At 37.8% G+C, this 72,089-nt stretch overlaps 1 protein-coding gene and 3 long non-coding RNA genes across 4 annotated transcripts; all 4 read left to right on the forward strand.

Annotated features, from left to right (window-relative positions):
• The first annotated feature begins 30,991 nt into the window (after positions 1-30,991).
• LOC112175358 lies at positions 30,992-32,190 on the forward strand. Its single transcript, XR_002926420.2, has 5 exons — positions 30,992-31,055; positions 31,175-31,268; positions 31,348-31,454; positions 31,981-32,038; positions 32,132-32,190. It is a non-coding gene; the product is annotated as an uncharacterized LOC112175358 (long non-coding RNA).
• A 113-nt stretch (positions 32,191-32,303) lies between these two features.
• LOC121050855 lies at positions 32,304-32,882 on the forward strand. The gene is made up of 2 exons (XR_005804212.1): positions 32,304-32,672; positions 32,753-32,882. It is a non-coding gene; the product is annotated as an uncharacterized LOC121050855 (long non-coding RNA).
• Positions 32,883-33,081: 199 nt separating this feature from the next.
• Positions 33,082-34,406, forward strand: LOC121050856. The gene is made up of 3 exons (XR_005804213.1): positions 33,082-33,252; positions 33,407-33,530; positions 34,014-34,406. It is a non-coding gene; the product is annotated as an uncharacterized LOC121050856 (long non-coding RNA).
• Positions 34,407-43,461: 9,055 nt separating this feature from the next.
• Positions 43,462-52,590, forward strand: LOC112179754. The gene is made up of 8 exons (XM_040511421.1): positions 43,462-43,632; positions 47,513-47,592; positions 47,765-47,824; positions 49,574-49,599; positions 49,716-49,744; positions 49,857-49,906; positions 50,852-51,087; positions 52,191-52,590. Exons 1-7 carry the CDS (start codon positions 43,462-43,464, stop codon positions 50,997-50,999), a joined length of 564 nt encoding a protein of 187 aa, XP_040367355.1. The 3' UTR covers positions 51,000-51,087; positions 52,191-52,590.
• The last annotated feature ends 19,499 nt before the right edge of the window (positions 52,591-72,089 follow it).

A 72,089-nucleotide genomic window follows, 5' to 3' on the forward strand; every position in this document is an offset into this window, starting at 1 on the left:
CTATGGTGATTCACTATAATGTTGTGTGTGTAGTGAAATGCTTGTGTATCAGCCCTTGTGGCAGTGCTTGTAGCAGCCTTTGTGGTAGTACTGGGTGGTGGTCTGTGTGACAATGATTATGTGTGTAATGTTATGTGTTGATTTATGTGTGAGTATGGTTATTGTGGTGGTAGTAGAGGATCTATACCACTTTGATTGTGATTACAATGACAGGTGATAATTTGTGTGTGGGTTAGGAGGGGCCAGACCTTAGCTTTATTTTGTGTCCCAGGATGGGTAGATACTTATCGAGTTGTGATTTGGTGAAACAAATTCCTTGTGATTTGGAATGGTTTCACTGTGGCAAATTTATGTGTTGATTGAGTGATTGAAATGATGTTGTTGTTTTCAATTCTTGTAATGCTGGGGTTGTATGTTTGGCGAGGTGATGCAGATACTGTTGTGAGGACAAGATTCTGGAATGTTGTTTTGTCAGTGTGATGTGCTGCAATTGTAGAGTTTTGATTCATGAAATGATTGATTCACCACCAGGTGGAGTGGTAGAGTGTCGTAGTGTGGTGATGCTCGGTATTGTATCTGTATCAGTTGGTTGACCTAGACATGTCTTACTTAGAGGATTTAATATTGTTCTAGAAGCTACAAGGAATTACTTGAACTGCGAGTGCAACATGTTATCCGTAGATTGTTGGATGGTTTGAATGAGTGAATCAAGTAATGGTGGTTATGTTGAGGGCATGTGTTTTTAACTTCAACGTGGAGTTAAGACCGAGGTCTACTAGACCAATTGTGTGGTGGTGAAGGTTGGAGATTCGACGATTAGGTTTGCCTTACCTCCTAGTGTTCTGGTGGTGCGAAACTTATTGATGTGATTTTGGGGATTGGATTGGTTGGCCCCAAACCATGCTGTGATCGATTATTTTAAGATGATTGTGTCTTTTCATATTCCTGGATAACCAGTGTTTCACTATCGTTGTCTGAAGTCTGATGTCGCCATGAGGGCAGGGATCATGGCACACATTGAATCAGTGGGTAGTACTACAAAAATTGTAGGGATTCTAGTAGTGTCAGAGTATGCTGATGTGTTCCAGGATTACCTCCGAAAAGGGTAATGGACTTCTCCATTGATGTGATACCAGGTACCACACCTGTATCGAGAGCACCTTTTCGGATGGCTCTAGCTGAACTTCAGGAGTTGAAGGTTCAGATTGAGGGATTACTTGCACAAGGGTTCATTCAGGCTAGTGTTTCTCCATGAGGCGCACCAGTGCTGTTTGTGAAGAAGAAGGATAATTCACTTCGATTATGTGTGGATTACCGGCAGCTGAACAAGGTGACCATCCAGAACAGGTATCCCTTACCTAGAATTGACGACTTGTTCGATCAGCTTAGGGAGGCTACTGTGTTCACCAAAATTAATTTGAGATCTAGATATCACCAGTTGAGGATAAATGATGAAGATATTCCTAAGACGACATTCAGAACCAGGTATGGGTATTATGAATTTCTTGTCATGCCTTTTGGTCTAACTAATGCACCTGTAGCATTCATGGACTTGATGAACCGCATGTTCAATCCTTACTTAGATCAGTGTGTGTTGGTATTCGTTGACGACATCTTGATTTATTCAAAGTCGTCCGACGAGCATGAAAAGCATTTGCGGATTGTGCTGCAGATTTTGAGAAAAGAAAAGTGGTATGCAAAGTTTGAGAAGTACAAATTTTGGCAAAAGGAGGTCAAGTTCCTTGGTCATGTAGTTCGAAGGATGGAGCTTCTGTAGATCCTTCGAAGGTTGAAGCAGTGATGAGTTGGAGTCGCCCCACTACCGTTACAGAGATCCGTAGTTTCCTTGGATTGGCAGGGTACTACAAGCGATTCATTGAGGGGTTTTCTAGTATCGCTTCAGCTTTGACCAAGTTGACAAGGAAAGACACTCAGTTTGTGTGGACGGATGAATGTGAGAAGGCCTTTAGTTAGCTGAAGACTAGATTGACTACGGCTCCAGTGTTGACTGTCCCTTCTAGTGGTGGCGGCCTAGTTGTCTACAGTGATGCATCTCATCAGGGTTCAGGTTGTGTGTTGATGCAGAATGGTAGTGTTGTCGTGTATGGTTCTAGACAGTTGAAGGTGCATGAGCGGAACTACCCCACTCATGATCTAGAACTAGCTGCAGTGGTTTGCCTTGAAGATTTGGAGACATTATCTTAATGGTGAGAAGTTCGAACTCTTTTCTGATCATAAGAGTTTGAAATATCTATTCTCCCAGAAGGAGGTTGATCTGGTTAAGATGTCGTGGAGTCATCATGATGAGGGTGACGCGTGATGGGAGTTAGAGTCTGACATGAGGGCGAAGTACCCACTGCAGTTTGTCGATGAGCTTGCTTGAATTTCGAGACGAAATTCCTTTGAGGAGGGTAGACTGTGAAGACCCGAAATTTCAGTTAAATATTTTGGATTCAATATTTGTTCAGTTATATGAATTATGAATTGTGGGCATGATTCGTATGTTGTTGTGTGAGGAATTTAGTTTCGAATGATTTTATTTTCGAAACGAACATTATTTAGGGGGGGTCGCTAAAATCAACTTTTTATACGTAAGGAATTTGAGGAAACTTCATTCACGAAAGTTGTAGATCTCATCGATAAGAGTGCGTGCTTATACGGAACGCAAGAATCGGAGTTCGTATGAAGAAGTTATCGTGTTTGGAAATGTTTCCATTTTGGGTATATATATAAATGGAAAGTTTCCAAATTTAGGGTTTCCTTTTCTGTCAGCCGTTTTCTTCCTCTTCTCCTTCGTTCTCTCTCTCTCTCTCTCTCTCTCTCTCTCTGCCGAAACGAGCTCAAAACAGAGCAATTCTTCCCTAGCCGATCTCTTCCTCCTCAGGCCACCTCAAGACGTCGGACCACCTCCATTAGCTTCACCTCGACCTTGCACAGCTGCCAGTGGCAGCCTTGAGCCGCAACACGGCCGGAAGCGGCGGCGGCGGACTCGGCTCTGTTTTGAGCCAATTTCCAGTCAATCTCGATATCTCAAGCTATAGGCCACCGAATCACACTAAACTTATTCTCACGCCTTCGCCTTGACCTTGTGCAGCTGCCAGTGGCAGTCTTTCGCAGCGGAATGGCTTGTAGCGGCAGCGGGAAGCTTGTTTTGGTTTGGTCCGATTGAGGTCGACGGCGATATCTCGATACCGGCCACTAAAACTCAAGTTTCTTGGCTTGTTGAACTCGTCTCAACCTTCTGATCAAGCTCGAAGAAGGACGGCACCTGAAGTGAAGGTTTTCGTGTTCGTCTGAGCATCGTCGGTTTCTGGAAAAATTTTGGCTGCACACGACTGTTTTGGTAATTTTCAACCACTTCCAATCGTTTTCTGACTTTGTACTAGTTATGAAAGTTGCTCAAAATGATGAAACGAAGAGGAGTAGCCTGACCCTGACGCCATTGGCGGTGATCAGCGGCTGCTCTGCCTCTAACTCCGGCGGCCTTTTACGGCCACTTCCGACGGTCCCAAGGGCTGTTTCTGCCCATTTTTATGTTCTACGTGTTCATACAATCATTTAAACATGTAGCATGTGAATTTTGGAGATCGTATGATTAAGTTATGAATTTTACAATTTCGATCGATTTCGATCGTTCGATTTGTGATCTATGAAGATCGGACCATCCGTTAGACTTGAAGTTTGTTATGATGATTGTAGGACTGTCCTCATGACCTTGTGTGGTCACGGGTGAAGATCCGACCATTGGATCTTCATATAAGCGCGTTTTTGAATTGTATGCTAAGTTAATTATCGTATTTGGTTAGGTGATTGACGGTTTGAGTTGGTGGATGATTGTGAACTGTATTTTATGATATTGAGAAGACGCAGCAGGATTGGAGGTGAGTAAATCTCACACAGTTCATTTACGAACCGAATTTCCTTATTGCACAATTAATTGTTATGTGTGAGAAAATGGTTTTAAGAAAATGAGATTTAGAGTATATAAGAAAATGAATTTCTTGGTTTTACTACGTGTAAACCATAGTTGGTATTAGTGGTCATTCCTGGGTGGATTATTTCGTATATATATTTTTACGAGATTTTTTACGGAATGGTGTGACATTGAAATATGTGGTTTTTTTTTTATGATTTCGTTTTTATACTTGTATAAAGGATTTATTTGCCATGAATATTATGATAATTGCTATTGTTGTGAGTATGATTTGGGTGGAGACGTGATATTGTGAAACGGGTGGGATTCTGTTTATATTTTGTTTTGCGGACTGAAATGTCCAAAGTTCGATGGTTATAATAACCAGAGTGTTTTGTTCTGAGGGCAGCAATGTCCAAAGTTCGACGGTTATCATTGTGATAAACAAAGTAATTTGTTCTGCGGGTAGAAATGCCCAAAGTTTGACGGTTATAATATTAACCGAAGTATATCGGATGCTTGCACCTGGGCCAAGGTGACAAGTAACGATTCAGATAGAGCTCTAGTCTGTTGTGGGAGTACGGTCATGGTGGTAACTAGGTTATTGCATTGTGAGTACTTTGTGCCACGTGAGTTGGGTTGGTGATTAAATTGTTGGGGTTGTTGTGTGTGTTCGGATTGTTGGATTGTTTTACTTGAATTAAAAGAATTGTGATTTATTAAATCAACCGTTCTTTTCTTATTTACTCACGAGCTTTGCAAAAAGCTTACCGGGTTTTGTGTTGTTGCAATCCCGGTACACTATTCAAACGGTGTAGCCGATAATCCTACATGTCAGGTTAATCAGGGTGGAGAGCGAGCTGAGTAGGGCAGTGGGGTTGACGTCAGCACTTGGTCTATTTTGGTGTGTTGTAGACTCTTTCAGACTTAACATTTTATCTTTGTTGGTATTGTAATATGTGACTCGGGAGATATTTTGCTACGAGGTTTGTATTATGGTTTGCGAGACGCTGGTTAAGAAAAAATTCAGGACGTTATTCGTATTGGTTATTATTCATGTTTCGGATTTGAATTTGTTATTCAAAATTCGGGGCGTGACATTTAGAGTCACTTGACTTGGGTAATGTAAGGCCATCAGGCATTTTCATATATATTTCTGAATCTAGATCCCCATAGCGATATGCTGTAACCACATTCATGAGCTAAATTGTAGGCTATTGGTACGCATGCCCACCATCGAAGAATAATAAATGTGACATTCTGGAGGTGTTTTTTTTTAACAAACATACTGGGTCTTGAAAGTATTCCTGAATTTTCATTTGGATGTTCTTGTTCTTATCTAGGATTTCTTGAATGTCAAAGGTAGTTCATGTTCTTTAATGGATGTTATGTTCATAAAATTTTTCATTGATATGTGAAATTTCCTGAATTTTCCATTGGATGCTGATGGATTTGTAGGATATTCTTGCTCTCGATCTCTCTTTGACCAAACTTGGTGTTGTCGTCAATCTCTCGATCTATTCTTCCTATTTTCTATTTTTTTTTTAACATTTGTGCATAATATTTTCTATTTTCTTTGGTACGTTCTTCCTTCTTGTGTAGGTGAGCGAATTGAGATGCATCACTCTAGGCAGGACACTGGGCCTTTCCCATTGTGGCTATTAGCCACAAATTGGGTACTTGGTGATCTAGGTTATTAGGGTGCACATGTTTGGTCTGGACATGCCAGTACCACACATGTTTCACAGTTCTTCAGCTTATGTTCAATGAAAAATATGGCATCTCCTATCTGTATTACTATGCACTATGTCATCGGTAATTAGTACAATTGGATATAAGAGAAACTCTGGTAATGTGATTGATATGTGGTGGTGCATGAATTGAGATTTTAAAACGTTGTTCAAAAGTGATTGATATGCGATTTATTTATTTATTATCACTTCAAACAGTTAAATCGCAAAAGAAAATGAAAGAAGCTAGCTTCCATGCTTCAATAAAGTTAAAAACGTTAAAAAAAAAGGGGCTAAATACTGGTTACTACGCTTTGGTTTAGGTCCAAAATCAATTCAGTCCATGGACTTCTAATTTCATCAAAAACACCCCTGCACTTTCAATTTTGATCTAATAGGTCCAATTCGTTAATATTTTGTTTTGGGTTCAAGTTATAGTTGGATTATTTGTTGAAAAACTATTTATTTTTAATAGTAGGACTCACTCGTAAATTGACTAGAGGTGGCATGCAGACACCACATTATAAAACATAGGTCATATATGAGCCACATTAACAAGTTAAATAACTCAATTGTTGGAAAACTAACAAATTGGACCTATTAGATCAAAATTGAAAGTGCAGGGGTGTTTTTGATGAAATTAGAAGTACAGGGACTGAATAGATTTTGGACCCAAACTATAAGGTAGTAATCTGTATTTAGCCAAAAAAAAAAAAAGATTAACCACATTATTATTGCATAAACATATAGAGCCTGAATATGAATCAGAACATTAACCAATTTTAATAAGGGAAAATATTTCAAACAGTACCTAAACTAAGGTCGACTCCTAACTTCAGTACCCAACTATGCAAAACTATCACTTTGGTACCCCAAGTTTGAAGCTCGACCCAAGAGTGGTACACGCCTTCCATCATAGTGTTAAGTCTTTGCTACGTGGCAAACCATGAGAGCCCTCAAAATATGCCACGTGGTTAGCTAGTTAACGCCGTGATGGACGGCGTGTACCATTCTTAGATCGGACTTCAAACTTGGGGTACCAAAGTGATAGTTTTGCATAGTCGGGTACTGAAGTTAAGAATGAGCCTTAGTTCGGGTACTGTTGGTAACATAGAACAAAAGAACATTAACCAATATGAGTATTGGATTTCTATGAAGTTCAAATGGGAAATCCAATTCCTTCTTTATTACCTCTTAAAGACTTTTTGGTTCATAAGATTGTTAGCAACTGTTCCTCAATTCATTTTGGCATAATGGCCAAATTGCTACCCTAGGTTTCAGCTTAGTGTTAATTTGCTACTTTAGAATTTATTTAAGCCAATTGGCTATCCTAGATTATTAAAATTAGCCAATTTGCTACCCTTCCATCAAATTTGCTACTCTAAAAGTGTTCAATGTAAACCAATTTACTTTTCTAAAACTTAGGGTAGCAGATCGATACTAAGGTGAACATGCAATGAATTAATTAGTGGTCCAAATTTTCTTATTTTGGCTTTTCTCTTTCTGGGACCATATCTCCAAAGTAAGAAAATTTGGACCACTAACTAATTCATATTCACACTTTATTAAAAGGGTTCACTTTCAAGTTTTGGCTAGATGACTCACATTTTAAATTTTTGGACTAAATACAATTTAGTCCCTAACTTTTTACTTAAAAAAAAAAATACATTTCAGTCTATGTCCTTCTAAATTCACATGTTGAATCCTTGTACTCTCAATTTTGGACCAATAAGTCCATTCCATTACTCTCCATCCCAAAACTCTGTTAAGTCACTGACGTGGCAATTCTTCCACACTAAGATGTCTATTATATCCTCACTTCCATTTTTTTAAATATTTTTTTCTCTCTTTTTAATTTATTATTATTATTATTATTATTATTATTATTAATATTATTATTATTATTATTATTATTATTATTATTATTATTATTATTTATATATCTCTTCTTCTAGCTCTTCCTCCATTTCAATCTTCCTCACTTCCTCTTCCGACAAACCCCTCTCCGCCACCCTCAGACCTAATTCCCCAAATTCGCCAAACCCCTAACCTTAACCACCAAGCTCGCCATACTCCCCTTCTTCTCATTCACCGGCTATATGTTCGACAAGACCATCCTTTTTCTTTCAGTCACTGGCCGCTGTCACAGATCTTCTCGAGCTCTCAAACCTAAATCTTCGCCATCTTTTCGATCATTTTAGGATTGAGTTTAGCGGTTTCGGGATCAAAGAACATGGCTTTTATGGGGAGCACGATTTTGGGTGGTGGAGCAGTGTTGTTGGTGATAGCGGTAGGGATTGGGGCATGGATTTAGCGGCAGTAGTGGAGGGACGGTGAGTATGGAGTAGGTGAAGGGAGGTGTGGAGGCTCTGATTTTTTGAGGAAATCAGTGAAGGGTGGTGGAGGATTTTAGCGATGAGTTTGAGAAGTTGAAGAAGTCGAAGACGATAGAGTTCATTGCGGCATTGAACAAGTGTGTTACAGGTTTGGTAGCTCAACAACAAACTGTCGGGCCTCCACAAATTCCTCTCTATGGTGTTGAAGTAATTTCTCAGACTTTTACCGGCTTGACTAGAGGTGCATCTTCCATTGGGGAGCAGCCAATCAAGGTTTGTTGGATCTAAAAGCAATGGCGAGATTGTCAGTTGGAGAAGCACTCACAAATTTTGTTCAGGCAAAGGTTACTTCTCTATATGATGTTTTGTTTGTTTCGTGTTGACTTTTTATTCATTGAGTTTCTCAAAAACTTTCTTCACAAAAGTCATAAAGCGCGTTAATACCAGTTTGTGGATATGCAGCACGTGACAATCGGAGATCGTATGAAAAGTTATGGCCAGCGAAAGTTATTTCTTTTTTTTTTTCAGAAATTTTATTATAAATAGAAACTTTTGGCAGAAATTCATTATTTCCCATTTTGGCAAGTTTTTTCAAAAATTTTGGAAACCCTAACTCTTTCCAACTTTTGGTTGACTCGACCGTAATTCTCACCTCCGGCGACCTACAGTGACGCCACCATTGCGGATAGAGTCGCCTCCTCCTTGTAGTACTCCGTACTAGTGTGGTTTCCTCCGATTTGCACCGGAAGCGGTGGATCGAAGGCTGACAAACTGGAGACCACAGACTCGATCAGAAATCTCATTTCCTGCGATGGTTTGACTCAAAACCATTGAGGTTTTGTGGAGTTTTCCTTCCTCTTTCCATCCATCATTGCCTTGAAGATTGATTCGACCGAAGGAGCTAGGGATCACGTTTTGAAGTTTAACCCAATCTAACCAGACTTTCGTTGGCAATGTAGACCGGCTTAGGCTGAATTGGCCCTAGCCTAGGTGTGAAAGTTTCTTCTCTCATCTAGATCTCCATTTTCATCAGTTGGATTCCCCTGAAACGGAGTTTAATATGGCGGTGCATGGGGCTCACACCCAACAGCTTGTGGCGGTGCGTCCGGCCATGGTTGGAGTTATTTCTTAATATATTATCATCTACTTGTCGATACGAGCATTTTGATATATGGGTTGTGGCATATTTCAGTCATTTGAAACATGTTAGGTTTATCGTACATTCGGTTCATTTAGTTTTATATCTGTAAGGATCTGACCGTTGGATTGTCTTGTTATTTTGATAAATCGACCCTTAGAGTGTTCTAGAGACATTGGGTAGTCTTGGATGAAGCTTCGTCTTGATTTACATAGTCTTCGGTTCATGGTTCACGTGTGTCCAGTTTAGACGTTTTTGTACCTCACACTACTACATAAATTGAATCAGATAACACCTTTCAGACGATAGTATGCAATTTTCTGTCGTGTGATTGAATATTTTTTTTCAAAGGTCATTTCTGTAAGAGCCGTTGTGTGATAGGGACTTAAAAATTAGTTCAGACGATGTTTAATATAAAAACTGTTGTGTGACGCTCAAAAAAATTGAGCGGCAAGTTTCCCACTGTGTTAGTGGTTCCAGACCCCATATGAAACCCAAAATTTTCTCCAATTTGTATTGATCAGACGATGAGAAATAATAGAAATAATATAACTGTGGTTTGATCAAATATTTGACAAAAGGGAGGGAGATTTCCCACCACCATTTTTCCCCAACTCCCCAAATAAGGAAGTCAAGTTAACACGAGACAAATCCCAAATTTAAAACTCTTGCATTCAGACCACATTATTTTTAATTTCTGTTGTGTGAGTCCTTGTTTGAGTCCTTGTCTAAATTGATAGGGCATGTCCAAATGGGCTTAAACCCTAACACTTAAACAAAAAAATAACAAAACAAAACCAAAACCAAAACCAAATCCTCTCTCGACACAAACCCGACCTCATCACTCCTCTCGACAGCTAGTGAAACCTCCTCTTCACTCACGTCTCATAAAACCAAATCCTAGCTCCTCTTCTCTCATGCCTCACCAAAACCCAAACCAAAATAAAATCCAATTGAAAGCTTGACAGTAGATAGCCCTAAACCCAAAATCTCATCTTTCATTCTCAGAAACAATACCTGTTAACGTTAGTGACCGAGGGGGTCTCTAGTTAGCTTTAGAGAGAGAGAGAGAGAGAGAGAGAGAGAGAGAGAGAGAGAGAGAGAGAGAGAGAGAGAGAGAGAGAGAGAGAGAGAGAGAGAGAGAGAGAGAGAGAGAGAGAGAGAGAGAGAGAGAGAGAGAGAGTGACACAAGATGTATAGTGGTTCGTCTCCCGCCTTAGCGGGAAACTACGTCCACTTGAATGTTACACTAGTGTGTTGAGCCTTGCGGCCCAAGGGGATTACAAAAGATGTAATGTGGTGGTGTTTAAATAGGAGGAGGCATTCCTTTTATAGGTGAAGGAAGCCATCTCCTTTACATTTTCTTAGATGTGGGATGACTAAAATCACTATTCTAGTCTAGAAAGCATGTTTGTGAAGGCAACTTTGCAAGGCCGGAAAGGTGGCTTCCCGACGATGGATTTGCGACTTCCAGATACCGTAGCGTAGCTTGAACATAGGGCTACAAGATGCAAGTAGCGGTTGGGCCTCACTATGGCTTGTGGGTGTCCCAAGGAGGTGTTATTTATGCTTGGTGAGATAGCAAACTAGTGTCACTAGTAGAGGTATCTACAATACCCAACACCCAAATTGTTGCTGATGATGTTCTTTGAGCTTGAAGAATCATTGGCATTGGTTTGAAGAAGCTGCGGTGCGATTAAGGGATTTGGTTCGAGTACTTGGGAAGATAAGGGTTCAGGTTCCTGCCTTGGGTCATTGAAAGGGTCACTCAGGTAATCACATCTCTTTCCACTCAACTCTCAATCTCTGTTCATTTTGAAGTCTTCGGATAGTTGATATTCTACGGATATGGCTAGTGAATGTTGGGTTGAATGTGAATCTGATTATTAGGTAATTGGTTTGCATGATTTTCATGGAAAGGGTGTTTCTTTTTGAATTGGGATTCTGGGTTTTACTCAGTGTTCTAAAACACGGGCGCTGGAAGGTGGCGGGCATTTGGGCAGTTGGGTGGTGCTAGGCGGGTTTGATTATATATAAATATATATATATATATATATATTTTTTTTTTCCATCTCTGTCATTGTTTTGGCTCAGTCTCTCCTTCAGAATCAGTCGTCGTTCTCTCCTTCAATCCAAAACCCAGCAATTCACCACACCACCAGTCGCTCGCGCCTCTCTCTCCCTTAGTCTTGGCTTGGCTTTCTATATCTCTTCAATTAGATTCTCTCTCTCTCTCTCTCTCTCTCTCTCTCTCTCTCTTCTTGTAATCTGGTGATCTGCTATTCAAAGTTTTGTTCTTGTTCTGTGTTTTTTTTTTTTCTTTATTGGGTGTCTGATATGGATCATATGATTGGGTTTCTAAAATCTTTGTTTCTTAATTGTTCTTAGGTACTAAGGAATTGTGAAGGGGTTGTTTGATTTGATTGTGTAGTTTAGTAGATTTTCAATCGACACTTCTCACATGATCCATTGTTTAAGAGTGTGGGCGGTTCTGAGGGAAAACATGGTATAGCCAAGTAATGCTAGCTCTGATTATAGAGTAGAAGGGCGGATTACGAGGGGGAAGGAAAAAATATAGAGGAAACGAGACAAAGAAAGAGGAATTAGAAGAGTGATAATCTGGGTGGGTATTAATGATAGTGCAAGAGTTCAAACAAAGAGCAAGCTGTCTCTTAAGACTACCTTTGAAAAAGGGAAAAATCTGTCGGGGTTGTGGTGTGAGCTGTGAGGTGGGTGGTATGGATGGAAGGAAATAATAGGATATCTGGTGTAGAGTTTGTTTCTGTGGTGTTTTTCAATTTGTTTTTCTTTCTTGTGCTTGTTTCCTTGTTGTTGATGGATCACATTTATATTTGAAAAGTCTTAAGAGCTTGGTACACATTTTGTGGTGTGTTTGTTCCTCCTCCAGTTTTAATATTAATTGTTTGTGGTATTGTGGTACTTGTGCTTTCCAAGCTGCATGATGATAACATGTTTTGTCTGTGTAGCTATTTGAGGCATAGCTGCATTACTTTGAAATTATTTTATTCAAGAGTTAGTGGATAATTTTATTGCTTTATTTTCATTATAACATTTGATTTGAAATTCCCCAATAATGAAATGATACTTCCTTCTATTTTGTTTTAAGAATTCAGCATATAGTGTGAAGCAAGTATAATGTGATTGGCTTTTGAATCCTATATTTTGTGCCCACCATTGTAGGGATTCTTCCCATCCTTTGTGAACAAGCCTTGCACTTTTATCCATAACCCCGTTGTTGATTATTGCATCAGCAATCTTGAATCCATTTAGTTAGGTGTGCGGCTAATGGTAGCCATTTCGTTTCCTTCTTTCATATTTGGTGTTCTGATGTTCACATAATAAAAAGTGTACAAACCATTTGTTTGCTGTTCTCACAGCATACCATAAGGGTGGCAATCCCCTTCTTTCATACTTGGTTTTCTGTTGTTCACATGTAATGTGTTCATACCTGGTATTTTCTGTTCTTACAACATATCATGGTAATCAATGTTTTTTCGATTTCTTTATCTTTGGATCTGATTTTATAGGTAAAAATTTCTTGTTGCGTATAATGGAGAATTTATATATCTATAGAGTAGTGCATTTATACTATTGTATAGATGGAGAAGTTTTAGGGTGCAACTTTTGAAGATCCTAAAATGCTATCAGCTAAGAAACTGTTCGAACACAGCAGATTAGAGGAAGAGAAAAGGGGCAGTTTATCAAATACTGGATAAAAATTATCTTCTTTTTGCCCTTAAGTCAATGTTTTACTTATTTTATTTTTGAAAAATCTCAAGAGCCTCTGGTAAAGTTTGAGTCAATCTGCTTCAAAGTTTAAGTGGCTCTTTGTACATGGTACATAGTACCCTTGTATCACCTTTTTTTTTTTTTTTTTTTTTGAAATAGGGTCAGTACGGCAGCCCTCAAGCCTTGACCATTAATGAAACCTCAGAATACATGGGGGGGACATGATACCTAAACCCCAGATTACAATAAGCATGAAGAGAACAGCTCGAGATCATAACGAGAGTCTCTACAGAAAATATGTATTCTAACGAGCACCAATTAGCGAAGAGTACATCATTGGCTACTCTATTCGCTTTACAAAGGTGGTGACATACCAGAAAGATTTGGTTCACGCGGAGCCATAATTTACTATTTCCTTCTAATATAGAATAAAATTTTAAAGTAGTGCTCTTTTTTTCTTTTCTTTTTTTAATTTTTTTTATAAAGTAGTGTTCTTTTTTTCTTTTTATAGTAGTGCTCTAGATGTAACTTACTGGGAGAATGAATGTATCATGCACATGATGCTAGTCTAGTATTGGATTTTGAAAGTACTATACTATTGGATTCTAAGGCTTAAAACTATTGTCTTTCTGTGCGAAGAAGCTTAAAGATCTAAAATTATTCTCTAAACTTACAGACTGATTGAAATTTAGTTTGTAACTGTAAAGAGCTCAGTAAAAATAATTTATAATATTCTTATGATACTACCGCTCCTGCACCTTTTTTTTTGGGTAATGTTACGTTCTAACTTGAATATCATAACTTTGCAAGACTTAGATCTCTACTCGATTTGTCATGATATTTGCTACTGATGGGTTTATGCAGTAAATGACTATAGAAAATAGCCTAATTTTTTATGTTACTAATATGGATCTAAAATTGTTTGCTTGAAAAACTTTTACAGGGTTGGACGAATTTTTGATGATAATTGCATCTTAGTTACATTATTTTCATATAGAACAAGGTGCATGTGATTTGAATCCAACACTTGCTTTACAATGTATTTTGCTTAACTTTTGTACTAATTTACCTGTTTTGCTACATTTTGGCAGGAAACTATTGGTGATTGCAAGGGTGAGAGAGAAAGGGAGCTCAAAAAGCTGCTGGAAATTTATAATAGCAAAAAAAAGTTAGTCAATTCAAGTCTACAATTGATTCTCTGAACATGGCAGTATGTGTTCGATATAGTTATTTCCTTTCGAATAATAATTTAGTCAATAATTAGTAGTATATGTATGTTGTTGAATGATGTTGTGCTATCTACTTTTTTAGGGTATTCCATCACAGCCAAATGACAAACAATGCTGCTATTTTGTGATGAGATATATGAGGGATATTATCCATGATACAAACTTGTCATTTGCAGATAAGGTAACTGAAAGTTCTCACTTTGAAAATGACAAGTCTGCATGTTTGCCATTAGCTTTCAGAATAGTCTTGTTTAAGTTTATCAAATGGCATGAGTAGTTTAATTCATTGTGACTTTTAAACTGTTATGTGCAGTGAGTTAGGAGAGCCAAACATGTTTATGGTCAAGTGGAAATTGATGAAGTGCGTAATGAGATTGCAAGTTATGTGGTGAAGAACATCCTCAAGCTGTAAAGCATATAGTTACTCATGCCGTAGAAGCTCTGAAGTGAAATAGGGAGGAAATGTGTTTTTATGCTCCGAAGTGACAATTTAAAGTACATTTTTGGACCTATTTTGCTAGTGGAGTAGTATAGATGTGCTCCATCTTTTGGTATTGGAGTATTATAGATGTGCTCCTTATTTTGCATTGTCTAATCCATTTAGGTACAATTATGTGGATTATAACAATATTAGATATAATATATATTGTTAATTACTGTTTATTTGGTGATTTTTGATTTCATTATTAAATGTGAATCATACAATCAGGACAACAAAAAGCAAAAAATGTCGTCTGAGTAGATTTGTTACTCATATCATTGTTGGATATCAATTCAGACAACATGAATGAATCAAAAGCATTGTCCAAAGCGTTACACCACAACTGTGTCTAGTACAGAATGTTCACAACATCCACAAAACACAAAACTGTCGTTTGAATTTAAAACAGATCACTGATGCTATAAAAAAATAGTTGTTTGAATGTAAGTCATACAACAGCTATAGGAAAAAGCGACTTCTTAATTGGAAACATACAACGGATGCTTAAGTTGCCCGACACAACAGTTAATGCTGTCGAGAGCTTGTCACATGCTGTCGACATGGATGCCGAGTCCTTCAGACGACAGTTTTCTAAATGCACCTTCATCAGACGTCACCGAGATAGACGACAACCACCCTCTATATCAGACGACAGTTTTTAACTGTCGTCTGATTCAATTTTTGTAGTAGTGTCAAGTGGTATTGAGATGTGACCTTCATGGGATTAGGTACTTGACTGAGTTATTTTGAGCGGATTGTGGCAATTTGTGTTTATCTCAGTTTGTGTGAAGACGCAGGGGGATTCAGAGGTGAGTAAATCTCATGATGTTCATTTACAAACAAAGTTACCTTAATGTCTTGATATTAGTGGGATTCCTGAGTGAATGACTACGTGTGTGTGTATATATATTTACGTGAAATATATATATACATATATATTTGTGGATTTGATGTGTGATGAAAACAATAATATATTGTGGAAATGATGATTTATATTGTTTTGAAAAGTATTGAGATTTGTGTAACACTTTTGGATCCTACGTGACCTCTTTAAATATTTTGGTCTTTGTAACAAGGATCCCAGACAGTGACCAAGAGTGGGAAATCATTCATTTAGATTTGTGTAACAATTTTGGTTATTGCGCGACTTCTTTAAATGTTTTGGTTTCAAAGGTCGGAGGGCCTGAGGATCGGGGGTCACAGCTTGTGACCAAAGGCAAGTTAATCGGGATACCATGCCTTTGACTGGGCATATGGTTACAATTAAGTTATAGTTCTAGTCTATTTGCCGAGATATCTCATGGGGGTAACGGTGCAAGGTTACTTTCAACTCATGAGTATGTGTTTTGAAAGGAAGCAAGCTGTAAGTTATTTTCCTTTGTTGAGTTTTTAAAAGGAACCAAGGTGTGAGTTGTTTTCATTTGTTGAGTTTTTAAAAGAAATCAAGGTATGAGTTGTTTTCCTTTGCTAAGTTTTGAAAGGAATCAAGTTGTGAATTGTTTTCCTTTGTTAAGTTTTTGAAGGAGTCAAGGTGTGAGTTGTTTTCTTTGGATGATGAGTTTTGAAAGTTATTAAGGTGTGAGTTGTTCTTCTTGAGTTGAAAGGGTGGTTTATGTTTTTAGCGTTGGTTGTTTGTTATGCTTTTAATATAGTCTCCTAAACTAAACTTTAAGCAGAGATTACTATGATCATTTTGGTGTAATTTTAATGTAGTCTATTGAATTAAACTTCACGCAGGGATTTCTATGATTGTTTTGGTATGATTTCAATGTGGTCTCTTGAGCTAACTATATGCAAGGATGAATATGATTTTGGATTGTGTGATTTTAGATGATCTCCTAAACTAATTTTCTATGTAGGGGATTTCTGATTTTACTTAGCGTAAATTTTGAGTTAGTGATAGGAGCATAAAAATGCGACAATTATAATGTGTAATCCTTTACACTTTTCTTAGCTAGCTATTTCCTTTAAAAAGTCAGTTTTAACTTTATTATCTTTTTAGGTACTTCGTGAAGCAATTAAAGAGAAAAAGGAGCTTAAATGGAGCAAATAAGCCATAAATCATGAATTACTGATGCAAAAGACTCAAATTGATCATTCATATGGCCAGAAATAACAAGACAAGTCAACGGAAAATGTTGTGCAATAAAGTTGCTGCAAAACAGAAAACTGCTGTTTCAAAATTAGCTTTTCAGGAACAGTTTTGGAGAGTGTTTCTTGCATTCTTCAAAGCGCACTTCTATATAAAATTCCAGTATTACTTCAATATATGATGTTTTACTACTACTAGAGCCAAAGAACTGGTCTGAATCATCAACGAGGCAGTAGGAAACAAGGTGCAAATTAAGCTTCTCGATAAGGCAGAAATTCTCAGCTTTTCACGAAACATTTTGAGAGATCTTTTCCAGCAACTTATTGGAGTTTTTCTCAAAGGATATTGATCATTCTAGAAGACATGGTGCCATATAGCGTAGAGAAGTCGAGAACCATTCAGAAACACGGCAATATCAAGTCAATCCTTGTCCAAGAAGGAAGCTTCAGAGACAGAAAATGAATCCTAGTCAAAACAGGGCAGATTGGCCGGGGTTCTTCTTTGGACGGATTTCTTATGCGTTTTTGGAAGATCTATGATGTTGCAACTATCAAGGAGAGTCCTAGAAAATTTCTACAAGATTATGGCTAGATTACAAAGGCTTGAAAGTAATTAAATTGTGCACCAATCAAAAGAAACCTCAAGCAACTAAGGAAGGTTTGCAAAGCATAACTGGAGAAGGAAACTAGGGCTATGTATCTCCTATATAAAGAGCATATGCAACACATTCAAAACCACCACACCCTTCACCTTCTCTTCTATCTCTCTTTCTTGTTCATCCACCACCATCTGTTTCTTTTTCTCTATTTTTTATTTTTATTTTTTTTTAAATAATGTATAACTCAGTTTCTTAGTTAGGAGCAAGGTCTGAAGCCCCTAGACATGTTTTTGACATTGTTTTGATTCCTAGTTTCGTGACTACTTTGTTGTGAAAAACGTTTATTTGGTTTTGGTTTATGGATATTTCTTACTTGTTTATGTTCATGAACGCGTGCATAGAACATTATGAACTTGTATGTGGGGCTAGAAATAGGTGTTTTAATTTCCTAAATGGTTAATAATTCTTATTTCAATGGTAGTAAAACCTATAGGACAATAGGTGAAGCCAAATAAAATGGATTGCAAGCTAGGTAGGCGTTCCACATTAGTTTTGCATACTTGTTTCGATCAAACTTCCTCATGTGCTTAATGCTTAGGATAATTCAATGAAAGGATAGCGTCTATTCTAAAGGCTAAGTAATGGTGCGTCATTTTGCTCTAGTACTTAAGGGAAGTAATAAGAACTTATGTAGTGCATTTCACGGTTTGTTTTTGATTGGAACCGTTTTCATAAAGTCGTAATTGAAACTAGGATAATAAACTTGTCTTGAGCATGTTTTGGTGATGGATTTCCTAGTCTCTAACATTTATTCATATCATGTAAATTCCGCATTGTTTATATGTTTTACTTTAATTTTTGCATTACAAAACCTAAAACCCCCTTTTTATGATTTCATGTTCATATATTCTTTCATTATTTTCGTACATACTTATATTCATAATTTGATTCTTTATTTGTTACATAATTACTTGGGTACCCTCAATCCCCATCTTGAATAATCCGTACTTATTCTATACTAACGGCTACATTATTGCAGGGCGAAGTTGAGCGCTTAATTTAGGCGTATCAGTGAGGTTGTGGTTTGAGATTTATATTTCTTCGTAAGATTGTGGTGAGTCGTGAAATGATTTATAGTGTCACAATGATGACAAATGCTTCGTGTCGAGAGGAAAGCAGTGTGGTTTCGTGGTTTTGTCATTGAGACTAAAATGATTTGAAAACGTCATTGAGGTGACAATTACCTTTTGTTTGAGACAAATGAAGTTTGATTTTGTAATTCGCCTTTGCGCGTTAAAATGATTTCAAACATTACTTGTGGTGGTTTCATTTGACTGCGATTTTGTGAAATCTAATGCTTAGTTGAGAGTTAGAGCATGTCGGTTTTAGTCACGAGTTGACTTACTTATGCATGCTATTGATGGTTGTTGCTATGATATATGCTTATTGATTGTTTAGGTTGAGGTGACTTACACATGCATTTCTGTTTTGGTTGTTTCAATCTACTCACACAAGGTTCAAAACCTTATCAGGTTTGTTGTTGCAACCTGGTGCATTATTCAATGGTGTAGGGGTTTATCCTGCAGGTTAGGGTGAACGTGGTTGAAGCAGAGAGCTTCCTTGCTATTGCATTGGTAGGTTTAGTAACCTTATTGTATTATACACTTGTTATTTTCCACTATGTAATGAGCGTAGTGTGTGAATTTACTTATTGAATTGTTATTTATGTTTAATTTGTAAACTTGGTATGATGTGATATGTAACTCTAAAAAACAAGTCTGTATTATCATGCCTAGAGCATTTGTGATTGTTTAAATTGCATTATTAAATGTGATTGAATATCGGGGCGTGACAAAGAAGAAGAGATAAAAAGAAAAAAGAAAAAAAAAGAGAAAATAAATAAATAAATAAAAAATGAGGGTATAATAGACATTTTTACCCGAAATGATTGCCACATTAGCGACTTAATGGAGCTTGTAGATGGAGAGTTTGAAATGGACCTATTGGTCCAAAATTGAGAGTATAAGGGTTAAACATGCAAAATTAGAAGGATAGGGATTGAATTATTTTTTCAGCAAAAGTTCAGAGACTAAACAGTGTTTAGTCCTAAATATTTCGTTGTCACCTTAAGTCAAGAGATTCTAGATACCAAATACCTAGTGTTGCTCTGCTAGGGTTGTAGACCGTTGACCTTAAGTTTTGCGTATCTTGCATCTGCTCCATTCTGATGGAAATTTGACTAAGCTTTGGCTTAGGTCTTCTTCTTCTCTCTGTCTTCACTGGTGGAGGGGAAGGGTTTTGTCTGAGGAGGTCAAAGGGTTTTGAGGATGGATCTTGTCATGGAATTGGCAGACCTATGATGTGGAGACCAACATGGGGCAACACGGGTTGTGCTTATGTCGATGGTGTGGATGACGGTGGTCATTCCTTGCTTGACGGAGAATTAATGTAGGTGAAGACACTGGGGGCTGGTGGCGGCTAAGTGGTGCTTCAATTTTGTTGTGGTTGTTGTTAAAGGCTGGTGGTGACTCCGCTCAGATTTTAGGCTTTTATGGTGCTTTGGCAAGCTTACTTTATGGCGTCCGGGTGCCAAAGAATGTGTGGTTGCCTGATTTTAGCATTTGTTTTTAATAATATCTCAATGACAAATGAGCTTGTGTTGCTGGGTTGCAAGAATGATGACACATGATTATTGCTGATGCTAGCGGTAGTAGGTGTATGGATACGCTGTAAAGGTTGTGTGCAGCATATCGACCTTTTTATTACTTCATTTGATTACGCTCCCTTTTCATTTGATTACTTAAATACTACTTGCTTTGCAGTTTTGGAGGCAAATGTAGTAATTAAGTTTGCATAATCAAGTTTTACAACCACTTTTTTCTCAATTGATAACATAGCCAATCCATTTAATCTTTCTTGTGACATAGTAGATCGAAGATAAGTCTTGATCAACTTCAACTTGGAGAAGCTTCTTTCTGCAGATGCAACTGTAACTGATATAGTCAACAAGATTCTATAAGCATTCCGAAAACAACCATCCATCTTCTTCAAATAATTCAGCACATCAATTGCTCTTTGTGTTTCTCTTGGTAAAGAGCACTTCAAGCATTTGCCAAGTCAACTAAAGCATCTCTTATTTGTGAAGTCTGCTCTTTTATAGTTTTGACACTTTTGACATGACTTTCCCAGTGTGTTTGTGATAATGGCTTAACTATCAAACCTTCCCTATGATCTTTGAAAATCTTCCAACGCTTGGTAGAAGAAGAGAACAATGTATATATGCATTGTATCACTAAAAAAAATGACATAGCTTTAGGATAACAATTTGCCATATCCCATAATGCTAGATTAGACTATGACAACCACATGGAGTATAAAAAGCTCTAGGATTTATTTCAAGTAATCTTCTCTGTACACCTTTGTGTCTTCCTCTCATATTAGATCGATTGTCATACCCTTGACCTCTTATAACATCAATATCAAGTTCAAGATTGCTTAACACATTTTTAAGCTCGGTAAAAAGTCCAAGCCCTGATGTGTCATCTACCTTCAAAAATTGTATCCATTATTCTTCAACCTCTGCAGAGTTTGCTGAATCTTTCACACATCTTATCACAAGGGACATTTTCTCCTCATGACTCACATCTGGAGTACAATCTAGTACGACTGAAATATATTTTGCTTGTTTAACTTTTGTAACAATTGAACTTCTCACATGATTTGCCAACATCTGTATCAATTCATTTTGAATTTTGGGACCAAGATATGTATAATGGATCTGACGTGCTTGACTACGCCGAATGTGCTCTTCCATTATTGGCAGGTTGAACCACTTCTTCATTCTCATTCATAGATTGATCATGTTGTTCATTGGCATGATCATTCTGATTCTCTTCCCTCTTAAATTTTTTATTGCTAGTAAAGTACTTATCAATATCTCCAGCTTGACTTGGAATTAATGCTTCTTCCCTCTGTTTCTTCTTTCTTTTTTGAGCTCCATATATATATATATATATATATATATATATATTTAGGAGGCATGATAACAAAGTCGAATGCAACCCCAGACACAAGACTAGAAACTGATTATTGAGAATAGTGAATTCCTCTTATGTAATTCTCTCTCTATACAGGATTATATGATCACCAAAATACTTATTATAGAAATAGGATTACCGAGCCTTAATGTTTTAGTAAATCCTATTTCTAATAAATATTCTAGTAATTCTATTTACATTATGTATCCCATTTATACAATAAATCTCTTATATAGGCTGTTAGGCTTCTCCCCGTTTTTTTTTTTTTTGAATTAAAACTTTTCTTCTTCTTTTTTTTATACAACTTTTGTGTACTAATTAATGGGGTATGCACCTTCTTTGGTCACTCAATTTTCAAATATATCACTTTGATCACTCAACTACTACTCTGTCAATCACTTTAGTCACCCAATGGGCATTTTATCTCACTTTAATCACTTCTCCAAATCATTCTAATACAGATTTCTCAATTTTTCATAATTGGTTGGACGAAAATATCATTAATATTGTAGCAAATAATTTTTTTTAATGAAAAAAATTAATGAAGTGACTAATTAAAGTGAATAACAAAGTTAAAGTTGAGTGATCAAAGTGATATATTTAAAAGATGAGTGACCAAAATGTCGAATAGGTAAAAGTTGAGTGAACATTTGTGATATTCTCCCTATTATATATGTCAAACATTATATATAAATCTGTCTAACTTTCTGTGGGCCCCCTTAAACTTCTGTTTCTTTCCTTTAATTGGGGAAATGATTGCTCCCAATTAATATGTTCACACACTGACACACACAACTGCTCTTGTCCTTGGATCACAAACACATACGGCACTTAGACATATTAAAAAGCTATAAAAATTTTTTTGGGCCTCTTGGATTTCTGGGCTTAAGTCAGCCGACTCATGGGCCTCATGCTACGTCTTGCGTTGTGAATTACTTAGTTAATGACTCTTTGACCACCCTATTAGGGTGGGTCATCATATATAATTTTGCTGATCAATAAATGAGTTGACAATATTCACAAAGAAAAAAGAAAAAAACAGAGATTGTAGATACCAAGTTCGTAGCTAGCAATTAGTCAAGACTACGTGTACTAGAATAACTATAACAATCATAATGTGTCTTACATGCTAGGGTTAAGGATACATAGAAAGTTGATTCTCTTGCATCAACAACGGTATTAGGCCTCGTCACCAGGTGGCAATGTAGCAGGACGGGATTGAGTTTTGCTCTTAAAGTCTTATGGGATCGAAGCAGTTGCTTAAATCTGAGTTTTCTTACAATTATTTGGTACTTCCTTCTGATGGAAACTATTGGGGTATAAGTGACTAAGTTGATTTGTGTTGGTCTAAGCATGAGGCTGGTTTTCCAATTGTGGTTATGCTTACAAGCACCGCAAATCTCAATAACACCATAGTGGTTATTGAAACTTTAGAGATGACAACTTTAGAGAGGAAACCAAAGAGTGGCATCTTTTTTTGTTATCTTTTCATGGTTTTATTTTTTGATCTTTGGTGACGTCAAATAAGTCCCTACTATATGAGGCGGAAGTTCCACATATAGCTTTGAAGTCAAGCATTTTCAACAATGAGGCTTAGAAACCAATACGATCTCTATGGAATTATTTCCATGAATTATGTGCTCTATTTTCTATTCATTCATGTTATCAATGTGATGGTGAACTAATCTTACAAGTGATCTAGCTATTGTTGGGACATGGTGTGAAAAATACTTAAGTGGTTCTTCTTGATGTTGGTTATGAGGTTAGATCGTGATACTCAAGATTGGTTAATTTTCAGTAGCCTAGAGAAAGGAGCAATCACTATGGTTAGATTTGGGGTCTTATTGATTCATGATTTTTGTAACCCCTAGCTACTTATATATGTGGGATATGAGTTATTTCTCTTCTGTGTTTGAAACAGATGAGAAATTATGTTGTCATTCCCTTGATATAATATTTTGGATTAATGAATGCCGTATTTTCTGTTTTTCAAAAAGAAAAACTATAACAAAATATCCCTGGGGCAGTCTCTATGCCTTTTGGCCTCGTGGTTCGCTGAAAGAAAAGGAAAGGAAATCAGTTCCTTGCTCTTTCCACGGGCATGGGAAATTGTAATTCCCCTCAATTTTCTTGTCCAGTGTTTGGAAAGACCAGGAATATGGTCATATATTTTCATAATAAATGCAGGAAACTGGAAGGGAAAGTGAATCCTAAGGTGGGTGGGGGGAACCATTTTCCCTCTTGTTCTCCTTTTCTTTGGGAATCATTTTCCTTTCCTTTGCCATCCCAAACACAGAAAATGAATAACTTTCCTTTTCCAAGGCCCTGATTCAACGAACCAAACATGGCCTTTTAGTAGTGGTTACCCACACTAACTTCATCTTCCTGGTGTGTCAGTGTGAGGTCCTATTAATTTAATGGTGCACCTTTTGTTTTCTTTTAGATTTGATTACTTGAGGTTATAGTATGTGTAAAGTGTGCTTTTAGGTAGGAGTTATCTACCAAATACCATGTCCTTTCTCACCCTACTCCTCCACAATTTTCTATAATATTACGGTTGGGCCCTCGATTCGTTGAATTTAGAAGTCCCACTTATAGTTAAAAATAGAGAAAAAGAATGATACTTATGTTTAAGGAAAACTGAAATTGAGAGAGAATTGAGTCATACTTTTATTGATAATAGAGAATAATCGTACAATTAATCGGATATCTATGAATATCCCTGAGAATAACTCTAATTCAAAACCGTATTACAACTAGGTTAAGTAACCTAGAGTTTGGGCCAGAAACATATTCTGGATTTACTTGAACACTCCCCTTTGTGTCGCCCAAACTTGGTGCTCCTCTCGTTGCCTCATTAAAAACCTTGCTAAGTAACAAAAACTCAGTGGGACAAAAATAACCTCGGTCGAAGGGGAAAAAGAGCACAACACACCCTTCACGTTGCGAGACCTTACATGTAGACATCTCCCCCTGATAACTACGGTCATGGGAGTTTAGATAACTTCCGCAAACGATGCTACCAACATGTTTCTCAAAAGTGGAATTTAGGCAATGACTTAGTGAGCAAGTCTGCCACATTGTCCTCAGATCGAACTTAATTCACTTTGATCTTGAGGAGAGTTTGTTGTTGATGATTATCCTTGGTGTTGTTGCTTTTGACGTATCCTTGCTTCATTTAATTTGTTCGAAACAAGCAGCATTATCCTAAATGCTAGTAGGCTTAACTGTGATAGACTTCAAACCACAATTGTTCGAACATGCATAATTATGGATCCAATCCATATACATTTACGAACCACTTCGTGAAGAGCAATGATCTCTGCATGGTTTGAAGATATAGCGACTAGGGTCTGTACTGTAGACCTCCAAGATATCATGGTCTTTACCCATGGTGAACACTTAACCAGTTTGGGAATGACCTTTGTGTGGGTTAGAGAGATACCTAACATCAGCAAAACCTTCCAAAATACTTATGTCATTTTGGGATGGGAAGAGAGGACGTGGGCTAGTGTTGGCGGCATTCCTAGTATGTGATGGGTTTGAATCCATCATCTCTCTGTAGGGATAGAACAAGCTTATATCAATCGTACACTCAAGTATCGAAATATATCTTTTACACCAATCCAATGGTGTCGCGTTGGCGTAAAGCTATATCTAGCTAACAAGTTTACAACATATGAGATGTCCGGTCTTGCGCATTGAGCTAAGTACAATAATGCGCCTATTGTACTTAAGCATGACAATTTTGCCTTTATCACGTCTTCGCCATCATCCTTTGGACGAAGAGGATCCTTTTTAGGACCAAGACTACGAACGATCATAAGGGTGCTTGAAGGCTTGACCTTGTCAAAATGCCTAAGCATCTATCAACATGATGCTCAAGTTCCAACATGATATAAACGTGTTCTCCCAAAATTCTTCATCTCAAACTCGGATTTCAAGTGTTCAGCGGTTTCCCTTAACTCTTTAAGGGCTTCAAATGAAGATCATGTCCAACATGAACCGTGATAGAATCTGAAACTTGTTATGGAAACACGCAGGCATATCCCTTCCTAATCAAGTAGTCACTTTAGTGAGCGTTTCAACCTTATTGCAAACGCGCTACGTGGTCTAGAGCCACTTGACTTGGGTAAATGAAGTCCACCATGAATCTTCATGTATATTCCGTATCTAGATCCCCATAGAGATATAAAGTGATCACATTTGTAAGCTGCATGATCAGTTATTCGGAAACTACCAAACTAACAGGGTAGTAGAGTGCAGTGACATCCATTATATGAGAATATGTCTCATCGGAGTCGATTCCAGGGCGTTTTGTGAGAAGCCTTACTCTATAAGGCGAGATTACCATCTCTTTTTCTCACCACGCTTTCTAATGAAGACCCATTAGTCAACAGGTTTTATGTTAGGAGGTGTTTGCATCATTGGCTCAAAAACCTTCCTCTTCATTAGACAATTCAACTTAACCTGGATCACATCTTTCTATTTTGGCCAAATTTCTCTACGTTGGCATTCATTCATCAATGGAGCATGGTTCGATATCATCAGACTCAACAAACTCATGCATAACGAAATGCGCGATTACATCATCAATCATGATGGAGTTTCTATCCCACGTCTCATGTACACTAGTGTAATTTTCATAGAGCTCTATATTCTCAAGAATAGGTTCTGACGTTGTAGCGTCCCCCAAGATAACCATAATCTGGAAGATTCTCATGAGACGGAGTTTGAGTCTTGATGATGAAAGGATTGGAATGTGCCAAAGTATCCTTTGAACCCACGGGCCTTCCACACATCCTAGCTGGGGCCATGGCCTGTAACGCCAGAATGTCCACTCTCTATGGTGTTGGCGCCATGCCTACCTCTGTGTAGGGTGGCGCTACGTCCTCTCGTAGGGACGTTCTTCCTTGCTGGCATATTTGCAGCTGATATGTGTGATCTCGTCACTTTAGTGGGGATCGAGATGAAACATAGTGGGGACAGGCCATGACAATTCTTGTCATTCCTACTGAACATTCGTGTTCTTATCTCCCCCTAACGACTTGAAGACTGTCTCATCAAAGTGACAACCCACAAATCTAGCGGTAAGGACATCGCCTTGCAAGGGCATTAAGTGGTGGACGATATGACGATATCCAACGTAGTTGCCCATTCATCTGTAAGGACCCATCATAGTGCCTTGTGGTGGCGCAATTGGCACATAAATGGCTTACTCAAATGTGCGTAAGTACGAAATACTTGTAACCAGTCACTAGCTGTAACGAAGAGATAGATTGAGTGGCGGTGGGTCATAGATTAATTAGCATAGCTGCATGCGATATTGCGTCACCCCAAAAGGACATAAGGAGATTGTTGCGCATTACCAATATCCGGGCTACCATCATAGTCATTTCTACTATACCATTTGGGTGTGTACATGAGGATATGATGTCCAACATCAGTCCCTAATGCAATAACTATCAAAAGTCTTCGATGTAAACTCTCTAGCATTATCAAGTCCAATTAACTGAATAGAATGATCCGGGGAGTGAACCCGTTGTCATATGATATGTGCTAGGAGTGTAGTATACGCAGCATTTAGAGGTGGACAATGCCAAAACACGTGACCAGCGTGTTTGCATGTCAACCAACATCATGAGATATTTAAACGTCTGCAAGTTGGTTAAATCAGTCCACAGAATTCCCACGGACTCTATGTAAGAACAGAATGAGTATTTTCATATCCTTTGCATAGGATGGTCTCAGTCCTAATTTCCCTAAGGAACGGGCTTTGTAAAACGAGAGAAAGGCTTTAGAAGCAACCAATAAGGATTTTGGTTGGGCCTGAGCGTCTGAAATGTTATTTGAAGCAAAGTTGATGATTTCAGCATCACCTAGGGTGCCATCACCATGATGGATGCCATCCATGGCATCATGGATAGGGAATGTGCCAGCCCTAGGCTAGTGGTAGACGGTGGCAGCGCCAAAGGCAGTGACGGCGATCACACTTAGTCTAGGAATCAACTTTTTATTCATGCTTTGTTTCGCTTGAGAGAATTGATGTCCATGTGAAGTCTTTAGTAGACGGACCATCATATCATGACTAGGATGACCTATCTTGTCATGACAAAGCCAATATGTGTCTAAATCCAAGAGATCTTCTCTCATAACTTTATTGCATTTAATAGCTCAAATAGTGACATAAAGTCCACTGGATAGACACGTAAACTTCTCTAAGATGTACCTTTGTTCGCAATCATTAGAGGTATTGCTAAGGAACTCATTTTTGTTCTCTACATGCGTTTTCGCACGGAATTTGTTAATGTAAGTGACCAAGGGGTCTAATTAACGTTAAAGAGAGAAATGTTAGTGTTAGCTTGACATAAGAAGTATAGTGGTTCGCCTCCCGCCTTAGTTGGAGACTACGTCCACTTGAAAGCTTAACTAGTGTGTTTGAGCCTTTCGGTCCAAGGGGATTACAAGAGATGTAATGGGATGGATGTTTAAGTGGGAGGAAGGGTCCCTTTTATAGGTAAGAGAACCCCTCTCACTTACATTTTCTTCAATGTGAGATGCAAAACCACTATTCTAGTCTAGAAAGCCATATTATGAGGGTAACTTGGCAAGGCCGGGAAGGTTGCTTCCCGGCGAGGTCTTGGCCTCTTCCGACTACCACGGGGTAGGTTGTATGTTGGCCTACGGTATGCATGGCGCAGTTGGCCCCACCATAGCTTGTGGGCCCCCCTAAGAGGGTGTTACTTATGCTTGGTGAGATAGCAAACTAGCTTGCTAGTAGAGTTATCTACAAGTCCCCGAAGTCCCCAAGTAAGAGGAGCTTCTTGGTTAGGGAGTTATAAACATGAAGTCATCAAGCATAAGTGACGTCCAGACAGTGCCTAGCCCCTACAAGTCCCCGAACTCCATAAGTAAGAAGGGACTCGTTAACCTGCACAACAAAGATAAAAGCACGCATATGTAGAATGTTTGTTGTATTTGGGCAATGTATGTGAGTTACTCCGATATGCATTGGCATATACAAATGTACGAGGTGCCTGATACATGTTGATGTATACATGTGAATGTCGTCGAGTATGATCGTTTATGACGTATAGGCTCCAAAATGCATATGGTTGTTTGAGCATACCAAGAATGAGTATACGGGTTGCATATGATGCGCATGGTGCTCGCAAGAGAACGAACGAGGTTGAGTTGACGAGGTTACGCTTGGTGTAAGTTGCATGAGTGCAAAGAAGGCAAGTGTTAGTAGTTCATGAACGATGAATATGCGGACACTTGTGTTTGTTTGGTTTTCGCTCGTATTAATGGAACGCGAAAAGAATTTTATTTGTTGCAAGTGACAAATGGTAGAAGAATTTAATATTCCATTAATGTGTATTATGTTGGGAAGTCGTGAGTGTGAAACTCGGGATTGCCTGGAAGGTAAAAGTGTGAAAGCTCAAGGGTGCCGAGGAGGCGTGAGCGTGAAAGCTCGGGATTGCCTGGAAGGCATGAGTGTCAAGCTCGAGGATGCCGGGAAGGCAAGAGCGTGAGAGGTCGGGGATGCCGGGAGGCATTAACATGTAGCTCGAAGGTGATGCCTTGAGGCATGAGCGTAACCGTTGCTAACTATGCTGGGCTGTGTGTGCAAGTCCCCGAAGTCCCCAGTCAAGGAAGGCTTTCTTTCAGGGTTGATACCAAAGCGTGGCTTTGTGCCATATTGCGAGAATAACTAGTGCAAGTGCGTTGTCCATCTAGAATTTGTCAGAGCGAATGCTTATGCCATTTCGGGTGGGCCCCTGTTAAGCCCTCCAAGGAGTCCCCCATTCCTGGCTATAGACTTCCGTATGGTCGGAAAATTGTTTGATGAGGGGAACTGCGTATAAGCAGTGGGTGTTAGGTAGCGAACCTAATCTTTGATACAAAAGCATCGGGGGTTAACTGCCGGATCAATGGCTGCCGTGGGCTACGTTTATCAATCCCTTTACTCTTTCCTGGAGGAGAAAAAGCTTGACTGCAATGCCGCCTAGCGTTATTGTCATTATGAGGCGTTGCCTTACCGCTTGGCGGTTGGTTGTGGACCATAGACTCGTGGAGTCTTAGACTAGTTTAGGTCTCTTTCCCAAGGGGAGAATTTGACAAAGTATGGTGCCTGGAGGCTAGACCATATCTTTACATTAGAGTATATGTAAAGTTTGTAATTGTATGAACAATGACAAATAAGTATAGCAAGTAATAATATATGGATCTTATGGCCATGTGACATGCATATCGGATAATTGCAAGTGTAATGGGTGTCCATATAAAATTTTGGGAGTAGCTTTCGATGAAAGCTATGAAGCATTGTGAACCTAGAGCTTAGGTAAAGCATGTTGGATATGTTTGAGCGAGTTAGGTTGTGTTCGAGCAAGTTGGGTGTAGTTGAGCGGATAGGCGCTATACGAGCATGCGGGGTGTGGCCCAAGCAAGTCGTGGCCATGCTTGATACCCAAGCAAGTCGTAACCCAAGTAAGTTGTTATCCAAGCATGTTTAATTATGTCATAAGAGTCACACGCTTTTAGATGTGGCATAGTTTGTTTAAGTGAATGTCACATTAAATTGATTTAAGCATGGCATGTGTATAGCATATACTAGTAGTAAAGTTGCTAATAATTTTTTTGCGTTGTTGTAAACATGCTAAGGATCGTTGAGATATAAAGCATGGCATTGGCATGGCAATATTATGTACGTGTAGTAGGTGTGCTACTAAAACATATAACATGTGCTAAAAGCATGCTTTAGAAGTCATTAAAAGCATGTTAAGGCATGGTAATAGCTCTAATTGCAAGAGCGTGTGTTGAGATATAGTTACTTATCTTATGCCGATTTGGAGTGAGTTGGGGTTTGAAATTGATGTAAGTACCCAAATCATGTTGGAGTTGTCCAAGCATGATGCTCAATTGCTCCGGCAAAGCATCTTAGTAGAAGGATGATGATTTCATTAAATTGGAGAGGTGATCGGGAATTATTTCCCCTTAAAGAAAATGATTAGTATTTGATATAACACCATATACAAAGTAAGTTTATTTACTTTATAAACATATGCCTCAATTAAATGAGTATGTCTGAATTTGCAACGAGCGATAATGTGTTTGGCTAAAGGAGGTAGATGGCCCGATTTGAATATCAATAGGCATTATATTATGACGAATGCTCGTGAAAAGATCTTACAAGACTAGTTACCACTTTACGAAGTGCATAACCATATTTTATATAGTTCAGACATGCTTTTGAGATAAGGGACAGATGTGTATGTATACTACAAACATTTCATGGAGCTAATTAAATGTCTACAATGACAAGCTCAGTGACTATAGACAAATGTTTGCACCATATGCATGTCAACAAGTATGCTCAATGTCTGGCAAACTATACACGAGACCACTACTAGAAAAACCACATATAAGGACACCCAATAAGGACTCATTTTTGTCAACGTGTCCTAATAAGCTTATGAGGACAGACAAGAAAAAACAGGAGCAAACTTCTCCATACTTCGCTGCCCCGCCGAATTTTTTTTGCCAAAAGTTAAATTTCCCACTTTTTTTTTCCCACACCAATTCGCACTTTAGGTTGGCTGATAAAATTGGCCTCTATCATTTTAGTTGACCTCTCTCTCTCTCTCTCTCTCTCTCTCTCTCTCGTCTGCATCTCTTCCTCGTCGAAGAAAACAAATTCGAGCTCAGATTCTTTTGCTCTGAGCAAACCAAATTTACTCACCACGGATGGGTAATTATCCCTCCTTCTCAATCTGTCTATGGCTTTTTCTTCTTCTCGTCAAATCTGTTTGGTTCTGGGTAATAGTTATGGGTACTGGTTCATGATTTTTTGTCGGGTTCTTTCACCAGGATGTACGAGCTCTCTCCATTGCCTCTAACGAGGATCGATCTAAGAGCATTGACTGGCGGTGGCTTTGTTCTCTATCTAGATCTGAATCAGATGGTATGCTGGAGGGTTCATTCAGAATCCTTAATTGTGTGCGTTTCAGTAATTTTATCCTTAATTTTATTCTTCTATTCAGTAATTGAACAGATCTAGAAGTCTCTCAGTCTGCCTATGGCTCTCTTAGACCAACATCATGGATCCTGATTCCCGACCTATGCCGCTAAAGCTACAGACTTGAATCAAGTAATTTTTTCTCTCCAATATCAATTTAGGGCTTTTGAGTTTTATGAAATTAAGGATCTTTAATTCTGGGCTTTCGAGTTTTATGAAATTGGGGATTTTGAAAGCTCGTTCTCGTTCACCCATCGAAGATGAGATTTTGCGGGGACAATATTTTCAGATCTGGATATTTATTTATGTTTTCATTTTCTCATTTGCAATATGGAATTAGGTAGGAATATTGAAAATATCAATTTAGGGCTTTTGATTTCTATGTAATTTGGGATTTCTGATTCTGTTTCTCAACCCCAAATCGAAATCGAAACTGGGAGATTATCTACTCATCCTGTTCAGGTAAGATTATCCAAGGGTTTCTCAGATTCTGCTGTTCTGTTTCTCTTCAACTTCTTCATTATTAGATATATATAAATTAATTGGTTGGATGTATATTCAAGTTTGTTTGAAATTTTTCTTTGAGGAAGGTGTTTCGTTTTATCATATGTAGCTGTTGATTTTGGTATTTCTATTTTTCTCGCTTTCATTTATTTAGGTGCTGGTTTGGTTGCCAAGATGAGCAGAGGCACCCTCTTCTCTCATCTGTTTATCAGGTATAATCTTCAAACTGTATCATTTTCTAGGTTGTATTTCATATAGATTTGGATATTGAAGGAATTTTGAATGAAGACTTGATTGTGCAACAGATTGGAACCTAATAATGAGTAGCTTGATACTTGAGATTGTTAGTTAATCAAGGCATGGTAACTTTTCTCATTATCAATTTATATTCACTAGGAATCTCAAGTAGATGAACTGTAATAGCTAGTCTCATTGTTTTTTTTATTCTCTTGTCATTCCACAGGACCCAATAATGTTTGAAGCAACGACTAGAGCAATATTCTGAAAGTGATGTTTGAGAGGTAATTATTTTTATCAAATAAGCAGTTTCTGAAATGGGCTGCCCAAGAAATTAAAAACCTTTGAATGTAATTTTGAAAGTAGGAGAAACATTTTAACATGTGTTCTATATCTATCCTTGGTACAGATGATATATCCTCGTTTGAGAGGTAGACTACATGTCATACATCCTTTACATGGCCTGGTGAGTGATGTTGGGTATAATTTTTTCTTTTCTCTGTTTTTTTTTTTTTTTGGTTAGTGGATTTTTTAACAGATGAATCTCAGGATAATGATCTATGATTTAAGAGGTGGAATTTAAATGGGTATTGTTGCATTTACAGTATTGTGAAGGTTATCGATCTTCAAGAAGTTTTTGATGAGGAGGAGGTGATTGTGCCTGAGCTTAATCAGAAAGATGATTCAAGGTGAGCCTTGACATGTTTACCTTTTGAAACAAAACTAAAGTTTACCTTCTGCGCAATTTCACAAAGAGAAGACAAGCTACAATCGTGTATACTTACGTGTGTGTGTGTCCTTTATATTCCATTAATATCATAAAAATGATTAAAAAAAGGCCTTCTTCATGGCCTTTTAGGATCTGGAGCAAATACTATCTTTAACCAGTTACAGCCTTATATTATAACTGATGTCTTCAAATATTGTCTAATGTGTTCATCTACTTGTTTCTTTGCAACTTGAAATCTTAATTTTCCTTTAATGAGTCATTTCAAAATTTAGTGTTGTAATGCACATTCCTCATTGGTTGTAAAAGGTCAGGACTTGCCATCTTAATGGTAAAGTATGAATACTTATTGTTTCATGGAGAGTTGCCATCATGTATTAACATACATTTCTCATTGGTTGTAGTTATGTTGCAGTGGAGATATGTGGGCTGCTATTGATGGTGTATCAAAGGCTTCTCAAGGTAAGTTATTTCCAGTTTTTGTCTTTCTTTTCTTTGGTATTGTAGCAGATCAGGCATGCAACATTAACTTGATACCATGATGCATAATATACCTGTCTTAAAGAATGACTTCATTTGAATATTGAAATACTTGGCCTTTTGGCAATTGTATCAGGTAGTGAATATTGGCAATCAGTCCCAGTTTTGCATGTCTGCACAGTACTGTACGATGAAGCATTACCTACATTTCTACCTTTTACACAGTACTGTACGATGAAGCATTGCCTGCTATTTTACAGGTACCCACAACGTCTCTCTGTTTTTTTTTTCTTTTCCTTTTTTTGGTATACCATAGAGGTGTAGTCGTATAGATTGACAAGTTTACAAGTGACACTTTCCAATGCAAGTGGATATGCTTTTCATCTTGATCTAAAGATGATTTGATGTTCCATTTATATTATGAATAATAAATTCTATGTCATCTCTCTACACTTATGCAGGTCTATTTGATATGCTTTGATATTAGCTTTTAATTTTTGGTTGCTGATGAGTTTGTTTGTGTAGTTTGCAAGTACTGAGTAATTGATTTTTATTTTTCATACTTCTGTTGCAATTGTATATGAAATTAGACGTTGTAATACAGACTAATTTGAATTATATATTGTTGGTTGGAAGACCTGTTGATAAGCCCTGTGGTTGGATTCTAGTCTTGGCTCAATCTAATTGTTGAATTTCAGGAGTGTTAATATGTACTTGATATTGGTTTGTGCTATATTTATCAGGTTATGATTGAAGATATTGGGAAGCAGATTAAGTAACTATAAACCTACAAGGTGCAGGACATTGATTTACTTGACTAGAATTGTTGAACTGTAATTTGTTATACTTTATAAATTTGTTTGCATATGGTGTATTTTGATTCAGTTAATATTGCATTTGGTGGTGTATTTTGAGGGGTGTACAATTGGAGAAAGCTTCCTTTTATTATTAATTAATTTTTTTTTTGGGTTTTTTACAAGTTTTAAGGACACGTTTTGAACGTCCTCTATGACTCTTTTAAGTGTCCTGTTTTAGTTTTAAGGACACATATGAGTGTATTTTTTGTGTCCTCTTATGGTTTTAAGGACTCCATTTTCAGAGCTTTTAGGACACAGTTTGTGTGTCCTAGTATAGAATAGAGGACACCTATTAGAAGATGTAAGGATGCAATTTAGGTGTCCTCTTATGGATTTAAGGACACTGCATCTAGAGCTTAAGGACACACAAACTGTGTCCTCATATAGAAAAGAGGACACGTTTTCAGTGTCCTTGTTTGAGACTTATAATGACTGCTGGATAGAGGACTCTTTTTTAAAGAGTCCTTGTATGTATTTAAGGACACAGTTTCAGTGTCCTTAAATGGTGTTTTTCTAGTAGTGGACGGTGGACTGTAAGTGTGCAAGCTGTACAATAATTGGCCACACATTAATGACATTTGATTACATATATGTCAACTTGATTGGGAGGTGTACACAGAATTATATTCATTGTGTAATGACAAATGAAGCATAGCAACTATGCATGAACTATAAATGTGTCAATTATGTATGACATATTATATAGGTGAGATGGTCGTGATATGTATGTAGCAGCTATATGCCTATATGAGCTTTTCTTTAAAAGGAGAGAAAAGAGTGACATTAGTCAAAGGCATGTGTAAGGCACTGTATGCGTTGGAAGACATGTGTATCATGTATGTATAGAGCACCGAGATGAATAACTAGTATAAGTCATGTTTCAAGGTTATGAGCATCCAATAGCATGTTATTATGGGATGTGCTAAAGTGGAGTGACGTTGAGTTTATAGTTAAATAAGGGCATGAGTGTTAAGCAGAAGACTTAGCTGTCTTCATTGTAGTCGTCTGACAGCCACAGAAACTGATATCCCAATCCACAACTGAAGATGGCTGTTTTAGCAGAGTCAATTGAATCCACACCCATATTAGTTAAACGCCAGGGACAGGAAGCTGTGGGTGATTTTGGGTGCAGAGAGTGGAAAGTCGTGTAGCCCCAAGAGTCATGGCCCGAGCTTCAAGTGCTTTGTGTTAGGCAGTTCTGTCTCCCGGCCAGTGACCTCTTGACACTCCACCTCAACTTGACAGCTACCGGCAATAAGCTCAGACCCTCCTGCCTCAAATTGGGTTTGTTTGCCTTCATTTGCATTCAAATGATTTGATGAGAGCTTATCCAAAATCAGACTTTTGTAGATCCTTCAGTCAGGGATGACTGGCATAGAGAGTTCAGCGGAGATAGAAGCTTGAAGCTGGGCGGAGGAAGAGACTAGTTAAGCTGGGCTGAGGCTTGCTTAGCAGTAGCGGAGCTTTGGCCAGCGGAAGCGGAGCTTGTCAGCAGAGGTGGAGTTTTGGCCAATGAAGGTGCAACTTGGCTAGCAGGAGTGGAGCTTTGGCTAGTTGTTGGTGGGACTCTGGCCAGCGCTAGCGGAGCCAGTGGTGGTGGCTAGCGGAGGAAGCTTCACAGATGATTGCTAGCGGATGATTTGCCAGCGGTTGGTTGCTAGCGGAAAAGCTTGGCTTTGTTGCTACGGTTGTCATGGTCACTGATCGAGGAAGATAAACATGACATTGATGCCAACGGGCCGCCGACATGGCGCTGACGCTAGGTTCGACTTTGCAAGATGATCCACACGCTTTGATTGATCCTAGATTCGGACAGAGCGAAGATGAAGGTAGGGTGAAGAGTTGATGATCATTATTCAGCGTGCACTGATGATGGAGTCGCCATGGGGTGCCCAGAGTAGCTTTTTAGGTGTGCAGAGGGGGTTGAAACTCTGTCCAGAAAATTGAAACTCGGGGATTGAAGTTGTTGCTCCATTGAGGGCTAGTGGTGTATAGTCCAGCGGTAGATTTTTTTTTTTCCAATTGGCGTTGACCATTTCTGATCAGTGTTGACAGGCCCTGATAGGCGTTGACTGACCCTGATGGGCATTGAACAGCCCTGATTTAATGTTGACCGAGCGTTGACTTGACGCTAACGGGCCAAAGTTCATGGTACGTGACAAAGCCTTTGTGTTGGCTTCCCACAGACGACGCCAATGTTTACGTAAGTGACCGAGGGGTCTAATTAATGTTAAAGAGAGAAAAGTTAGTGTTAGCTTGACACAAGAAGTATAGTGGATCGCCTCCCACCTTAGTGGGAGACTACGTCTACTTGAAAGCTTAACTAGTGTGTTTGGGGCTTGTGGCCCAAGAGGATTACAAGAGATGTAATGGGAAGGATCTTTAAGTGGGAGGAGGGGTCCCTTTTATAGGTAAGGTAACCCCTCTCCCTTACATTTTCTTCAATGTGGGATGTAAAAACACTATTCTAGTCGAGAAAGCCATATTATGAAGGTAACTTGGCAAGGCCGGGAAGGTTGCTTCCCGGCGAGGTCTTGGCCTCTTCCAACTACCACGGGGTAGGTTGTATGTTGGGCTATGGTATGCATGTCGCGGTTGGCCCCACCATAGCTTATGGGCTCCCCTAAGAGGGTGTTACTCATGCTTGGTGAGATAGCAAACCAGCTTCCTAGTAGAGGTATCTACAGAATTCGTTGGCTATTCATAGGTGCGATTTTCCCTAGGAGTATAGAGAGTTTCTGTGACAGTAATCAAGGTGCCATTTGGCAAGGGGAACTTGCGCTATTCTATGTCCTTGAATTAATACTGATGGCCCAGCCATCGTAGTCACAAAGTAATATGCTCAGAATTAAAATGAAGTCATAATGAAAAGAACTCAAAATTTTATTCATAAGCCAACGGAGTACATCATTGTCTCTTAACCATTAGGAGAATCTAATCCAAATGTTAGCTAATGCAAAACAAAAGTAGTCGTTTGACTTCTTTCGGTAACTCCAAAATAAGTATGACCAGGTGAGCAGAGAGATGTCGATGGAGCAAAGCTCGCTTAAGTACCACTTATCTCAAAACCTTCCTAGACATCATACTCATTTTGGATGAGCCTATGTGAAGAAAAACTAAACCAATGGCATTTACTACAAAGTATATGACAATTGCCTATTACATCTCTTGGAAAAATAAAGACAAAAATAGAATTGGCAATTTATTGATCCCTGACAGATTTGTAGTCTCCATCCCTTCATTCTAGATCATCTTCTTGTTCCACATAGTGAGCTTCTCATGCTTCACAATATGCTTTGTAGGCAGTGGCAATTTCTTCACGAGCTCTACAAATGTGTGCCCAATGACCGGATACTCCATATTGAGAACATACATCTCTTTGCTCAAACTCCATTGATTGAGGCACTTTGAAAGAGTCATTTGGATGGCTCTTAATGTTGGTGGTGCCACCAACATGGCTAAAGGCGTTGCCTCCCTCTCTCTTTCTACGTTGACCTCTTTGGCTTCGTGTTCGCCTATTTTGGCAGTTACCTTCCCAAGTAGAGCGATTATATGGACCAGAACGTCCAGAAGTATCCCTAAGATTAGTGTTTCGCTCTTGGCGTCCTCTCTTAGGGGTGCGACTATAATTAGATTCTGGAATATGCTCTGTTTCCACGGATCTCGAATTATAGTTCTTCAGAAGGATGTTGCCATGCTTTTCAGCGACATTCACAGCTCCAATGAGCTCATGAAACCTTGTGATCCATCCTGCAATAACATTGATTCAATAGTTCTTAGCAACCATCAATGCAGAGACGGGGAAGGTAGAGAGAGTCTTCTCAATCAACATTGCATATGTGATCTTTTTACCACAGAATTCCATTAAGGATTTTATTACGAAGTGTTTCCGAGTTGTAGTCAAGAACTGACTTGAAATCACAGAAGCGGAGGCTATGCCATCTCACTTTTAGGTCAGGAAGCAGGGAGTCACGGACGTTGCCAAATCTTTCTTCGAGTAAGACCCACAGCCTTCTAGGGTCTTCTTCATTCATACACTAGTATTGGAGCGAATCATCCATATGACGAGTCATTAGGATGATGGCTTTCACCTTATTTGCCTCTAAGGCTGCTCTATTTGCTTCCAAAGCTTGAGCTTGCTCAACAGTTACCATGTCCTGGCTAGGCTCGAAAATCGTATCTAGGATTCCATCGGCCTTGAGATGCTGGCGGACATCATGAATCCACCTGTGATATCTAGAGCCAGTTGTTCCCAATGGAGCGAAGTCCAGTTTGTTCAGGTTACTTATCCTAAAAGAGAACAAGAAAAAAGGTTAGTTTTGGAGTGAAAAAGGCTACCACGAAAACAATAAAAATTTCTGAGCGTAGTCACTTCCAAGAAATTAGGAATTTTTTAGTGTAGTCACTTCCAAGAAATCCGATTCCAAGAGGTATTGGATTAGATCGAAACAATGATGTAATTGGTCAATCATAAATTCTCTACAAACTCTAAGTTTGGAGATCTCAATAAGCTCCAAGCTTGGAGTGAGCACGAACCCCCACAGCTCGGCTTAATTATGTCTCCCCTATGATAAAGAAAGGGGGGTAGAAGAAGGGAGTCTGCAAGTGCCCGAGAAAAAGAAAAGAAATTCAATAAAAACTCAAAAACGAGAACTTTTAGTAAAAAAATATCTCGAAATAGTGATTGGAAAGTCGCCGGAAAAAATCGTCGGAAAGTGGCCGGAAAAATCACAGGAAAAGTGGGAGGAAAAATCACCTGAAAAGTAGTTGGCAGCAGCCTGTCGCCGGAGCTGCTGACGTGGCACGGATCTGCTGACGAGGCTGCTGATGTGGCAGTGGGCCTGCTTCTGGGCTGCATCACGGGCTCGGGCTGCCTCATTCACTTCTTCTCTCTAGGCCACTGACTTCTTCTGGACTGCCCTTTTTCCTTTTTTTTTTTCTTTTCTTCTCTCTGCCTGTTCAAGGTGTGGCAGCAGTCAGGTGGCCGGTTCACTTGCTTTTAAGCCGGTTCCGATGAAAGTTTTTCCGGTTCTCGGATTGTGGGTTTGAGATGCTACTGTTGGTAAAATTTGGTAGCAATTGGAGGTCCGAAAGTTAATGAACCGGTGGAATATTTGCTGCGGATGGTTTGGAGATTCTGGTGTCCGGTTCAGTAGGTTTCCGGGAGGTTCTGGTTGTTCTGCTGCTTGTTCTGGACTCTTGGGGTGGAGGTCTTCAAGGTGCGCGGCGGGGGATGAAAGGTTTTCAAGGTTTTATATTAAGATTTCAGGTTTTGGCTATAAGGTTTTAGGGTTTGGGCATCGTGCTGATAACGTGTTTAAGGAAAACTGAAATTGGAAGAGAATTGAGTCGTACTTTCATTGATAATATGGGTCTCTTTATATAGAGGATTACAAGACATAGAATCAGAGTTGTATAAGAAAAGATTATCGTACAATTAATCAGATGTCTATGAATATTCCCGAGAATATTTCTAATTCAAAACCCTATTACAACTAGGTCAAGTAACCTAGAGTTTTGGTCAGACATATATTATGGATTACTTGAACAACTTATATATAATTAGAAATTTTTAATTCAATTGTCATCTTGTCTTTCAAATATTTAATCAAATTTTAATTTCAAATAAATATAAGATATTTTGATTTTAAATTCTAGACATGAGATTAAGGGTTTAGACATAACATTAACGGTTTTGAGAATTCAAAGATTACCAAACGGTGATCCAAGTCGATGTTGTTGACGTCAATGTCTTGATTGAGAGGGTCTTCGACTACATGGACGTCAACTCAGTGCGCCATGAAGAGTAAGTCATGGAGTCGAGATTTTGCAGCATGAAGAGTTCTACATGAAGAGTTACACATCGTCTTTGCTGGGGCTGCGGAAAATAGGGTCGAGCGAGGACTTGTTGCCGAATCTAAAGTGGAGGTTATCGGGTTGGGGTTATCTGATCTAGTGACATCGCTATAACTTTTTCAAAAAAATTAAGAATTTTAGTAATTTGGCATTAAAATCTGGAATCAAGCCTGCTCCATTTACTTTGAGTCTGGGCTCCATGTCCTCTTGTATGAAACTGTCAAAATGTAGGTTTTCATTTTTTCAACATTTGTTTGGTGCTACTATGCATTTTTCTAAAAATTGATCTCCGTCATGCTTTTTGTATTATTTGTTAATTGCTAGAGTTTCAACCATGGAAGAAGAAGAAAGAAGAAGGAAGGAGGAGGAAGGAAAAAAAAAACGCCAAGAAAACTAAGGACTACATTGTGACTGGAATTTCTAATTACATTTTTACAACCATACATTCTCTTTATATACTAAAGCAAACTAAGTGAAATAACCAACACTAGTAAAAATAACCAATACTCCTATATTACCCTTAACATCCCCCCTCAACCATATGCTGGGGTACCAAGCATAATGGTTGGAACAAAGAAAAACAATGGAAAGCAGAACCCCAGCAGCTTCAATCAGTTTTCCCACCAAAGCATAAAGCATCAGTACCCCATTATTCCAGCTGTCTGCCTCAAAACAGGGCTCCTATCATGATCCATGAGCTTTGCCAATCTAAAATCAGTAAATCACCAAGCTTTTTGTAATGAAATTCCCATCCAGCAACTTATTAACAGTATCTCTATGAATCACTTTTGCTACCCACATTACATCAAAAACAGATGCTAAACCAATTGCAACATTTTGCCTATGAGGCCAATCCAACAAGTTACCGTCTTCAGTTTCTTGGTAAGGCACAAATTTCTTTACACAATTTCAGTGGAACCTTCAGCAGAACAGATGGACATCCTTAATACACACATTCACATTATCAGCACACATTCACCATATCAGCAGGGCCCATATATAATTGTTGCATGCCAATGGAACATGCCACAGTTCACCAACCCTGCCCTTTCTTTTAATAGCATAACTGTGAGAGAAGAATAGCCACCAAGCTGAGATACCCAAGGTCAGCAAAGTAACTACAGTAGTCCCATCTTGAGTGGAGTGACCACAGCCTCAGCCCAGAAGAATATAGGAAAGAAGAAGAATGAAGAAAAGTGCAGAAGGCAAAAGATTGAATGGTCATTTTACAGATTTTGATCTTGATTTGGTAATTGTACAATAGGAAAAGAAAAGCTGAAAATGAAAGGAATTGGATAGTATTTTGATTGGTAATTGTACAAAAATGCATAGAGAAAACAAAGAATCTCTTGGTATTTTGATTGGTTATTGTACAACTAGAGAAAACAAAGAATCTCTTGGTATTTTGACTGGTAATTGTACAAAAGCAAATTGAAAGAAAAATCTTAAAGGAAATCAAGAAGAGGGATAGGAAAGAAAACAAAAATGGGAAAGGCTGTGGCACAGGACAATTGAATATCTTCAGTAGCATATGATCATATTTTACTTAAAGAGTACCAAATCATAACATATCAACATCAACCTTATCACACCAAATACCATCACCTAAGCAGACAGAGTTCATAATCCAGGTAATATGGGGCAATCGATACGCAAGAGTAGGTCACACAGCAGTAACACTCAATATACCCAACTTAATTTTCAAGAAGCAATTGAACTTTCATGAGAGGCACAGTCCAGATTTTACCAGAAGAAGATAGAACGTAGCGTTTGAGCCAAAGCTTGAACCACACACACTCTGAAATTTCAACACCGTCGGAGTCGGAATTGTCGTATGTAATCTCTGGGCCTGAATCGGCCAATGACACAGATGCCGATGGAATCTCATCGGAAGCCGTCGAGTTATCTTGACCTCCGGTTGGAGATAGAGGTCCAGTGAGGTCCAGTGGTCACCGGCGACTCGGCGAGAGTAGAAAGCAGAAAGACGTCGACTTCGGAGACGGTAAGAGTTCGTAATTGGACGACAGCTTGGTGATGACGAGGGATTGAGAGAGATCGACATTTTTAGGGTTTGGGAATTCCAATTGGGGGATTTTGGGGCTTATTCGATTCGATTTCTGCTATATTGAAACACAAAAGAAACTAAGAATGGAGAGAACTGCAGTGGAGAAGCAACGGTGGAGTGATGGTCAGGCCACCATGGCTCTGATACCATGCTAGAGTTTCAACCATGGAAGAAGAAGACAGAAGAAGGAAGGAGGAGGAAGGAAAAAAAAAACGCTGAGAAAACTAAGGACTACATTGTGACTGGAATTTCTAATTACATTTTTATAACCATACATTCTCTTTATATACTAAAGCAAACTAAGTGAAATAACCAACACTAGTAAAAATAACCAACACTCCTATATTACCCTTAACATTAATAACACTGCTAACTTTTTTTTCCAAGGCCATTTTCGTCTTTTCTTCTATTAGGTTAGTTTTTTTTTTTTTTTTTTAATTTTATGAAAAAAGGATCAAAGGGTTTCACTCCTGCCTCCATGGTGACTCGAACCCATGACTTCGTACATTGGTAGTGGGTACTCTAACCACTGAGCTAACACCACTTCTATTAGGTTAGTTAATTACTAGTTATTCTAATTACTTATCATTTTGCATATACTAGTACTATTTACACTTGCATTTTTGTCTAATTATTAGTTAGTGATTAGTGACTAATTATCTTGATCAAGCCGGTGATGAATCTGTGGTAGGGAAAGAGAAAGGGCAAGATGAAAATGTTCTTGGAAAATAGAGTTAACAGTGCTATTAACGGAGGGTACTAAAAGTATGTCCGGGGTTAATTTTAAGGTAGTGATGTGATAGTTTTAGAATTTTGGGAATCAAAGTGTCGACTGGCACAAACTTCGGGGACTATTTATGACATTTACTCTCTCTTTATGTATTTTCACCTTCTGCTCGACCCACTTCTTTGAGTGGTTTTGATAAATTAAGTACCTAAATGTGACTGTGGAAGCATTTGAGAATGCTAGCTCTTTCAATCCTTGTTATTTTGGTAAATAAAGTACTTGACTAGGCTTCAGGTTCTAACTTCTTTAGATTATATGTGCTTATTCATTCTGATCAGAGTGGGTCATTTATTATTTTTACTTTATGTACGAAAACATTTTAGGACTTACTGAAACCAGACGTAAGTTAGTAGAAAAATACAAAGTGATTTTGAGCACGCATTCTAGGTTTTCAGTTTTACGGAGGTTACGCGGCTGCTTGTCCGGCGGCCCTACTGCGTCGGCGTCGGGGTAAGGCAGGTGTAGCCAGACATGCGTTGTTTCATCTATTTGGTTTGGTTCTTCTTTGGTTGTGGGTGCTGCACGGTTTTCAGTTTTCTTCTCAGATGACAGCAACAGTGGACTGCGTGAATTCCTAGTGGTCTTGAAAGGACTGGTGGCTAGTGGGAAAATCATGGTTTCACGCCATGGATCGGATGACGCTGGTAGCTGTCCGACAACTATTTGTTATGTTGGGGTTAGGAGACTTGATCGTCTTTTGGTTGATGTGGATTACGTTTGTGTTTGGGTACATTGGGAATTTGGGATACAACAAGGGGGTTGGTGATCTAGTGTGCTCTTGGATTCATGGAGCTCTGGTAGGTGAGCTTAATTGTTGGAAGAAACCATCACTATGCCAAAAAACTAATCAGACAATACACTTCCAACAACATCGAAATTTTTAGCCTCAGACGACAGCAAGAATTACTATGTTGCCCAAATTTTTGATTCAGTCAACAATTATTACATTGCTGTTGTGTAATTGTTATTCAGATAATGGTTATATTTTGATGTTGTCTGAGTGAGTTATTTCAGACAATAGTTATTACATTGATTGTTGTGCAATTACTATTCAGATAATTGTGGTATTTTGATATTGTCTGACCGATTTAATTCTGACAACAGTTATTTTTTGCTACTTTATTATGTTGTGTAACTTTCTTTAAGACAATGGCTTCAAACAACAGTTATTTGTTGATACTTTACTATTGTGCAATTACTATTTAGACAATGATTCAGTTTTGATGTTGTTTGACTGATTTTATTCAGACAACAATTATTTATTGCTACTTTATTCTACTGTGCAACTCTGCTTTAGACAATGGCTTTCGACAACAGTTATTTATTGATGTTTTAGTCTATTTTGCAACGTTGCTTTAGACAATGGCTATGAATTTATGTTGTCTGAGTTTCACACTTAGCCAAAATTCAAATTTTTTGACTCCCTCTATCAACTTTGCCTACCATTTTTTGGCCAAATTTAAACTCCCTGCTTTTCACAAAACTCCTCGTTTTATTTTGGGAAAGGAAAAAAAGGGTTCAGATTCAACCTCTCTCCTAGCTCCCCAACTCTCCTCTCTGTCTCTGTCTCTGTCTATCTGTCTGTCTGTCTCTCTCTCTGTCTGTCTCTCTGTCTCTCTCTCTCTCTCTCTCTCTCTCTCTCTCTCTCTCTCTCTCTCTCTCTCTCTCTCTCTCTCTCTCTCTCTCTCTCTCTCACACACACACACACACACACACACACACAAACGCCGCGGATCGGACTGGACCTTGCACCCAATGCAAGATCGAGAACTAATGAGTTGTCTTGCGATGCAATGATCGGAAGCTGTCTCGTACAGGTCCACCATCCGTCTCGTACATCACCAATCTTTCTCTCTCTCTACGACCTCCTCCGTCTTGTACATCACCAATCTTGCTCTCTCTCTCTCTCTCTCTCTCTCTCTCATAAACGTCGTGGACCGGGCCAAACCATGCACCCAATCCAAGATCGAAAATTAATAAGCTGTCTCGTGATGCAAGGATAGGAAGCTGTCTTGGACAAGTCCACCAGCCGTCTATACATCACCAATCTTGCTCTCTCTGCGATCTCCTCAAAATCGCCGATGGTAAAATTCTGAATCCCTAGCACCAATTTTGCTTGGTGCTACTTAGAATCTGGAGAGCACTGTCAGCACTATGAGTTTTCGATTTTTGAATTTTCAATTTAAGTGGTTTAAAAATTGTAAAATATTGCGCAAAATGGATGTGATTTGAGTATGAATTTTGGTGTCAGGAGGATGATTTAGGAACGGCATGGAGTGGGGTTTTGTATCTGTCGTTCACATTTTGTCTTTGATGGCCTCTCAGGTGGTTAGGAATCTGGGATCAAAGAATGCTTTGATTCTTGAGACTACTGGATATTGGTTGTCCATTGCTAAAAATTTAAATCCAACTTAGTACTCTTACTAACTCTGCTCTTTTAATTTCTTACTGGATATTGTTGTGGCCCAATTTCATATAAAATTTCATACACAGTTTCGTATCAAAATGCATATGGCTTAAGTGTTTGAAGTGATTATGTGTAAGTATATTATGGTTCTAGCTTCATTGTACTAGGGTTTTATTGCATCCATAATATGGGTTGGGCAGGTAATATGCTAGTCCATGAATCAGGTTTTGATTCAAGTTCTTTTATGAGAGTTTCTATTGGGACCTCCAAATCTGCTCACTTGACCTCATTCTGTTATGAAATATTAAATGACATATATAACCTACTATAAAATGACTATTAGGGACAATAATTATACCCAAAAAATGGTTATATTTATTTTCTCTAGACTTTCCAATTCAATAATATTAGATTGCATTCTTTATTATTTTCCCTATCTATTTTCATTTTCCAATTTCACTACGTACTCATTAAAGCATTCATATATATATATATATATATATATATATTAAGAAATAAAACTATGATTAAGATAAAAATGTATGATATGCATATTGAACGCATATTGGTCAGGGAGAACAAAATAAATTGTATTATGCCCTAAATCTAAATCTATCTATTATATTTGTAAAAAGAAGAAGAAAAATAAAAGAGCTAGCAAATAAAAATAAATAAAAAATATTTAAATAATTAATCATGAGGTACAGAAAATAGAGAAACATTAAGAAAAAATGATTAATCTTTTTTTTTTGAATAGCTAAAAAAGAAAAAGTAAATAAAAAAATCACATAATAGTTCATGTTATTTTATTTTTATTAATTTTTAAAACTCAGTACCTTGTGTTTGATTTTTTTTTTATTGGATAAGTGATTTATGTTATCTGATTAAGGAATGGAGATGTAATTAAGATTTATAGAGTAATTAAATCATTGAAATGACTAAGTTTTTTTATTATAAAGATCTTTGTTTGTAAATTAATTATATGAGTGAGGTTATTTGAGGAACTTTAGTGAGGTTTAATGAGTAAATTTAGTATTTGAAAATTTGATAGGAGGTGTAAAAAGCATAGAGGTCAAGTGAGTAAATTTGGAGGTTCCAATAGAAAAACTCTTCTTTTATTTGGATTTGATGGCAGAAAACTATACTAGCCCATGTTACGGGTTTGGTAGAAAAAGCTAGAAATTGTTGCTAACCTTATTATGAAAGTTTTGTTACTAATGTGTTAATTGGGTGGTTTTTGCAGAAGTAGAAGATTATGTGTTCTTTTTTTAAAGATGGCAAACGAAAAGGGATGCCCCTAGGGTGTGGACACTACACCAATAACTTAAACACACAACACTTTTTGCACAACGAAAAAAAAAAAAATTGTTGTGTGATGAGGAAAAGTGAATCATACAACACATTTACAAAACTTACGTTGTATAAGGTGGTTAAAATTCTAAACTTTTTAGCTAGAAGTTCATTGCACAACAGTTATAAAAATTGTTTGTTGTGTGAATGCAAAAATAAAATAGCAGTAGATTTCCCTTCTAGCCTGACTTAAATTTGGCTCCAAATTGATACTCCAAAGTACAACAGAATAGTTATATCTGTTGTATGAGAGTAGCAGGCAAAATATCATACAACAGTTTTTTACTTTGTGTTGTATGATCAAGGAATATATATGGGGATGGTTGGATCTGCCTAAATTTGCTCCAAAAAGGCAGCCCGCCCCCCCCAAGACCTACTAATTTTTACTTTGTGTTGTATGATCCCACAACTAAATTATTTATTTATGTTGTCTGAAAACTTTTATTTTGATTGCATAGCGGGAACTTTCCCTCTTTAAAACCTCAGCTCAAGTTTAATTTGTACATAATAGACAACATAACTTGGTCCATGTGTTGTCTGATTCATAAATACAAAAGCAAAGAGAGCACGCCTTTGAAAACATAACTAGGGCTATTGATCGACGTTGTCTCCTCAACACTTTGTCAAAGTAGCTATTTCGTCAACACTCAACAAAATAACTCCCAACTCTTTTCTTCGAGTAGCTCCTCAAAACAACTATTTTCTCCTGAAAACACCGTCGATCTCTCATCAAAACATATTTCTATTAGGGGTCAACTTAGTTCGAGTAGGGGGTCTATTACTCATCGATTAGGGTTCGACTCAGTTCCTGTAGGGTTCTACTCATCCATCATTGTCCTCATTGATTAAGGTTCCATTTGTGGATTCTTCGCACTAGAAAGGAAGAGGAGGAAAATGGGGTTTCAATCTGCTAAGATTAGGGTTCCATTTTTGGGTCATTCGATTTGTGGATTTATGGGCTACTCGATTTAGGGATTTGTGGGTTTCTCGGTGATTCTTGGTGAGTTAAATTTTGATTTGTTTTGGTGAAGAACTGCGTTTTGTTTGGTTTTTAATCTCGATTATAACCATGTTTTGTTGGTTATTCATTGGCTTAGTAGCTTCAAAATCTCATCTTGCTTTGCTTATTTGCTTTCATTGATAGAAAGAATCTTAATTTGTTCCATGCGCAGCTGGTTTGCCTTATTTGCAGAGAATCTGCAGCAGACCATCTTCTCCAACCATTCCAAGGCCTCTTTGATAAGAGCAAAAAGTGTGATGATATTATTGAATATGTGCCCTATTTTAGCCTTGTTTCTCCCTTAAGTTTAGTATTTTGAGTCATTGAGTCGTTTTTAGAGTCTTGTTGAGTGTTTGGAGTGAAATAAGCGGAAAAAGTAAAATTCATGAAAAATCCTAGCTGGATCAGAATTCCTCACTGTCGACTGTTTTTGCGGTCTTTACATTTTATTTTCTCTAGAAAATTCTGATATTCTCCTGCTTGTTGTAGGAAACCTTACCTGGTTGAACTCTTGGAAACAGCAATGATTGAGTCATAAAATAAAGCATTAAGATATTTGACCAAGCAATGAAGAAGGGGAATAAAGGAGAAAGACGTTTTCAGTTGGGGAATAAAGGAGAAAGATGTTTTCAGTTGAAGAATAAAAGAGAAAGATGTTTCAACTGGAAAATAAATAAGAAAAAGATGTTTCAGCTTGGAAATTAAAGGAATTGCCCCATTATAAGAGGAGTTAAGGCCTTAAAGGAGATGTTTCAGTTGGAAAATTAAAGGAATTACGATGCCATCCCATCCGTCCAATGAGGAAGGGTATGATCGACAAAAGTCAACCAATGCTCCCCTATAAATAGGCAACGTCCAGAACAGAATTAGCATCACTTCCCAACCAAGATCACTTCCCGGCATATCACTTCCTGACCAAAAACTTTTCCGAGACTCTGCCCAATTCACTCCTTAAACTTCCATCACCTACAAGACCGTGACACCAAACATCCATCAATCTACAAAGCTCTAAGGCGCTGAGTCAAGGACGCTCCACCACCATAGCAGAGACGAGTTCATCACCGTGTTGCTAAGCCGCTGAGGAAAGCTTCAAAGTGTAACTATGACTCTACTTATAATTTTTGTTTCGGTTTTGTGGGTTTGCATTTGTGAGTTTTGTAATTGGAGACACGAAATTTTCAGAATATTTTTATTAATATTTTTGAGATTTTCAGTTTATTATTGAGTTAATTTTGAGAATTCTTTTATGATGCATGTTACAATATTGTGCCCTTTTATGTGTTTAGGTAATTTTCAGAGTTAAGTTCATAAGTTTGCATGCTAGAATAACGGTGAGAGTTCTTGTGTGTTTTCTTAATTTGCCAAGAGTAATTGTTATTTGTTAAGGCGCTGAGTTAAACAAGTAGCAATTAGTTCTAAAAAGTGGTAAAAACTATGTTCAATGGTTAAACGATTCTGGAAATTACGTGTTAAATTCTATGTCTAATGGTTAATTTGCACGTGTGAGTTGATTCAAGGGTTAGATAATACTACTAGTTAAGAGAACTACGCTGAGTGTTTTAAAAAATTAGTAGTATTAGGCTTGGTAAGGACTTTTCCGATCCAAGCCTACATTAGAACGAATCAGATAAATGGATTGATTCGCTGAGGCTTTTCATTTGAGCTCTTATCTAGGCATTTAAGATGGGCACATTTTTGTAGCATGTTGAAATGGATTTTCTGTTTTTACACTTGGTAATTTCCGAGTAGTATTGATCTAGGTTAGGGAAGTCGATCATTGTAGATAGTTTTATTTGTTTTGTTTTTATTTTAAGTAGAATAGCAACCAAATTTGAACACCCCCCATTTTATTCTTTTATTTGTTAATTGACCTTTTTGTGTAGATGTACCCTACAATCCCCAGACTGAACGATCCCTGCTTATCCTATACTGACAACTACATTTTGCAGGGTTAAATTGTGAGGCTATTTTAGCCGTATCACTCTTCATCACTACTTTCAACAATTGGTAATTGCAATTTCTATTGTCTTTGCTATTCTCTCCCGTATCACTATTCAGCTGTATCACTCTTCCACTCAAAATCCAAATCCTCTTAGTATTGTCTTTGCTATTCTCTCCCGCAGTTCTCGCCAAGTCCCGTTGCCCAATCTCTGTATGTATTCCAAATGGCTCCATCTTTTTTTCTCTGTTAATTTACCGTGTTGTGAATTTTTGTTTACGAATTCTGAATTATGGCTGGGTTTGTGTATTTGGGTATTTGACAGGACATTGAGACAAGGCAGAAGAAGACCCAATGTTATGCTGATATTGAGAGGTGCCCATCTATAATATGCTTCATCTCTTTGCATTTTCCTATCAATTTTTTTCTTATGGCTCCTGTGTCAATTGTGGAATTTGGTTAAACCCATTAGATATATATGAGGTTTTAGACATAACTCTTTTTAGTTAGTTTCACTTGCTACATTATGTAACTAGACTGGAACACAAGTGGTGTTTTCCTTAGTATACGGTTCAATTTAAAGCTGCCAGCATTTAACAAAACATGTTTTACAAGCTTCGAAACCAAAGCAATTCTAGTCCTGATTCAAGAATGCAACACGACCAGGCTATCTTCTTCATCTTTCTCTCAATTTTTGATTTCCCCTAATCTGTTCAATTTCATGAATTTCAAAATCTGATCTTTAGGGTATGGTTTTGTTCAATTTGTCATGAATTTGTGTTCTTATTGGTTTGGTTGCTTTTTAGGAAGGGGAGGAGGAGGCAGATATAACTGTTATGAAATTCATTAAGATATGACTGCACCCAGGACTTGCAGGAACTTCATCGAGCTCTCTCACAGAGGCTACTACAACAATGTTAAATTCCACAGAATCATCAAGGTTTTATCTAGTTAAAATTTGGTTGTTATAAAGTAAAAATTGCTTTGGGGTTTGGCTGATGGTTGAAATTGGAATTGGGTACATTATAATTACACGTTTTCCTGTAATGAATTTGCCCCATTTTTTTTTTTAAGAATTATTTGCATGAGACATCAGTATGTAGACTATTGAAATCATCAAAAACAATACTTTCCGTAATAAAAAGAATGCCTGATTTTCTTTTAAGATGAACAACTTAGGCTTCAGACTATTTACCTGGAATTTATTATCTTATAGGAAGAGCTCAGAGCTCGTAATCTTTTCTATGCTCTTTGGGTGCCTAATCTATTCATGAAAAGGGTTGGAAATAATGAAAAGTGGTCACTCTTTTGTCCTAATAGTGTCCAGGTCTGGGAGATTGCTACGATGAAAGCTTCGAACAGCTTTGCACTCGTTATGAAAGTGAGTAATACCAGGCTCGATATTAACATTCAGCATCTTTTTGTTATGAATAGCTTTATATTTATTCTTGATTGCTGCACACGGTAAGGCCAAAAGAGTTGTATCTTCCCAACAACGTTGGTATGAGGTTTTGAAATCCCAGATTGAAACAGGAACTCCATACATGCTTTTTAAGGTGATTTCTTAATAAAAAAAATGACTTCTTCATCTATGTGCTTTTTATTTCTGTAGTGTTTTGATTATGTAATCATTGTCTTCTTAATTAGGATACTTGCAATAAGAAAAACAATCAGCAAAATCTGGAACCATAAAATGCTCAAACTTGTTAATGGAAGCTTTTTGTTTATGTATTTTTTATTGAGTGGTTTTTGGTAAATGTGTACATAAATGGATTGGAGAATCTTGCCTAAGTTCTTTGTTAGTAGTGGCTTCCCATGTCTGTATCTTAGAAGCAATACCACGATAGGAAATTCAAGTATTTGACTCAGCCCAATGTTTTCTATCCCAATTTTGTGCATTGAAATGACATTTTTAAGTTTCAATTTTGCAAAAAACAGAGTAAGAAAAAAGAATGACAGTGTGGTTTATGTCAAAAGGTATGGTAACTTTCTGTTCTATTGTTGTTCTAAGCTATAGTTCTCCTTCTGTGACAGGGTCTGTGATGCTTTGGTTAATCCTCTATTTACTTGGTAGTGATTTAGAGTCTTGGAACATTTGCACACTCAATTTTCAGCAGATAAACAATGATTATAGTCATGGTTTGCTGCTTTCATGACTTCTTCACTTTTCTCATGTAACAGGACTTTGATTTCTTGCTTTTGTAGTTGAATAGCCATGCTTACGATTCTAGCTGTGTTCATGGTTTATGATGTGAGGTTTAGTTACCTGAGTTTTTGTAAAGGCCAATGCTTGATGAGTTTAGTACTTCAGTGCTTTTATCAGATTAATTTGGTCCTGTTTGAGTGTGTCCAGTGCGTTAATAAGTCTGACTTGTTGAGTGAAATTTCAAATATTGAACTCTTTGGTTCTAGTAAATATAGAGGTTTTAGGAATTAGGAACCAGAAAATGATTCCACCAGAAGATGATAATTAATTGAGCTGTGATTTTTGCTTGAGAGTTGTTCTGTTTCTAAATGCTATATTTGCCTTTATAATTTATGATATATAAATGCATAATCATGATCATTTCACAATCTCAGTTTATGCAAAAGTCTTGCTGATATTGTATGATTTCCTTGCCAAAGTATCTTCATTTTTTCTTTCATTGATGGCTTGCAGATCATGTTGTTCAAGTAAAGGACGGTGCATGTAGTTGATGCTGGATAAAGACAGGTGGGGAACTAGATTTGATTCCATGGCTAAACAAATCAAAATTTAACTCACCAAGCATCGCTTCAACTTTATAGGTTTGACACCATGGCTGCACAAACTAAGTTCCGGGAATAGTGGGAAGACAAGAGTTTGTATCAATATGTTGGCTGTAGAAACCAAGTTCCTGCACACACTATATGTGGCATGTTTAATTTGGAACAACGTAGTTGTATCAGCTTTTGATGTCCCAAGTAGATGGCCATGCATTTGAATACTTTTCTTCTATTAATGGTTGCTTGGATGATTGGGAAATGCTCCCTTTTAACATTTGAGATATATGGAATGGGTTTGATTACTCATTTGAGCATTTGCAATGTGTTTTATTTCCAATTGATCAATGTTCATTAGGTAAAATGGAGCTATATATGCACAAAATATAGCAAATGAAAATGATTTGTACTACAGTTTTATAGTGTGGCAATCTAACGTTGTCTGAATATAAAAATTGGGTCATTCACTCGATGCACTCCTTACATATCACACAATGGTTGTAAAAAAACTATGTCTTCTGATTTTAAAATCACACAACGATAAGAACTAAATTATGTTGTCCAAGACCAATTCACACAACAACCATAGTGTACAACTGAAGTGTGATGGAATATCAGACGACGATGAAATGAAAAAAAAAATTGTTTAACAAGGGTTTCCAACAACAGCTTGGAAATAAGTTCTGTTGTATGGAAGATGCACGTTATGCTACGTGGCAGCTGTGCTTGGCATCTGTCGAGAGATGACATAACGCTGATAATAAAAATATGTCGTGTGTTTGTATATCATACAATGGTGCACCACCGTTGTGCAAAATTTAATCAGACAACGCTCCGATACACAACGGTGAGCCTCCAAATCACACAACGAAAAAAACCTGTCGTCTGTTTCGTTTTTTGGTGTAGTGGGAAACCTCAATTTGAGGTATAATGGGCTGAACTTTTGTAATACCAGGGAAATTTGTTATTAATATCTTGGAATTTTCTGGAATTAATAAGTGTTTCAGACGAATAATTACTCTAAACGTTTTATTTTCACGGCGTCAAAGGGTTGACTTTTTATTCGTTGAGTTTCTCCTAAAATTTCCTTCACAAAAGTTGTAGAGCGCGCTGATACGAGTTGATGGACATACGGAATGCAAAAATCGGAGTTCGTCGACATACGGAACACAAAAATTGAAGTTATGGCCAACGGAAAAAGATTTTAATTTTGGATAAATAGAAAAAAGATCTGAAAAATATGAAAACTAGTCCATGTTATGGGTTTGGTGGAAAAAGCTAGAAATTGTTGCTATTATGAAAGTTTTGTTGCTAATTTGTTAATTGGGTGGTTTTTGCAGAAGTAGAAGATTGTGTGATCTTTTTTGAAAGATGGCAAACGATACGGGATGCCCCTAGGGTGTGGAAACCTCAATTTGAGATATAATGGGCTGAACTTTTGTAATACCTGGGAAATTTGTTATTAATTTCTCAGAATTTTCTGGAATTAATAAAGTGTTTCGGATAAATAATTACTCTAAACGTTTTATTTTCGCGGGGTCAAAGGGTTGACTTTTCATTCGTTGAGTTTCTCCGAAAACTTCCTTTACGAAAGTTGTAGAGCGCGTAGATACGAGTTCATGTACATACGGAATGCAAAAAAGGGAGTTCGTCGACATACGGAACGCAAAAATTGAAGTTATGCCCAACAGAAAAAGATTTTAATTTTGGATAACTGGAAAAAAAAATCTGAAAAATATGAAGAAAAAAAACCCTAGGTTTCCATTTTCGGAAACCACGAGTTCTCTCTCTCTCTCTCTCTATCTCCTAGCCGCTGACCCGAGTTCGATTTCGTTTTTTGGCCATCCAGTTGCCACCAGTCGTGTTTGAACCATCTCTTTCCCATCTTTAGGTCTGTGTTGGTTTGGTGGCTCGATTTGAGCCGTAGAAGGTGCAGCAAGGCGGAGAAGGCGGTGGCAGCGCTGTTTCGGAGGAGTCGTGATTTCTCAGGTTTCCGACCACACTGGCTACAATTCTTGAGGGGTTTTGGAGCTTGTGAGACGTACATCAATCCCTCCAAGCGGCTTGTAGCAATTTGAAATGTAGAGGTCGAATCGAAGATTTAAAATTCTAAGGTTTCGATCAGCCCTTTTTCTTTCAAGGTAAATTCCGGCCAAATGACTTAGATTTTAACTTTGTGCTAGTTGATACTATTGTTGGGCTTGTTGAGATGAACATTATAGCATAGGTTTCATGACCTAATTTGGGGGTTGTTGGCGGCACGTCCGGCTAGTTTTTGTGTTTCTGTTTCCTATTTTGTGTCCTACTCGTCGATACGAGCACGTCGATATATTATGGGATCATGTTGTGATCATTTGAGAATGTGAGGTTTGTTGTAGTTTCGGTTTTCGCGATTTGTGATCTGCGAGGATCCGACTGTTGGATCATCGTATAATTTTGTGAAATTGATCCTAGAAGTATTTCAGAGACCTTGGGAGGTCTCGGAGGAAGTTAAGTCTTGTTGGATGTAGTCTTTGGTTTTAAGTTTGTGTACGTTGTATCGTATTGAATGTGACTAGGTGTGAGAAGGTTGTTGAGAGGAGTTTAATGGTTCGAGCTTTATCTCGTGTGGCATGTGAAGATGCAATGGGATTTAGAGGTGAGTAAATTTCACGAGGTTCATTTATGAACGGAGTTACTTTATTATTCAGAATTATTTGATAAATTGTGAAATCGTTTTCGGAAATAAATATTTGTTTTAAATTATATGAACTTAATCGTCTATGGTTCATGGGTAAGTTAAAAATGAGGTTATATTATAAAAATAATTTTTCACGGGTTTTGGATTTGTGAAATATAGTTGGTATTAGTAGCATTCCTGAGCGGATTACTACGTATGTATGTGTATATATATATATATATATATATATATATATATATATATTTACATAAAATATATATATTGGTGCAATTGCGTAGTGAGGTAGAATTAGTATTTTTTGTGATATCGATCATGCTATTGTTGTGATTTGATGCTCTAAGGAAATAAATGAGTTTTAGGATGTTAATAATTGTTTTATTGACTTGCTATGTATGTGAGTTATATGTGTCAATTTGTGCTGGGTATTAAGGTGTGAAAACAATATTATGAAATTGATTTCTATATTGTTTTTGAGATTGGATTTGAGTTATAAAAACAATATTTTTGGTAGTCAATTATTTGATTTGGTTTTAGATTGTAAAAGCAATTATTGTAAAGAGTACAATTTCGCTATGGTGTAGTATTCTGGGGAGTACAATATTTATGATTTCATTCATGACAGTGTTGTGTGGTTTTACTCTTTATTGGAAAATAATATATATTGAGAATGTTGATTTATATTGTTTTGAAAGAGTATTTTGAATTGTGGTGTAACATTTTGAGTCATGTGTGACTTTTTAAATGTTTTTCTGGTCTGTGGAGACCTGGTGTAACATTTCGAGTCATGTGGTAAGTTTTAAATGTTTTTCTAGTCTGTGGAGAGCTGGCGTCACATTTTGAGTCATGTGGGACTTTTTAAATGTTTTCGGTCTGAGGATCTAATGTCACAGTAGTGACAGAGGCAAGAATATCGGGATACCAAGCCTTTGGTTGGGTGATTGGTTACGATTCAGTTAGAACTCTGGTCTATATGTTGTTGTACTTTCATGGGGTAACTTTGTGTAATTGCGACTCATGAGTACGCGTTTTTAAAAAAGAGTTTTTGAGTGTATTCTTTCTTTTGTTGTCCAAGCGGGACATGGGTTTCATATCTAAATTATGAGTTACAATAATATGCTTTTGTCACTTTAGTGACATGTGTTATCTTTAAGAGGTAAGGATGTCAAGTTTTGAAAACGAATCATCATTATGTGATTGTTTTAATGGAGTTGAGAGGGTGATTTCTTGGCTTTAGCGTGAGTTGTTTGATTTCCTTATTTATCTTCCTTTTTCATTTCTATTGTTTGATTTTAATGTAATTTCCTGGACTAAACTATATGCAGGGATTACTATGATTTATATCGATTCATTTTAATGTGATCTCCTAAACTAAACTGTATGCAGGGATTACTATGATTTATATCAATTGATTTTAATGTGATCTCCTGAACTAAACTGTATGCAGGGATTATTGGTTATATTTAGTTTAATTTGTGAGTGCAGTTGTGGTTAAGACTCTAGTGAGTTGAGAAATGTTTTATCATGTCATTGTGGTGATAAATGCTTCCTATCGAGAGGAAGGAAGAATGATTTCTTGGATTTGTAGTTGAGTCTACAAATGATTTGATTTGTCATTGTGGTGACTTGTGTTTTCCTTAAAAAGAAAAGGATTCGATTTTGGAAATAATCACTGTGTTGATTTGTTTTCCTTCAGTTGAAAAGTGTTTGCTGTGGTTATTTGAGTTTACTCACACGAGCTTGCAAAACATTACCGTGTTTGTTGTTTCAACCCAGTGTACTATTCTATGGTGTAGAGGTTATTGTGCAAGTTAGAGTAACGAGTAACTTTCATCGAAGCTGAGGCCTTGTTGCTATGGCAGCATGGACGTAGAAGTGTACTTTTAATTTTAGTCTTCTACTATGTAATGAGTGTGGTGGGTGTGTGTACTTATTGAATTGTTGTTCAATTTAATTTATAAACTCTTGGTAATGTAATATGTGACTCTAAAGAATGAGTCGGTATTGCATTGTGAGCTCGGTTTGTTTTGTTGCTTAGTTTAAATGAAAATTTTTCTAAGTGTTTTCTTGTGCTTGTTAAGTTGTCGCGTTTTGTATTCGAATTTCTTTATTCGAAATTCAGTGCGTGACAACTTTTACATCACAATTTTGGTCTCATGTATCTACTTTTAGATTCGAATTGGCTTCATTGGTATGGAGTTTGGAATTGAACTGAGGCATTTGGGGGAAGTTGGGAAATTTGAGGTTTTCATTGCTAATTTTGGTATGAGCTTTGATTGTGTTCTATCTTTTATTTATCGTTAACTAATCATATTATTATAGGTGTATTATATTCTTTTCTGATGATCTATTGGCTTGCTTTGAGGAGGCTAGGAAAAGCTGCATTTAATTTCTAAGTTTTGTTTAGAACCACTTTGCTTTCAATCTCTGGAATTCTGCATTCACTAAACTTTGGAAAATGGTGAGATGTTAGATATTAAAAGCTAGACTTTTGGTTGATGGGTTTATGTTAATTGACGTGGAGAATTGTAGCACCAGAAGTTCTCTTAGCTGCACCCTGAGCATGAAGCTTGAAGTACACTAAACTAAACAATTATGTAGATTGACATTGGCTATGAAAAAATAAAAGTAAAAAGTGTTTGATTACACAAAGACCTCTTACGCCAAGATGAATGCTTCTTGGTCTCAAGGTTTACTTTTTACAATCTTAATTTCATTTCATTTCATTTTTTTAATTAAATAAACAACTTAAATGCTACAACTAGTTTTTCGTGAGTCGAACTCCCAACTTACCACTTACAAAGGGGAGACTATTCCACTAGACCAAATGGTACTAACTAAATCACCAAAATTTCATTTTTGTTTTCAAGTACTAACTAAATCACCAAAATTTAATAAATGAAATCGTATCTAGCTAATTTTGCAAAGTTTGTAATGTAACACGGAAAATATCTCAATCATGGATGTGAGTATTAAGGTGATGGAGAAAAAATTATCGTTTGTTCTAAAACAAACAAAAGCCTGTAGCCTCTAGATTCATCTACCTTGCCTTTATGGGTAAATGTATAAAAATGACAACAAAAATTAATAAATTAAAATTGTATCTAGCTAATTTTACAAAGTTAGTAAATATGATGCAAAAAAACATCTTAACGATACACGTATTAACTAAATTTCTAAATTGAATTAAAATGTATCTAGCTAAATTTACAAACTTTGTAATGTAATTAATACGGAAAAATATCTCAATCGTTGGATACGAGTATTAATTAAGTTACCATAATGCATGGCTAGAATTTCGCGCTATAGGGGTATAAATGAATGAGACCTTACCCTTTGTCAAGCATTAGACCATATTCAATCGAGTGATAATATGAGTCATTTGTAAGCAAGAGAGGTTGGAGCTAGAGACTACAATTAGCAACTGTAGGTTTTTCTTTTGTGGCGTTCTTCAATATCTATGGCGTCTTCTCAGTGTAAGATATATAAATCAGTTCTCTAATTATGCAATTTTTTTTTGCTTTCTATCCTTGTAAATATTCTCAAATAGAGGTGGAAACTCTCATTTGGCTATAGTAATTTTTATTAATTACTGTATGTGAACGGAATTTGAATTGCCATACTGGAAAATAGAAAGACTAACTGAGGAAAAATATGGACGCGAATAGAAGCAGGCTCTATACCTTGTTATTTTATTTTCATTTTCTTTTTATTCTTGGCTAATATATATAATTATCGTTTTACTGCAGCAATCTTAGATGATTTTTTGAAGACCCTCATGTGGGTTTCATTTAATCGAATCAATGATTTACCAAACTATGGTATGATAAATGCATTTATTTTAGTTTGTTGGTATTCTAGTGACATGAAAATAAAAACATTAATCAAACTGAATTTGAATTGCCATACTGGAAAATAGAAAGACTAACTGAGGAAAAATATGGACGCGAATAGAAGCAGGCTCTATACCTTGTTATTTTATTTTCATTTTCTTTTTATTCTTGGCTAATATATAATTATCGTTTTACTGCAGCAATCTTAGATGATTTTTTGAAGACCCTCATGTAGGTTTCATTTAATCGAATCAATGATTTACCAAACTATGGTATGATAAATGCATTTATTTTAGTTTGTTGGTATTCTAGTGACATGAAAACAAAAACATTAATCAATACTGATGCGTCAATGTGTAATTTGGGGATATGTACCTTTGTTCTAAAAATGTTATTTTGCCTCTTAACAAGCACATATGAATTACATTTACTATTAATTTTTTGTAATTACATGGGTGGAATTATATTTATCAAGTGTTTTAGTTGTTCGTTTTCTTTTTGTAGAAAAACTATTTTTTTTCCTTTTGGTTTCTAAAATTATTAATTTTGTGTAATTACATGGGTAGAATTATATTTACCAAATGTTTTAGTTTGTTGAAAAATTACTTTTTTTTTTTTCCTTTTGGTTTCTAAATGAAAACAAAAACATAAGAATTAAACAGATAAGGTGCCCCACACCACATGAACCCCATTTCCTCATTTTTTTTAATGTTTTTTTATTTATTATTATCAAAAAAAAAAAAAACAATTTGCACACATGAAGTGAGTTTTGACAGGGTAGTTTTATTAAAGAGAAAATTTTCTCATGGAAACGGTAATAGATATACGAACACCCAAACAGATATCCATTTGATACCTGACTGGTTTGGATGAGAAACATTAATGATCACGTGTACTGATTGCAGTGAGAAACTCTTTCCAAAGATGGTGGAGTTTGATGGGAAGACTCCGGATACCACCAGTCATGACATCGGAAACTGCGGGTGACTACTTACATGGCTAAGTGGATGTCTTGGTCGGTTAGAATTATACTATGAGCAATGCTTATTGAACATTGGCTTTAAGCCTTTAATTGAATAGGTGGACAAAAAGTTGAGAAGCCCATTGTGAAGATGATGTTGGCAAGAAACCTATGTTAATTAGGATATATATGCATGCCTAGGTTAACTAGGACACACACACACACATATAGTTAACCTAGGCATGCATATATATATATATATATATATATATATATATATATAGTTAACTTAGGCATGCATATATATATATATATATAGTTAACCTAGGCATGCATATATATATATATATATATATATATATGCTGCTGCCACCAGTATTGCAGAGAGAGAGAGAGAGTTAACTAGATTATTGGTGTGTTGGGATTTTGGGTAGAGAGTTTATTCTCAAACTCTAATTGTATTCTCTCCAATTGATTATAGTAGAATTTCTTTCCAACTCTGAAAGTGGACGTAGCTCAATCACATTGATTGAGTGAACCACTATAAATTCTTGTGTTCTTGTGTTTGCTTTCTTTTTCGTTGTTCGGTTACTCTCTAGTTCCATATCAATATTGTGTTTGTTATGCTTCCTCACAACAAACTAGTATCAGAGCTCTGGTTCTGAATTGGGAGTTGATTCATTGATTGGAAACCATGGTTGACTAGAAAAAGAAAAGGGCTGAGTCTTCAGGTTCTTCGCGTTGGTCGACTACCAGGCCATCAATTGGTAATGCCAAATTTGAAGTTGAAAAGTTTAATGGCACCACCAATTTTGGCATGTGGCAGTGTGAGATCATGGATGTCTTATGTCAACAAGAATTGGATATAGCTCTGGAAGATAAACCTGCATATATAGATGATGTGGAGTAGGCGAGAATTAACAAGTGGGCTTGTGGTTCTATCAGAATGTGCCTTGCTAAAGATCAAAAATTCTTTGTCATGAAAGAAACTTCTGCAAAAGAGTTGTAGAAGAAATTAGAAGACCAATATATGATCAAGAGTGCTGAAAATCAGTTTCATCTGAAGAGGCAGCTTTTCCGATTTAATTATCGACAGGGTGTTTCTGTATCTGAACACATCAGTGATTTCGATAAGATACTTGCAGATTTGGCTAATTTGGATGTGCAAATTAGTGATGAGGATAAAGCTTTGTGTTTGCTAAATTCTCTTCCTGACGAGTATGAGCATTTGATTACAACTTTGTTGCATGCAAAGAATGATGTGAAATTTGATGATGTGTGTAATTCATTGATAAATAATGAGTGCCAAAAGAAAGAGAAGGAACTTCAAAATGTGTCAGGTGAAGCACTTGTAGTAAGGGGTAGATTTGATGAGAAAAAACTAGTTGGAAAAAGAGGTAAATCTTGTTCCAAGTTAAGAAGTAAATTTCCTGTAAAAGATGAGTGTGCTTTTTATCGCAACAAAGGTCATTGGAAGAAAGATTGTCCTAAGTTGAAGAATAGAGACAAGAAGGGTTCTGAAGTGAATGTTATAAGAGATGATGAAGACGACGACTTTGATTTTGCTTTAAGCTGTTCATCAGCTTTTGAAGATTTTGAAGAAGATGAGATTGAGTTTGCTTTGGCTAGTTCATCTGCAGTTGGTTATTTTGACAAGTGGATTATGGATTCAGGTTGTTCACATCATTTGTGTCCTAATAGGGAATGGTTCTCTACTTTCAAGGAGTTGAATGGTGGAGTAGTTTTTATGGGAGACAACAGTCCTTGCAGAACAAGAGGGATTGGTACAATTCATCTCAAGATGCATGATGAAGTAGTTAAAGAATTAACTAATGTCTGGTATGTTCCAAATTTGAAGAAAAATCTTATCTCTTTGGGAACTTTAGAATCAAAAGGGCACACAATTACGTTGAAAAGTGGAGTTGCTAAAGTTGTCTCTGGTTCACTTGTGAGGATGAGAGGTGAAAGGTTCAAAAATTTGTATTTTCTACAGGGGAGCATAGTGACCAGAGAAACAGCAATATCTGAGACTACAGATGGTGATGCAGACGATACAAAATTATGACATATGCATCTTGGACATGCTAGTAAGAAAGCAATGCAGGGATTGTTGAAGCAAGGTCTATTAAAAGGTGCAAAGACTGGAAAATTAGAATTTTGTGACCATTGTGTCTTGGGAAAACAGACTACAGTTAAATTTGGCACCGCAGTTCATCAAACTAAAGGTACTCTAGATTATGTTCACACAGATGTATGGGGACCGACCAAAACTGCATCTTTGGGAGGTAAGCATTATTATGTCTCTTTTGTTGATGACTTCTCTAGAAGAGTATGGGTGTACACCATGAAGCATAAAGATGAAGTCTTAAATATATTTGTGAAGTGGAAGAAGATGATTGAGACTCAGACCGGTCGAAAAATTAACAGGCTCAAGTCAGATAATGGTGGTGAATACAAATCTGATCCGTTCTTGAAACTATGTCAAGATGAGGGCATTGTGAGATACTTCACCGTTAGAGAGACACCACAACAGAATGGGGTGGCAGAGTGCATGAATTGGACTTTATTGGAGAAAATTTAGTGTATGTTGTCTAATGCTGGATTAGGCAAAGAATTTTGGGCTGAGGCAGTTGTGTATGCAAGTCATCTCATTAATAGGTTACCTACTGCTGCACTTAAGGGAAAAACTCCCATGGACGTATGGTCTGGTAAACCTGTACTGATTATCATTATTTACATATTTTTGGTTGTCCTGCTTATTTTCATGTCAGGGAAAGCAAACTTGATCCAAGGGCCAAGAAATCTATATTCTTAGGATTTAATGAGGGTGTTAAGGGATTTAGGCTTTGGTCTCCAGATGTGAAGAAAATTGTTGTAAGCAGAGATGTGACTTTTGATGAGCCTATTATGGTCGATCAGAACAAACAGAAAAATTCTGAAAAGTAGAGAATAACCGTAAAGAGTTTGCAGCAAGTGGAGTTAAAGAAAAAAATTGTTGAAACTCCAATTGATCTAGTGAGTCCTACTATTGATTCAGATGATTTAAATATTGAGGACATGAGTGTTGAAGTAGAGGCTCCACCCCAAGAGCCTACACAACAAGATGGACCAATTGCAACTACAAAAGGAAAAAGGAATGCTCAAAAGCTAGCTTGACTTAATGATATGATGACTTATGCACTTCCTGTTACTGAAGAAGAAATTCCTACTATTTATGAAGAAGTTGTCAAACATGCAGATTGTGTAGAGTGGGAAAAAGCTATGGGTGAGGAGATGAAGTCTCTTCACAAGAATAAAACATGGGAGTTGGTTCAATTACAACATGGGAAGAGAGCAATTGGTTGCAAGTGGGTGTTTGCTAAAAAAGGAAGGATCACGATACAAGACTAGGTTGGTAGCTAAAGGCTATGCACAAAAACAAGGAATTGACTACAGAGGTGTTTTTTCCTGTTGTTAAGCATTCTTCAATTAGTATTTTATTGGCCTTGGTTACACAGTTTGATCTTGAGTTAGCACAGCTTGATGTAAAAAACTGCTTTCTTACATGGTGAATTAAAAGAAGAAATATATATGACTCAGCCAGAAGGATTTCAAATTGCTGGTAAAGAAAATTGGGTCTGCAAACTGCATAAATCATTATATGGTTTGAAACAATCTCCAAGGCAGTGGTACAACCGGTTTGATAAATTTATGTTCGGTCAGAAGTGCACTCGGAATCTTTATGATCCATGTGTTTATTTTCGCAAGCTACAGGATGGGACCTTCATTTGTTTGCTCTTATATGTTGATGATATGTTAATTGCATCTAAGAGCAAGGTGGAGATAAATAAATTGAAATCACAATTGAGTGGTGAATTTGAGATAAAGGACTTGGGAAAAGCTAAAAAAATTTTGGGCATGGAAATTGAAAGAGATAAATCAAGAGGCAAAGTTTATTTGTCACAGAAGCAATATTTGAAGAAAGTACTACATTGGTTTGACATGAATGATAAATCTAAACCTGTAAGTACACCTCTTGCTTCTCACTTTAAGCTTAAATCTACTATGTCTCCTAGCACAGATGATGATATGAAATATATGGCCAAAGTTCCTTATGCTAGTGCTGTTGGTAGCTTGATGTATTGTATAGTGTGTACTAGACCGGATATTTCACAGGCCTTAAGTATGGTGAGCAGATGTATGCATCTTAATGTCTAAAGTTCAGCTGTAGCTAAATCTTGGTTAACGTTGGTTCGATGGGCGGACCATTACTTGGATATGATCGATACTCTCGCTACCTGTCAAGTAAAATACAAAGGGCGTCAAAGGGAGACCGCGCTAGGCAGTCTTCTCTTCTCCGATGCCTAAGTTAGTTAATGTATTTATGTTGACAGAATAACAGTATGTAAGTAGTACATGCATAATTAATGAGGAGAGAGGAGAGAACCTTTTATAGGTAAGGAGGGAGCTGATCTTCTCCATGTTTTCGATGTGGGACTGATATGCTTCAGTTCTCAGCTTCTGGAGCTTCTGATGCTATCTTGGCATGGCGTGTCAGGGGTGATCTGGGGGTAAGCCGGGGCCCAGGCGGTAGCCTGCCTGGCTATGTTCCCGTAAGTCACTCCTTTGGTGGGAGTTGGTACCACTGGCAGTAGCATGAGCGTGGCTCCCTATAGCTAATTATGCTTGCAAATGCTTATGTAAGTACAAGTCCCCCAAGTCCCCAGTCAAGGAGGGCAATCTTGGTTGGGGAGTTGCCTACCGGTTCGAAGCGTTACTTCCGCTAGTCTTGCAAAAGCATAATTAGCGTCAGTGCATTGTCAACCAAGGACTTGCTGAACAAACGCTTTGTACCCTTTCAAGTGGGCCCTGCTAGTCCTCCCCCCCCCCAGGGAGTCCCCCACTCCCTGGCTAAGATAAACCTTCGTTTGGTTGGTGTATTGTTTGTTGAGGGGAGCTGCGCTGAGCAGAGGGTGTTGGGTAGCGAGCCCACTCTTTGATACCCAAGTGGTGAGAGTCAACATGCCTGATCTGGGTCGTTGAAGACTGTGTTGACGTGTCCTCTTACTTGTCCCAGAGGACCATGGTATGACTGCAACGCAACGTGGCGGTCTTTGTCAGAGTGAGGTGTTGCCTCGGGAATTACCATTGGCGAAAGTCCCTCCGCTGATAGTAAGTGGCAAGCAGTGTCGCGGGGACTTGCTTGGTGTTACCCCAAAGTGGTGTTGCGCTCAGAGGAGCTTGTCGTACTTGCAAGAGGGAAAGGGAGAAGTTCCGCTAGCGGAGTTTGCACTTAGCGGAGACTATCTCGCTTGCTAGAAAAGGGAGAAGTTCCACTAGCTGAGTTGCGCTTGGCGGAGACTATCTTGCTTGCAAGATGAAAAGGGAGAAGTTCCGCTAGAGTTGGGCTTAGCGGAGACTATTTCGCTTGCAAGATGAAAAGGGAGATGTCACGCCCCGAATTTTGAATAAATAAATTCAAATCCGAAACGCAATAACTTAACAAGCAGAAGAAAAATACATAGAAAATTTTTCTTATAAATTAAGCAACTAAACAAACTTAGTTTACAATGTCAATACCGACTCGTTCTTTAGAGTCACATATTACATTATAGATAGTTTACAAATTAAACTGAATGACAATTCAATAAGTAAACACACCCACCACAACTCACTACACAGCGGAAGACTTAAAACTAAGAGTACCCTTCCACGTCCACGCTATCGAACGTACACCTCAGCTTTGATGACGATTAATCGATATTCTAACCTGCACAATAACTCCTACACCATAGAATAGTGCACCGGGAATGTAAACAACAAACCCGGTAAGCTTTTTAAGCCCGTATGAGTAAACTCAATTAAAGTAACTCACGTCATGCATGCTTATAATTTCTCAACTCGTGAGATAAATCAAAGCAACAATATTTAGTTCCACAAAATACATGCTTTCACCATTTTAGCCCAACAAAAACAATATGCAATTATCACAACAAAAACATCAAGTTCAAATTAAACAATAACATGCTCAATAATTTCAACCCAACTAAAAACCCACATGCTCTGTCTCTCAATTCATTTTATCTTACTTCTCACAATCTCCAATTATACAAATAACTCCCAATATTTTAAACATTTTACGTCCCCACAATCTATCAGATCACCATTCCCTTGCCCCAACAGCACAACCAGGAAATCATACTCATTTCCCCCACATAACGTGGTTGCCAAAATCATGTCATCCCAACTCATTTCCCAATCACTACAGATCACAACCCACAACTGTACCTGTTACACCCCACATCTTATATACCTTTTTACTGAGTTACGTGAAATTCGTTATGGTTACCGTTCGCGGTTATAATTTTAACGTTTAGGGGGTGGTTAAAAATTGACTTTTTATGAGTTATTAATTTGAGAAAATTTCCTTCATGAAAGTTGTAGAGGGTGTTAAACCGAGCGTGTGCATATGTGGTACGTAAAAATCGGAGTTCGTATGCAAAAGTTATGAGTGAAATACAAAAGTTACTGTTCATGGTAAAATTTGAATAAATATGGAAAGTTACCCGGGTAGGTTTCCAAAACCGGAAACCCACCCCTCTTTCTCTCTCCTCTCCCCCGACTCTTCCCCGTTTCCCTTCGGGTTTTCTTCCTCCCTCCGATTCTTCACTTTCCGGCCACCATCCGGCGTGCAACCGGTCACCACAGGGGCGCCTCAACCCGCTCTTGACACCAATGACCTAGGATTTTGGAGTTTTGGCCGTGAAAGTCCGGATCGAAGCAAAGATTGCTCCGGCTACAGTTTTGTGATTTCGCCGATTTCCGGCCATTCCGGCCACCTCCGGCCACCAGGTTAGCATCGAAGGTTTGGTTTTTGATGGAGATCATTTCCCCTAAGGTAGTTCGTTCCAATTTGCATTGTAGTGATCGAATTGACAATTTTTCATTTCGGTTCTTGAGGTTTCGGGGCATTTCTTCACCGGTTTGATTCGGCCACTTAGAGGTAAAATTGGATAATGTTGTAGTTGGGACAATTGTTGGGCCTGTTGTGTAGATGCTAGTGTCGGACTTTGGTGGTCATCGGAGGTAGTGGTCGCTGACGCGTGGACCCCACGCGCCGCCACTGTAGGTGGCGCGTGGTGGCGCGTAGAGCTGCGTTTTAATTGTAGTTTTAATCCCATATACCCTATAACGATTGTAGAATGTAATGCATGAAGTTTGGTGGAAATCGGAGGAATTACGAATTGAGTTTAATTGATTAATTATTGACTTTCGCGAATTCGATCGCCGATTTCCTTTCGGATTCACTTTAGATATTACATTGATGAAAGATTAATGTTGGAGTATTAAGGATGGATGTTGTAGAGAGTTGATGAGTCGGTTTTTAGGAAGGGGGATGTTTTGAATTTCCAATTATAAGTATTGTAATGTTAAAATTCCGTCATGTGAATTATATATATTTATGAATGTTATTCGTACAGGACGAGAGGAGTCTCCATATGAGGAAAATACCGAGCGACGTCAAGATTGAGCATATATCGTGAGTGGACTTTTATTTTTCAAAGAATGATGCATGCATTTATTTAATTGGTTCCAAGCTTATAATTTGTTTATAGTATAAATTTCCCGAGTATATGGTTAATTTCATGAAGGGTTTTGGTTATTTGATTATTTGAAGATTTTATGGCGTGCGGGGTCACGTCATTGGTTTATGCCTATTTTTCCTTTATTTATTTATTTCCGGTATGATTTCCGGATTTATACTATTTATATTATACTTATATTCGGCGATTTGAGATTTCTATGAGATTCGATGAAATTAATCTCTATACTTATTTATATCCTATTTATTTTGATGATGAGATTATCTTGGCGTGTGGGACACGTCGTGGGAAATTCATTTACGAGAATTTGGGAAGTTTTATGGATTTATACAGTTTTCGGATTTTCTTTTGCGATACTTTGGGTGACTTATCATTGCTAGCACTGATCTTCCGCCTTTGTGGCGAGGTGATGGGATCACCGAACCCCTCCGCCTTTGTGGCGCTGATTACTGTCTCCGTGACAGTGATTCTGAAGCCCAGTATCCTATCGCTACACTTAGTGGCGTAAGGGTATATTACGGGAGTAATGGGAGCACTTTAGCCTGGGAGGCTATCACCCGAGCCTGGGTGGTTCACTAGTATGGCTATCGTCTTCCCCTACTCTTTATACTATTTTCAACTAGCGGGGCTAGTCCAATTTATTTTAGCCAGCGGGGCTGGTTCTATTTCTTTGAGTATTGGAGTTTCCACCTTTTCTTTTATTCGTATGTGACTAGCGGGGCTAGTCGGCCTTCAAGAGCGAAACTCCTCTTATTTTATTTTTGTTAATCATTGCATGCATCGGGAGTTTTGATTGATATAAATGTGGAAAAGTATAAAATTCTTTTTCCTTTCAATTATTTATTTTTGTCCACTCACGCTAACGTTTTTATATATACTTTTCCCTGGGCCCTTCGGTTTCAAATGCCCAGATTGCAGTATTGCTGCTCGGTGTACGAGTGTGAGCCATAGTGACCGTACCTGCTTCCGCCATCACATTCTGTAGGTTACCTGTTTAACCTACTGCACTCCTTGTCCATTTATATTCCTAGAATGCTCTGATTACTAAGGGATATGTGACCCAAACTTGTATGAATTATATTTGAGGTCTACGACCTAACTTTGGTGATTGTAGTAACTTTTAACTTTTGGAGATTGTATATGATGTTTTTAGCTTTGAGATGGGATTGGTTGAATTTGGGAGCAGGGTGGCTCCAGGAGCTATGGTTGGATTATTAGAAGTGAATTTTGGTTTTCCGCAGGATTTTGGGTTATCCATTTTTAAGGGAGGTTATGCCGAAATTTTTGGTAAATCTCCTTTAAAGGTGGGTCCCGCAGGGCCACTTTGGATTCCAGGGTGGAATTCGGGGTGGGTCTTGTCAGTACCCACAATAAGAATTAAGCAAAATCAGTAATCCCTGCATAGAAACTTAGTTCAGGAGATCACATGAAAACAAACAAAAGAATTCATAGTAATCCTTGCATAGAAATTTAGTTCAGGAGATCACATGAAAACAAACAAAAGAATTCATAGTAATCCCTGCATATGGTTTAGTTCAGGAGATTACAAATAAAACAAACAATACAAAAGGCAGTAATCCCTACATATAACTTAGTTCAGGAGATTACATTAAAACAAACAATTCAAAAGACAGTAATCCCTGCATATGACTTAGTTCAGGAGATTATATTTAAAATCAAACAATTAGAATGACATAGAAAATAGATAAAGAAGTCAAACAACTCACACCAGAGTCGATGACCACTCATCAACTCCAAATAAATCATCTCACAACATGACTCGTTTTCAAAACTCGACATCCCTACCCCTTAAGGTAACATACATCACAAAAGTGATAAAAAATCATATTATCCCAACTCACCCATAATATGAAAATCAAGTCCCTCTTGGACAATAAAAGAAAGAACCCACACGACACTCTCAATTAAAAACATGTATTCAAAGGCTTCATGTAACCCTCGTGTTACTCCCCTGAATATACAATGGCAGATAGACTAGAGCTCTAATTGAATCGTAGTCTGTCACCTCGGCCTAGGTTCAAACCTACGATAATGATTGCCTCTGTCACTACTTGTGACCCAGATCCGTAGACCCGAAAACATTTAAAGTCCCACGTGACTCAAAACTTTACCGAACTTGACTACTCATTCAACACAATAAGCAACAGTTCAAAACGATATTCTGAATAAATCACAATTCACTCATATCACAAAATCATCTTTTATTTCCAAAACCATATATTTTCCTCAACATCACATTGCACAACAATAGTAAACTACACACTCAATTCCACCAAGATATATATTTCACGTATATATATATATATATATATATATATATATATATATATATGTAGACACACACACACACACGTAGTCATCCACTCAGGGATGCCACTAATACCAACTATAGTTTTATAAATTATACTTCTCGAAAATCATTTTATATCAAAACATTGTTTTCACTTACCCATGAACCGTTGTCGATCAAGTTCATATATTTTAAAACAAATAATTTGTTTCGAAAATGATTTAACAATTAAACAAGTAATTCCGAGTAATAAATAAATCCATTCGTAAATGAACCACGTGAGATTTACTCACCTCCATATCCTGATGCGTCTTCACACAAAACCAAGATAAGAACCAAATCGTCCAAACTCCACTCACACAATTTCGTCAATCACCTAATATAATCAAGGTCACACTCAATACAACACAAAGCAAACAATTCACAAAACAAAATTATACGACGATCCAACAGTCGGATCCTCATCCGGGACCATCCAACGTCTTCGGAACACTTCTACGATCACTATATAAAAACTACAAGTCGATCGGATAGCCAAATCCTCACGGATAGAAAACCGATCGAACCGAAAACCCTAAAACTTGGAAAATTCATAACATGCTCATACGATTTCAAAAATTACAAACTATATATCAAAATGCTCATATCGACGAGTAGATCACACTGAGGAGCAGAAACTGCCCCAGAGGTGGCCGGAAGCCGCCGGAAACAACCACCACAGTGGCGGCACCGCCACCAAACCAAAGTCAAAATTTGACAAAACTTCCAACATGAAAGTTCTTCATCTTTACTCTAATTGAAACTTTCATAACTACACCATAATCAGATTATGAGCCAAAAAGTAGAATTTTACCTCGCAAGCCGAAGGATTCGAAAAACCCTAATTTCAAAAACTCCAAAATTCAATCACCACAGATCAAATCACTCCAAGCCTTCTTGGGTGTAGCTTATACTTCCTCTGGGCTAGAAAAGCCCTCAAAGAACTAGAGCTATAGTGGCCGGAGCTGGGAGAACCAAGGCCGGCAATTTGCAGCTCCACCATGCAACTTCTCGGCCTTGTAGCATCGTCTACGGTGCTTCCCACTACGAATCACCACCACAGACGTGTAGAGGGGACTGAGGAGAGCAAGATTCACTTTGGAATCGAAGAAAAAGGTAGCCGGAGGAGGAAGAACGACGCCGGCGAAGGTGAGGGGGCGAATCGCGGTCGAGAGAGAGGAGAGAGAAAACTTTCCGAAAATGGAAAGTTGGTATTTTTTGATATTTTCGGATTTTTTTCCCTATTTAACCGAAATAGAAACTTTTTCCAATAGCCATAACTTCTTCATACGAACTCCGATTTCCGCGTTCCACATGTCCACGAACTCGTATCGACCCGTTCTACAACTTTTGTGAAGGACGTTTTTAGAGAAACCCAACGTATAAAAAGTCAACCTTTGCAACCCCCCTAAAACCATACTTTTCGAATAAAAATTCGTCCAAAACACTTCCGCTTCGTCCATGAACCACGAAACCGTCCAATAACCATAAATTAATTCCGGAAAATCCTTGGAAAATAAAATACGAATTTCCGGGGCATCACAGGAGAAGTTCCGCTAGCGGAGTTGCGCTCAACGGAGAGTATCTCGCTTGCAAGATGAAAAGGGAGAAGTTTTGCTAGCGGAGTTGCGCTCAGGGAGACTATCTCGCTTGCAAGATGAAAAGGGAGAAGTTGCGCTTAGCAAAGACTACCTCGCTTGCAAGATGAAAAGGGAGAAGTTCCGCTAGCGGTGTTTGCGCTTAGCGGAGACTATCTCGCTTGCAAGATGAAAAGGGAGAAGTTCAGCTAGCGGAGTTGCGCTTATAGGAGACTATTTTTCTTGCAAGATGAAAAAGGGAGAAGTTCCGCTAGTGGAGTTGCGCTTAGCGGAGACTATCTAGCTTGCAAGATGAAAAAGGAGAAGTTCCGCTTGCAGAGTTACGCCTAGCGAAGACTCTCGATGATTGGTAATCTTCCTCTTCAATGGTTACTTCGGGTAGATGATTATTTTGACGACGCCCGACACGTGGCAGCCACGTATTGGGTTAGCATGCGTGATAACGTCTCCTCAGCACGCCCGTCTCTTCACCATTAATGCGAGTAATTATTGATTTTGTAACCGAGGTGATCGGTTAATCCTGAGAGTAAGTGCGTTCATGGGGCTCATGTACGGCTGTGGTGCGATGTCGTTTTTCAACGGACGGCCTAGATTGGTTTGATGTTGACATAAAAGATAGGGAAACTGAGTAGTTTGACACTTTGCACTTTGAACTAATATCGTCGTCTTCAAACTTCGCTCTGAGATTCAAGAAGAAGATTCTACGATGCCATGAAGTTATCGATCTTTGGAGGATGAAGATTTCTTGAAGCAAAGACGAGCACCATCGAGCCCACTAGAGTTTCCATCTTTGAGGTTGGTAGCCTGAATCTCA

Source organism: Rosa chinensis, chromosome 7 (assembly GCF_002994745.2).
Source record: "Rosa chinensis cultivar Old Blush chromosome 7, RchiOBHm-V2, whole genome shotgun sequence".
Classification (NCBI taxonomy): Eukaryota; Viridiplantae; Streptophyta; class Magnoliopsida; order Rosales; family Rosaceae; genus Rosa; species Rosa chinensis.

Excerpts from the sequence above, each read along its gene's own strand:
- LOC112179754 (XM_040511421.1), top strand. The coding sequence starts at position 43,462 with ATGGATCGGATGACGCTGGTAGCTGTCCGACAACTATTTGTTATGTTG. Across the intron at positions 47,825-49,573 it reads TTCTCCAACCATTCCAAGGC|CTCTTCATCACTACTTTCAA; the intron begins CTCTTTGATAAG and ends TTAGCCGTATCA. Across the intron at positions 49,745-49,856 it reads AGTCCCGTTGCCCAATCTCT|GACATTGAGACAAGGCAGAA; the intron begins GTATGTATTCCA and ends GGTATTTGACAG.